The 72,089-nt window shown below is 35.2% G+C and overlaps 2 protein-coding genes across 3 annotated transcripts; both read left to right on the plus strand.

Moving 5' to 3' along the window:
- The first annotated feature begins 30,041 nt into the window (after positions 1-30,041).
- LOC139875116 (TMV resistance protein N-like) lies at positions 30,042-33,038 on the plus strand. Its single transcript, XM_071862479.1, has 3 exons — positions 30,042-30,588; positions 31,848-32,907; positions 33,012-33,038. The coding sequence occupies exons 1-3, from the start codon at positions 30,056-30,058 to the stop codon at positions 33,036-33,038; spliced, it is 1,620 nt and encodes a 539-aa protein (XP_071718580.1). The 5' UTR covers positions 30,042-30,055.
- On the plus strand, positions 33,013-39,231 carry LOC139876827 (disease resistance protein RPV1-like). 2 transcript variants are annotated; one of them, XM_071864201.1, is made up of 6 exons: positions 33,013-33,339; positions 33,436-34,298; positions 35,525-36,638; positions 36,860-37,189; positions 37,281-37,589; positions 38,921-39,231. In XM_071864201.1, exons 1-5 carry the CDS (start codon positions 33,046-33,048, stop codon positions 37,581-37,583), a joined length of 2,904 nt encoding a protein of 967 aa, XP_071720302.1. In that variant the 5' UTR covers positions 33,013-33,045; the 3' UTR covers positions 37,584-37,589; positions 38,921-39,231. The 2 variants fall into 2 exon arrangements, with proteins under 2 accessions (XP_071720302.1, XP_071720304.1); XM_071864203.1 differs by having other exon boundaries at positions 37,284-37,589.
- Positions 39,232-72,089: the final 32,858 nt, after the last annotated feature.

Consider the following 72,089-nt stretch of genomic DNA (forward strand, 5'->3'; position numbering starts at 1 on the left):
CAGAAAAAGAAGAATAAAAAAAAAAGTAGCAGCAGGTACTGAATACGCGTATGAACTCAAGGTTGGGTTTTGATTTTAAGGCTGTTGTAGATCTCGTTTTCTACATGAATTAGGTTGAAAATCCATCCTATAAACTTTCTACATGCTTAATTTAACTTGAAACATAACAAAAAATTCAAATTCGTCGATGAACAATGGTTTGACTTTTTAAAATCGAAACTTTGACCTCAAAATTAGAAATCGATAGGAAGAATTGGGATTTAAGATTTTGCAGATAGATTGAGTAAAGGATTCCTAACATAACTGCATTTATAGATTTTGAAAAATGTTTCAAAATCGAGTTTTGGGAAATATGACCAAGAACAGAAGTATCGACAAATTTTCTGTTTAAATTCATAATTTTTTTTTTGCTGTAATTGATAATTGATAATGTTGATGGAAAACTGGAATGATTAAAACACAAACATCTCGATTGTTATATAATGAATCCATATGGGTCGTTTAAGCACACACATGAAGAAAAATAAATAAAAATAATTAAAAATATATAATATCGATATGAAGAATCAATGAGGGCAAAAAAAATAAAAAGGAGATTTGATTAATAAATATATAACTGATTGTACATCGTTTTTGACTTTCTGATTTATTTTTATTTTTTAACTAATTATTAATAGATATATCAATAATAATAATAATAATAATAATACTATTAATAATAGAAATACTAATAATAATAATAATAATAATAGAATTAATAATAATATTAATAATAATATTATTATTAATAATAGTTATGTTACTAATAATATGTAACAGTAATAATAATGGTAACAATTATTAATAATAATGTTAATAATATTAATGATGATAATAATTATTAATAATACTATTAATAATATTGAGAGTAATAATACTTGTAATTGATGATAAATAATAATAATATTGATATAACAAATTAATATCAATATATAATTATTTACAAATAATGGTTCGTGAATCGTCGGAATCATATCGAAGTTAGGTTTAAATTTGATCGAAATTTTCCGGGTTCTTATAAACACAGCTACGGGTTTAACCCAAAATTCGCCATTTCTTGCTCTAGAGCTCTTTCTTACCTCAAAACTAACCAAATCGACTACAATAAACATCAATAAGCATAAACCCACAAGATTTTGACACAAACAACATGTGATGCCCCGTACAAAACCATCGTGTACGAATCATCAACAACAGGATCATTACAAGGTTAAGTACTATATGCGTTTTCAAAAAGAGTTTGCATTCAGTAATAAAGTGATGTCTAAACCAACATCGAAAGTTTTACAATCCAAAAGCATGCTTCACGAAGTAGAAGCAAATAATAAGAGTACGTGACCCAAAATGGTCGTTACAAATCATAGTTCAAAGTACTAAAGTTTGAATGCAAAATATAGTGTTTCATGCAGTTGACATCTCTAGAGCAGCGGGAGTCTACAGCAAGTCAAGTAATACAGCGGAAGCAAGCCTTAAGCACCTGAGAAAAACATGCTTAAAATGTCAACACAACGGTTGGTGAGCTATAGTTTAAGTATAACAGTAATGTAAGGTAGGCCACGAGATTTCAGTGCTACAAAGAGCGTTTCAAAATAGTATGATAAAGTATATGTTAACTGTGGGCACTTGGTAACTAACTTAACGTTTATACCCCCTGAAAGTACACTTGGCAAGTGCATATGTCTACGAAGTATTAATCACTCGTTAAATGCTAGCGCGACTAGCCTGAGTGGGGATGTCAAACCCTATGGATCCATATCTAAGATTCGCGTTCACGGTTCAAAAACCAATGATTAAACGTTGCCGAGCTAAAGGGAATGTTTGTGCCGTTATATAACCCACACATATATAAGTTTTTAAGTACTCGTGCCTAGTATGTAAAACATAAAACTTGCATGTATTCTCAGTCCCAAATAGTTAAAGTAAAAAGGGATGCTATAACTCACAATGATAATGTAGTCGTAAAGTCGGTTCGGAAAAGGTGTGCAAGTAATCGGTCCGAAGGTCCTCAACCTAAGTCAAATAGTACTAAGTCAGTAAATCGACTTAATAGGTTTAAAAGTATGTAAATAAGGTCTTATGGGTCATCATCATTCATCATCAACAAAAGGCGTAAAGTAAGTTTCGTTCATGAAAGTAGTTTACAACAAAGGCTGAGTTCGGTCAGTCACCACGGCCTCTACACCTACTTAAATAAGGGGATACCAGTGGCCATGGCTCCTTATACGAGTCTTTTAAGTGTGGTAAAATTTACAGAAGCAAACTCGTCTTCGTTTAACTGTGGTGACGGTTTAAGTGCGAGTAGGTCAGAAATTTCTGCGCAACGTTAAAAGGACTTAGTGACGATCGGGGGGCCATAAATCCTAAATCGTAACTCGGATGAAGATGAGTCTTAAATGAAAAGTTATCTACACGAACTGAGATAACTAAAAATCAAGGTTACAGTAGCCCAGGTGTACTGGTCTGTTACAGAAACAGCAAAACAGAAACTGTAAACAGAAAACAGAAAAATAAATGGACATAGTGACGTTCGGAGGGCCATAGACTCTAAACCGTAACTCGGATTAAGACGAGTCTTATATGAAAAGTTATCTACTCGAAAAGATCTATTTGAAAATCATAATTACAACAGCCCAGGTCTAATGGTCTGTTACAGAAACAGTAAAACAGTAAGCAGAGAACAGGAAAGCAGAAAATAATGGGTTCCGGTGAGTTTGGTGCTTGATGTTCATCATGGTTCTCATCCTTGATGCCTATAGCTTCAAGTGTACAACTCATTGATGTGTTTACATCATCTTTACCATGGTTTGACCATCATAACCCAAGTGCAAGTCTAATTAAAGTCATTAAGTTAAATATTAAGTACTAACACTTGAACCTTTACTTTAGTGAAACCATAAGTTACATAACTTTGATTATCAACTAGTAAAGTGTAATTAAGGTGCAAGAATGGAAGTGATAAACTAAATAAACAAGTAACAAGTTCATGAGTTTCATACTTTTAAAGATTCAAGCCTAAGTCTTGATCTTTAGAAAGTAAACTTTTAAGTTTACTAACATGCATTCAAATAACGATTTTTACAACCCATGAACTTCCAATCTTTTAAAACAATAGAGGTAGAACATAAACTAGAGAGTTTTGTTCTTGCATGTTCCTTATTAACACAAGATAAATGAAGAATCAAGCTAGAAAGTTTGCTTCTTAGTAATTTGTATGTAACAACAAGGAACTAGTAATCAAAACAACTACAAGTAAGTAATAATAACAAGAACAAGTTACAACAAGTAAATGATGATGATGAAAGGGGTGTTTTGGTTCGGTTTTTAGAGGAAAAGAGGAAGAGAAAAGAAGTCTTGTAACTTACAAAGTTTAGAGAGAAAGGAGAGAAAAATGAAATGCAAGATTGAAGTGTGAGTTTGAATGAGAGCATGCTAGTAATATGTAGTCAAAAAAAAAGTTGGAATCCTCCCCCCCCCCCCCCCCCCCCCCCACTCACCAAGGCCGACGGTTTTGGCCATCCAATGGGGTGGTCAACATGCTAGATTCTTGTCTTGGGTTGTGGTGTTGGTGTTGATTGGTAAAGGTTTAAGTGTATGGGGAAAGGTTAGCATGCTTGTATGTGTTGTTACTAATTTAAGCTAGTTATTCCAAGACTTATTTTAACAAGTTACTAGCATAATTAAAATGGGTTAGTAAGTCCATTAAGGTGAGGTAGGGTGGGCTCTTTAAGTCCATTAACACAACAAGGCCCAAGTTCAAGTAATTAACAAGTAAATCCAATCAAAGTCCAAGCAATTAACTAGTAACCTTAGTTAATTAAAATGATTAATAAAACTAATCATGAATGTAAATAATATGTGAAAATATTATTCGTGTAAATTTCGAGTGTCACAAAGGCGTTTCGGGCATCAAAAGTCATGTACGGTTAATCATGGCAATAAGTAAATGTAATAGCATACGTTCGTATAATCAAAAGTATTAATAATAATAATTATTAATAAATAAATGTTGGAAAATCCAGGGTCGTTACATCACCCACCTGTTAAAGAAAATTTCGTCCCGAAATTTAAACTGAGGTAGATGGAAGAGTCGGGAAAAGGTGAGGATACTTCCGCATCATTTGATCCTCTCGCTCCCAAGTAAACTCAGGTCCTCGTTTGGCATTCCATCGTACTTGGACGATCGGAATCTTGTTGCGTTTCAAAGTTTTGATCTCACGATCCATAATTTCAACAGGTTCTTCCACAAAGTGGAGTTTGTCATCAATTATAAGTTCTTCCAGTGGTATGATAAGTTCGGGTACAGCAAGACACTTCTTCAAGTTTGACACGTGGAAGGTAGGATGAACTGAGCTCAATTGTGCTGGTAGATCCAAACGGTAAGCAACGGGTCCAACACGTTCCAAGATTTCAAAAGGACCAATGTATCGTGGGTTCAACTTTTCACGTTTTCCAAAACGAATCACACCCTTCCAAGGTGCAACCTTCAACATTACACGATCACCAACGTTGAATTCAAAGTCTTTACGTTTAAGATCGGCATAACTCTTTTAACGATCGTAGGCAGTCTTAAGTCTAGCTTGGATCTGAGCAATCTTCTCCGTTGTTTCATGGACTACCTCGGGTCCAGTGATTTGCTTTTCGCCTACTTCGGCCCAACAAATAGGAGATCGGCACTTACGGCCATACAACGCTTCGAAAGGTGCGGCATTAATGCTCGAGTGATAACTGTTATTGTACGAGAATTCGGCTAACGGCAAATGCCTTTCCCAGGCCTTTCCGAAATCAATGACACATGCACGCAACATGTCTTCCAAAGTCTGAATCGTCCGTTCACTTTTCCCGTCTGTCTGTGGGTGATAAGCCGTGCTCATGTCGAGACGAGTTCCCATGGCTTCTTGTAAAGAACGCCAAAATCTAGAGGCAAATCGGGGATCGCGGTCTGAGATGATCGATAAAGGTACACCATGACGAGATACAACCTCTTTGATGTATAATTGAGCAAGTCTCTCCATCGTATCCGTTTCCTTCATGGCTAAGAAGTGTGCAGATTTGGTAAGGCGGTCAACAATAACCCAAATGGTATCGTATCCGCCCACCGTCTTTGGTAGCTTCGTAATGAAATCCATTGTTATCATTTCCCATTTCCATTGCGGGATTTCCGGTTGTTGAAGTAATCCATAAGGTCTCTGATGCTCGGCTTTAACCTTCGAGCAAGTCAAACACTTACCAACGTAAGTTGCAACGTCCTTCTTAAGATTCGGCCACCAATCCTGTTCTTTAAGGTCGTGGTACATTTTGCCCGCTCCAGGATGAATCGAATATCTCGATTTGTGTGCTTCATCAAGTATAAGGTTCCGTAGATCTCCATAACGAGGTACCCAAATTCTTTCGGCATAACATCGGAGTCCAGTATCTCTAACCTCGAATCGAGAGATAAGTATGTTCAAATGTTCATGAGATATATTCTCCTCCTTGAGAGCCTCATCCTGGGCTACTCGGATTTGATTGTTGAGGTTCGAATGGATGGTGATGTTCAGAGCCCGAACGCGAGGAGGTACCGTCCTCTCCTTTCGACTCAAAGCGTCAGCTACAACATTGGCCTTGCCAGGGTGATAACGGAGTTCACAATCGTAGTCGTTAAGCGTCTCGATCCATCGACGCTGTCTCATATTTAGTTGCTTCTGATCGAAGATGTGTTGAAGACTCTTGTGATCGGTGAAGATAGTACTTTTAGTTCCATACAAATAGTGTCTCCATAATTTGAGCGCAAAGACAACGGCTCCAAGTTCAAGATCGTGAGTTGTGTAGTTCTGCTCATGAATCTTCAATTGTCGGGATGCATAGGCAATAACCTTTGATCTTTGCATCAATACGCAACCAAATCCATTCTTTGATGCATCGTAATAAACCACAAAGTCGTCACTGCCTTCAGGGAGTGATAAAATAGGTGCGGAGGTTAACTTCTTCTTCAAGGTTTGAAATGCTGATTCGTGTGCGGGTTCCCAAATGAACTTCTTTCCCTTATGAGTCAGCGCGGTCAAAGGACGCGCAATTAGAGAGAATCCTTCTATAAACCTTCGGTAGTAACCGGCGAGACCTAGAAATTAGCGGATGTGAGTCGGGGTAGTGGGGGTTTCCCACTTGCTGATAGCTTCAATCTTGGCGGGATCAACTTTGATACCCTGGTCTCTCACAACATGACCCAGAAATTGTACTTCCTTCAACCAAAATTTGCACTTAGAGAATTTCGCATAGAGTTGCTCTTGTCTCAAGAGTTCAAGCATTAGTCGGAGGTGTTGCTCATGTTCTTCTTTGCTTTTGGAGTAGATGAGGATATCATCTATGAAGACGATAACAAACTTGTCCAAGTACGGCTTGCAGACACGATTCATTAGGTCCATAAATACGGCAGGTGCATTGGTCAATCCGAACGGCATTACGAGAAATTCATAATGACCATAGCGAGTCCTAAATGCAGTCTTCATCACGTCACTCTCTTTCACCCTCAACTGTTGATAACCGGATCGCAAATCGATCTTAGAGTAAACGCTCGATCCTTGTAGTTGATCAAAAAGATCGTCAATTCATGGTAGTGGATATCGATTCTTGATTGTCAATTTGTTGAGTTCACAGTAGTCGATACACATACGGAAGGATCCATCCTTCTTCTTCACAAACAAAACAGGTGCGCCCCACGGCAAAGAACTTGGTTGAATAAACCCTCGATCTAGGAGTTCCTGTAGTTGGCTTTGTAACTCCTGCATCTTGGAAGGTGCAAGCCGGTACGGTGCGCGAGCTACAGGTGCAGCTCCTGGCACTAAATCGATCTGAAATTCCACTGCCCTTGGTGGTGGTAATCCAGGTAACTCCTCTGGAAAGACATCAGGAAACTCGTTCACAATCCGTACGTCGTTCACACTCTTCACCTCGGTTTCTACCGTTTTCACATGTGCTAGGACAGCAAAACGTCCCTTCTTCATAATCTTGTGTGCTTTCACGCAACTAATGAGGTTCAGCTTCGACGTACATCTCTCCCCATAGATAACCAGCGGCTCGCCATCTCCTTGTGGTATACGAAGAGCTTTATCTCCACAAATAATATCGGCCCTTACTTTGGTCAACCAATCCATACCGACGATCACGTCAAAACTTCCCAGTTTGATAGGTATCAAGTCAATTTCGAAATTCGCACCAGCTATATTAATAATAGCCCCTCGGCCAATTTGGTCAACCTTTTCAAGTTTACCATTGGCTACCTCGACCAGCATACTTTCTTTTAAAGGGACTAACGACCAATTTATCTTATCACAAAAGTGTCTACATACATAACTTCTATCGGCACCAGTATCAAATAGGACAGAAGCTAAAAGATTGTTGATAGTGAATATACCTGTCACCAAGTCGGGGTTCTCGCGTGCATCCCTTGCATTAACATTAAAAGCTCTACCTCGCGGTAGTCCGCTATCTTTTCGCTTGTCGGGACACTCATTCCTGAAGTGACCCGTCTTTTCGCATCCGTAGCACTTCTTTGGCCTGGTGGGGTTCGCCCTTGCATTCAAAGTTGTGACCTTGCAATCCTTGCCTATATGTCCAGACCGTTGGCACTTCTCATAAACTACATTACAATACCCAGTGTGGTGTTTGTAACATCTCTTGCATTGCGGTAGGGTACCTTTGTAGTTCGGGTTGGAGCTTGTGCCGGGGTTGGGATTTCCATCGTTGTTGTGTCTCTTAGCGGGGGTCTGATCATAGGTTCTCCCCCTGTTGTTGTTGTTGTTGTTTTTGTTGTTGTTGTTGTTGTTGTTGTTGTTATTATTATTATCCCACTTTCGCTTTTCACTACTTCCAGCTTCAAACTTAGCCTTCTCCGGCTCATCAATGAGAATCTGATTCATGAGGGTATGCGCCATGCGCATTGCTTCGGGAACATTCGGTGGTTTGGACGAGGTGACGTTTCCTTTGATGGACTTAGGGAGTCCCCAAAAGTATCTCTCCATACGCTTGAATTCCGGGGTGACCATGGTCGGACACATCAGGGCTAGTTCCAAAAATCTCCTGTTGTAACTATCAAGGTCGTTCCCAACGGCCTTTAACTGCATGAATTCCATTTCCATCTTTTGTATTTCAGTCCTCGGACAATACTCATCAATCATAGCTGCTTTGAAATCCTCCCATGGCGTAGCATACGCCTCATCGATACCTTTCGCTTCAGCTAACGTGTTCCACCACGTTAGTGCGCCGTCAGATAGCGTGCAAGAAGCAAATTTGGTCTTGTTGTCCTCCGAACAGTTGCTAACTCGGAATACTGATTCAACTTTCTCGAACCATCTGGTGAGACCAACCGGTCCCTCGGTTCCACTGAAGTTATGCGGTTTGCAGCTCTGGAACTCTTTGTAAGTACACCCATTTCGAACGGGTGGGATAACCGGTGGTGGTGGCGGTGGGGCTTGGAGGTTTCTTTCTGCTAGGGCTGCGGCTACACGTTCTTGGATCATCTCTTCAATTTGAGCAGCAGTAGGTGTGGATCGACCGTTAGCCATGGTGTTCTATACAAACATTTTGACTCAAGTCAAAATCCAGCATTCAATATATAATAATATAGTATATAGTAACCAACATGGAATCAAAACATCACATGTTAATAATTAACGCATCTAGGTACAAATACCACAAAATCATCGTACAGTAATGTAAATAGAACGTCGTGCAAGAATTAAATAACGCAAAGTTCCATTCATTAATAATAATAAGTTTCATACATCTGAATAAGTCCGTACAATACATGAGTAATACAATAAACTACAACTAGGTTACATCATGAAATCTAATACAAAAGGTCCTACGGTGAAGGTGGGTGTAGGATGTCCAAAACCTGAGCCATCTGCTCCTCGAGCTTAGTAACCCGAGTTCGAAGAATCTCCACCTCCCTTGTCAATTCATCGACAGTAGGAGCTAGTGGGGCAGGCAGTGCTGGTGGTGCAGGTGGGGCCGGTGGAGCGGATGGTGCTGGTGCTGCCGATGGTGCGGGTGGAGCGGGTGATGCAGACCGCACGAAGCGGGGTGCAGATGTCCCGGCCCCAGAAATAGTCAGCACGTAACGAGGTGCCTTACATATGAGTGGGTTGGCAGGGTACGGTACAAGCCGTTTACGGGCAGTAATCCTCCGACGCCGACCAAAAGCGTCAGTGAAAGCACGACCCCCATTCACCCCTGGAATGACGGTGCCATCAGGACGGTACCGCTTCTTCGGCGGGGTGGAGGGTGCCTGTATAGGTATATCATCCAGGTTCTCTTCGTCGGAGTCACTGGAGTCATCTGTAGAGGAGTCATCGGATGAAGTATCATCAGAATCATGTGGTGGTGACACGGGTGGCTGAACTGGTAGTCTGAAGGCGGCCAAGATCTCTCTGTGTCTGCCTGGAGGAATCGGCACTAGACGTCCATCTGAAGTACGTCGGCACGGCATGTGCATATGGTTACGAAACGGCCCTTCCCCGAACTCCGCAGGAATCTCAATCCCACCGATGCGGGGCTGTGACCCCGAGGGTCCAGGAGCAGACGGAGCTGGAATCTCCGTAGGGTCAGAAGTAGTCACAGGTGCTGGTGCACTACTACTCGCTCCGGAAGACGAAGCGCCGGGATCACTAGTGGGTAACGGAACCGGTGTATCAGCAACAGTAGCAGGTGGTGTGGTGGAGTCTGAGTCAGAACTGCCCAAAATGCTAGCAGGTGGTACATCCGACATCTGATCAAGGAAAAATAAATTTTCCATGTCAGTAAGTCATAAAGCAAGCACGTATTAGGCCAACAGTTTAAATCATGTATAACAATAAGTAGCATCGCAAAAATAACGAATCGTACAGAAGTAGCATGCAATCGAAAGCAAGTAATATCATGCAGTAGTGAAATCGTGTAGTAACATGTGGCATATAGCAGTAAAAGTAAGCAGCAGTATGCAGTAAGTTCAGCAGAAACACGTAAACTAGCAAGTTGTAGATTAGTCCTATTAGTGAATCCTACTCGGGTCGGTCTTAGACTCACTAATGCAACCTAATTCCCTACAACCTGGCTCTGATACCAAATGTGATGCTCCGTACAAAACCATCGTGTACGAATCATCAACAACAGGATCATTACAAGGTTAAGTACTATATGAGTTTTCAAAAAGAGTTTGCATTCAGTAATAAAGTGATGTCTAAACCAACATCGAAAGTTTTACAATCCAAAAGCATGCTTCACGAAGTAGAAGCAAATAATAAGAGTACGTGACCCAAAATGGTCGTTACAAATCATAGTTCAAAGTACTAAAGTTTGAATACAAAATATAGTGTTTCATGCAGTTGACATCTCTAGAGCAGCGGGTGTCTACAGCAAGTCTAGTAACATAGCAGAAGCAAGCCTTAAGCACCTGAGAAAAACATGCTTAAAATGTCAACACAACGGTTGGTGAGCTATAGTTTAAGTATAACAGTAATGTAAGGTAGGCCACGAGATTTCAGTGCTACAAAGAACGTTTCAAAATAGTATGATAAAGTATATGTTAACCGTGGGCACTTGGTAACTAACTTAATGTTTATACCCCCTGAAAGTACACTTGGCAAGTGCGTATGTCTACGAAGTATTAATCACTCGTTAAATGCTAGCGCGACTAGCCCGAGTGGGGATGTCAAACCCTATGGATCCATATCTAAGATTCGCGTTCACGGTTCAAAAACCAATGATTAAACGTTACCGAGCTAAAGGGAATGTTTGTGCCGTTATATAACCCACACATATATAAGTTTTTAAGTACTCGTGCCTAGTATGTAAAACATAAAACGTGCATGTATTCTCAGTCCCAAATAGTTAAAGTAAAAAGGGATGCTATAACTCACAATGATAATGTAGTCGTAAAGTCGGTTCGGAAAAGGTGTGCAAGTAATCGGTCCGAAGGTCCTCAACCTAAGTCAAATAGTACTAAGTCAGTAAATCGTCTTAATAGGTTTAAAAGTATGTAAATAAGGTCTTATGGGTCATCATCATTCATCATCAACAAAAGGCGTAAAGTAAGTTTCGTTCATGAAAGTAGTTTACAACAAAGGCTGAGTTCGGTCAGTCACCACGGCCTCTACACCTACTGAAATAAGGTGAGACCAGTGGCCATGGCTCCTTATACGAGTCTTTTAAGTGTGGTAAAATTTACAGAAGCAAACTCGTCTTCGTTTAACCGTGGTGACGGTTTAAGTGCGAGTAGGTCAGAAATTTCTGCGCAACATTAAAAGGACTTAGTGACGATCGGGGGGCCATAAATCCTAAACCGTAACTCGGATGAAGATGAGTCTTAAATGAAAAGTTATCTACACGAACTGAGCTAACTGAAAATCAAGGTTACAGTAGCCCAGGTGTACTGGTCTGTTACAGAAACAGCAAAACAGAAACTGTAAACAGAAAACAGAAAAATAAATGGACATAGTGACGTTCGGAGGGCCATAGACTCTAAACCGTAACTCGGATTAAGACGAGTCTTATATGAAAAGTTATATACTCGAAAAGATCTATTTGAAAATCATAATTACAACAGAAACAGTAACAGAAACAGTAACAGTAAAACAGTATATGAAAAGTTATATACTCGAAAAGATCTACTCGAAAAGGTTTACTGGTCTGTTACAGAAACAGTAAAACAGTAAGCAGAGAACAGGAAAACAGAAAATAATGGGTTCCGGTGAGTTTGGTGCTTGATGTTCATCATGGTTCTCATCCTTGATGCCTATAGCTTCAAGTGTACAACTCATTGATGTGTTTACATCATATTTACCATAGTTTGACCATCATAACCCAAGTGCAAGTCTAATTAAAGTCATTAAGTTAAATCATAAGTACTAACACTTGAACCTTTACTTTAGTGAAACCATAAGTTACATAACTTTGATTATCAACTAGTAAAGTGTAATTAAGGTGCAAGAATGGAAATGATAAACTAAATAAACAAGTAACAAGTTCATGAGTTTCATACTTTTAAAGATTCAAGCCTAAGTCTTGATCTTTAGAAAGTAAACTTTTAAGTTTACTAACATGCATTCAAATAACGATTTTTACAACCCATGAACTTCCAATCTTTTAAAACAATAGAGGTAGAACATAAACTAGAGAGTTTTGTTCTTGCATGTTCCTTATTAACACAAGATAAATGAAGAATCAAGCTAGAAAGTTTGCTTCTTAGTAATTTGTATGTAACAACAAGGAACTAGTAATCAAAACAACTACAAGTAAGTAATAATAACAAGAACAAGTTACAACAAGTAAATGATGATGATGAAAGGGGTGTTTTGGTTCGGTTTTTAGAGGGAAAGAGGAAGAGAAAAGAAGTCTTGTAACTTATAAAGTTTAGAGAGAAAGGAGAGAAAAATGAAATGCAAGATTGAAGTGTGAGTTTGAATGAGAGCATGCTAGTAATATGTAGTCAAAAAAAAACTTGGAATCCTCCCCCCCACTCACCAAGGCCGACAGTTTTGGCCATCCAATGGGGTGGTCAACATGCTAGATTCTTGTCTTGGGTTGTGGTATTGGTGTTGATTGGTAAAGGTTTAAGTGTATGGGGAATGGTTAGCATGCTTGTATGTGTTGTTACTAATTTAAGCTAGTTATTCCAAGACTTATTTTAACAAGTTACTAGCATAATTAAAATGGGTTAGTAAGTCCATTAAGGTGAGGTAGGGTGGGCTCTTTAAGTCCATTAACACAACAAGGCCCAAGTTCAAGTAATTAACAAGTAAATCCAATCAAAGCCCAAGCAATTAACTAGTAACCTTAGTTAATTAAAATGATTAATAAAACTAATCATGAATGTAAATAATATGTGAAAATATTATTCGTGTAAGTTTCGAGTGTCACAAAGGCGTTTCGGGCATCAAAAGTCATGTACGGTTAATCATGGCAACAAGTAAATGTAATAGCATACGTTCGTATAATCACAAGTATTAATAATAATAATTATTAATAAATAAACGTTGGAAAATCCAGGGTCATTACACAACATCAAAATCAACCCATTTGACACTAAAACCCACTTTTCACAAACTTGACACAAAAACCTCAATTTCACAAAGATTAAAGCTTGATACACTAAGATTCTTACCTTAAAAGATTCATTAAACTGTAAAGAACAGGATTATATAAAAGATTTGAGCTCTAGAACACCAATTAGCAATCTAGGGTTTGAGATTGAAGAGAAAGTGAGTACGGGTTTGGTTTGGGAATTTTCCAGAAAATGGTAGAAATGAGCTAACTTCAGCTTTTATATGTGGGTTAAATATGTGACAACCCGGAAATTTCCAACCAAATTTAAACTTTAATCTTTATATGTTTCCGACACGATAAGCAATATTTGTTAAGTTAAATTGCAAGAATTTTAAACTATGTTCATACATTCATTCAACCTCGACCATGTTCCAACGATTCACGAACCATTAAACGAATATGATTATCTATGTATATGTGTATATATATTATAACTTGAAACGTAAACAAAATATTAGATTAAATACTTTATATGATTGTATCTGTTTCAAAATATTTATCAATGGAATTAGAAGATAAGATCAAATGATTGAATTATCAGATATATTGAATTATGATTACAAGTCTCTGTTGAAAGGCCCACGTTGATTTGAGAAATCTTTCCGTTTTAACAATATTCGGAAAATGGTAAAGTGATTTATAAATAAGAACAAATTGTCAATCATTAAGAACTAGACAAAGGATAGTGGAAGATTGAATCTCATAAAGACTCGATTGATCTATTTAGTTTCAAACGTACAAAAACGTTTTCAGTTTAAAAAGAACATTATTATTAAAACGTATATAACTTTTATAAATATCTAGAACCACTTTTGACAACTCATTACTTAACTAGTATGATAAAGATAACGATATTTATATTTTATTTTATTAAATATATATAACGATTTAAATTAATATTATATATATTTATACGCGTATTATACGTACATAGTTTTATACTTTTACTATACTTAAACTTTACCTTTACTTTATTTTTACTTTACTTTAACTTTAATAATTCATTTTAATAATTCATACTTTAATAATTCACTTTAATAATTCATACTTTAATAATTCACTTTAATAATTCATACTTTAATAATTCACTTTAATAATTCATACTTTAATAATTCACTTTAATAATTCAAAAATCTATTATAAATAGAATTCAATAGGTTTCATTATTTCATAGAAACTTGAAAATATTTTTCTCTAAACTCTCTCAATCGATTTACATATATATATTTACTCCGTATTATTTCAAGATATTATTAGTATACATAAAATATTACGACGGAGTGCTGTCCGAGTGATTTCGAAATTGTTTTTCGAGTAGGATAGGATTAAGGAAATTATGGGTTATAGCTATGGAGGTGATTGAGTATGGTTCATGGGTATGCTCGTGAGGTCAATATAGTGTTTATCATTTCCGTTGCGTCTACGTACCTTTCCTGCAATATTGAATCTCAATATTGATACGTGAGTACTCATAATTTAACTTTTACATACTAATAGTGTATCCCTGACTAGTGCTCGAGTATTTAGGATTATACATGCTTGTACTTTTGATATTTCCCTTAGACAGGTTAGGTTGAATATTGAATTAGTTACACTTGCGGTTGAGATAAGGTATAAGATATGCATGTCCTTGGAAAGCTAGCGAAAAATTAAGGACTTTTCCTTTAGATATCGAATGGTTTCGATGAACGGATTAGAAGTTATAATCAATTGAATTTTCTATATTTTTATTAAAAATGATTATTATTATCGTCGTTTTTATCGTCGTTCTAGTTTTATCTTATTATTATCATTATTATTATCTTTATCAATAAAATGGATTTATCATTAAAAATTGTTATTTTTTTATTACTATCGTTATTATTGTTAAAATTATAATTAGTATTATTATTATTATTATTATCCAATTATTATTATTATTATTATTATTATTATTAGTATTAGTATTATTATTATTATTATTATTATTATCATTATTAATATATATATCATTATTTAAAAATGGATATTGTCATTGTTATTATTATTATTACTATATTATCATTAAGATAATTATTAGTATTATCGTTAAAAATGTTATAGTAACTATCATTATTAATATTAGTGTAATTAAAACAAATATTTGTAACACCTAATTATTTTGATTACTATTATTATCATTATTATGAACACGATATAAAAGACGATTAAAAGCTATTAAACGAAACGATTAGGAAATAATGAGTAAGAGTATCATGATGAAATTAAAATATTATAAGATATTGATTTAGATAAAATTATCGTTCTTATTATTTTTATCATTACTATTATTATTAAAAATATCGTTAGTATTAAAACTATCATTTTAACAAAAATTATCATTTTAATAGAAATGTCATTGTTACTATAAAATATCATTATTATTATTATTTTAAATAGAATTATTATTTTAAAGATAATATTAAAAATTATCGTAAATATTAAAGTTATCATAATTAGAATTATCGTTTTATCATAATGTCATATTAGTAATTATAAATATTGATATTTTTATAATAATTATTATTATTACAAAATAATACAACTTTTACTTACTATCATTATAGATATTATTTTATCAAATAAATATGTGATACAAACATATTTTACTACGTGTAATAACTTACTTTAATAATACCTATCATTATGATATTAAATGAACCCTATAAATTTTATTACTTAATATATATAAAAGTATATTATATTATATAAATTTAATATAAAATTTTATTTATTAATAAATAAATTATATTATTTACTCTAATAAATCTTTTAAAAATATTTAAAAATATAAAACGACGATATTTAAACTATATATTAATCATGTATAGATTTTTGGAAATTATTTTGAGTCAAATTTACTTTTGTTGACTTTTGCATATTAGTCTCGAGCATTAGGATTGTGGTACACTATGACTTGGCCTAATTTGTTAGACAAATATTGACCAACACATAATTATATATAATTAATTTAGGTTTGTGAATCCGAGGCCAACCTTGCACTTGTTCAATGACGTTATATGTATTTTTACTACGAAATACAGTATGGTGAGTTTCATTTGCCTTTTTACCCTTTATATTTTTGGGACTGAGAATACATGCGCTTTTATAAATGTTTGACGAAATAGACACAAGTAATTGAAACTACATTCTATGGTTGAATTATCGAAATCGAATATGCCCCTTTTTATTAAAGTCTGGTAATCTAAGAATTAGGGAACAGACACCCTAATTGACGCGAATCCTAAAGATAGATCTATTGGGCCTAACAAACCCCATCCAAAGTACCGGATGCTTTAGTACTTCGAAATTTATATCATGTCCGAAGGAGGATCCCGGAATGATAGGGGATATTCTTATATGTATCTAGTTAATGTCGGTTACTAGGTGTTCACCATATGAATGATTATTTTTGTCTCTATGCATGGGACGTATATTTATGAGAACTGGAAATGAAATTCTTGTGGTATATTAAAATGATGGAAATAAATGATTATGATAAACTAATGAACTCACCAACCTTTTGGTTGACACTTTAAAGCATGTTTATTCTCAGGTGTTAAAGAAATCTTCCGCTGTGCATTTGCTCATTTTAAAGATATTACTTGGAGTCTTTCATAGCATATTTCGAAGAACGTTGCATTCGAGTCATTGAGTTCATCAAAGATTATTATTAAATCAATTTATAGTTGGATAGTGGATATTATGAAATGGTATGCATGCCTGTCAATTTTCGATGTAAAGAAATTTTGTCTTTTAAAAACGAATGCAATGTTTGTAAAATGTATCATATAGAGGTCAAATACCTCGCAATGTAATCAACTATTGTGAATCGTTTATAATGTATATGAACGGGTCCTTTCAGTTGGTATCAGAGCGGTGGTCTTAGCGAACCAGGTCTGCATTAGTGTGTCTAACTGATAAGTCGTTAGGATGCATTAGTGAGTCTGGACTTCGACCGTGTCTGCATGTCAAAAGTTTTGCTTATCATTTCTAGTCGGAAATCATCTGCTTATCATCCATAGGAAATTACCTGCTTATTATTATTAGTCTAGACACGTCTTGCTACATTAATTGCATGAGTAGTGCATAGACAAAATTCATATCTTAGCGTATCTGCTAAATCATATCTTATCGTATCTGTTACTTTAAACTTTGCCTGACATACCCCGCAAATTCCTCCGTAATCTATGAAATCTTTTGATCTCTATATATAGATATCCTATGTAAATTGAATACCACCCGATAGCCGAAAAATCATTTTATATCGAAAATCCTTTATCCAATCGTACGAAATGGAATTTGTCATCAGTTCAAGTCACTCGGATTCCGAAATGGAATCTCACTCAAGCTCCGAAAGCAGTGTGACCGGAATGGATCAACCAATCAGTCATCACCTATTCTGGATGAATTGGGGATGGGTTCGTAGCCTCCTCAATCATTGGAAACAAGAAGAAGGCGATCTTTTCCATCCACCACATTGCCCTCTTGGCGAAGAACCTGAAGCACTTACCGGCGAACCTGTTCGAGACACCATTTTCTCTCTCATTTCCAGGGTATCTCGTCACGATTATATACTACATCAAATTCTAGATTTTATTTATCCTCTCGTTCTGACCGACAATCATCCTGGAATAATAGAAGAAGTCAACGAACTTCGCGCTCGGGTAGTGGCTTTGGAGAATATGGTGCAGAGATTACAAACACCAGCAGCATAACCAGTACCACCATCATCAATGCCAACAGTACCATTACCACCTCCAACCACAACCGCGTTGTAAACCTCAACTTCACAATCTGTCCCACTAGCATCAACGTCATACGCACCATAGATACCAAGGAGTACCAACAACAATAACTGACGAAGCATTAATTCATAACTTCATTGGAGAAACATTCCGCGGCGATTATATAATCTCTAAAGTCTTAGAGATTATCTAATCTAGCACTAACCATAAATCAGTTAAGCGAACCAAAATGATAGAAGGAAGAGTAGAAACCCTGACAAAAATGGTGTGTGATTAACAAGTTAAACTTGTTTTACCAACAGCATCAACAGTACTGTCAACGTCACCAGCATCGTCAGTACAGTCAACATCAGAATCAACAACACCTATAATATCACAAACTCCGTCAGTTCAAGAATCACTGTGGACATCATTACGAATCAATAACGTGTATATTGTATCAACAAGTTATGAAGAATTAACTCATTCCCTCTGAAGAAATTATATATATATTTTATATATATATATTTTGAAATAAAAAATAAATCTTTCCGTGCTAAGCTATTGTGTGTGAATCTTAACTACTCGGTTAATTCATATTACAAATATGCAATAATGTACGTCCCTCGCCCGCGACTTAACCATCGTTAACTACAATCTCTGTCTCAATTCAACAAATTCCAATTCCTAATAAATCAAGTATATATTTGATTTTACACTTCATCATTGATGTAACCGAAACTTTTCAGATAACATCATTTGTACTTTGAGAAGTTCACAAGAATTTAACGAAAACCAACATCACATCTCAACAAATAACGAAGTATTGATTCATAATTTCAATATTATTGAAGAAATACTTATGTAACCTCTAAAGCCTTCAAGGAATTATTCAATTCTAGTTCCAACCGTAAATCGAATGAGTTTAATTTAGTATTAACTCATTAAAATCTATGTTACATCTGAGGAGAATATATACATATATATTTTCATAAAGACTGTAATAAAATTCTTATGTACAAAATATTAATTGTGAAAATTTTTTAACTGGTAGGTAATACCCGAGAGATATATATAAATTCACAATTAATATGTTACATTCTTCGAATCAGATCAAGCAAATTATCAATTATACTTCCTACTTTCACAATAATATACATTCTTTCATAGAAATCAAAACAACCATACTCATTCAAACCCAATTACATATTCTGATTTTAAAATCTCAGAATTCAATTCGAGATATAACCGGTACCATCACTTTTAGATTCCTACATCTTTCAAAGCTATACTTTGACTTCAAAAGTGTGTTAGAACATCAAACGTATACAAACAATTACAATCTGTGTTCAAACCCTTCGAAAATCTCTGAAGACACTTCAAATAATGAGCAATCGAGATGATGATCCAACCACATATTACCCACAGTTATGTACTTAAAAAGTTCTCGAAACCAAAGTCATAATTCAACACATATCTGTGTCAGATCTTTTGGCATTTATTAGCAAAAAATAACCTTGCAATTCCTTTGCAAAGTAGCAAATTATATCACAGCTCCAGCAAGACAACTTCGATTTTTTCATTCGGGGTAGCCTTATCATAATTTTGATATATGTGATTACCCTTTTGTTACCGGAGAACCTTTCATATTCCACCACATTAGCAATAAACTTACCAACAACTTCACTGATCTTGGGCATTTCGAAGAATCTTTATATTTATCGAAACCTCATCATTTACTCATCTGCCTCTTGTAACGAGAATTGTCATACGAATCATTGGAAATTAGCAATCAGTATTTTGAAATCTCACAGCATGTTGACGCCAACAGTTATACATAACGTCTATTTCCAAGGCTTACATACTTCGAATGTGAAGTTTCTGAAAAACACTCTGAACCGCGAACTAGTTCTCGAAATGCTGATAAAGAAACAAAAACTGTAAACGACCTTAGCAGTAAAAAGTTTGATGATAAAGATTAGTGTATTAACAAAGCTCAGAAATAGAGAAGTTTTGGAACTGGAAAACGGATTGAGCAAAGTATGAAGGAGGCTGTGGACAAATCACAAAGACTGAACCTGCCTTCAAAGAATCCAAATGATTCAGTGTCTGCTGAAGTCATTAACGAATACCTTGCTCCTGACACTAAACCCTTACAGACAATATTCTTCATCATCCTCTGATATTAGAAATTCTAAGATATCATCGTATCTTTCATTATAAATATCCTCCATATTTCTGAAGATATTTCCATAACTATTCTTATCTGGAATCATTTATCTCTTTGCGCTATCTGTATTACATCAAAAAGGAAACTGTTTAGTTTCTATACTCTGTAAACCTTTGAGTTTAAAATATGAATGTTTTTGAAGTAGTGTTGGAAACTGAAGCATGAGTTAGTATAATATAATGACACTTGATCAACGTGATTATATTACAGTAATTCATGCTGAGTTTCTAAATGAAACATGATAATTCACAGATCATAACGTCATCATGTGCTATGTTACACGACTCTTGTATTCTCTTTGATCTCCAAATATCAAGAAAATATTTCTTGATGATTCGGCCTTTTCCGAGGTATTCTGGTAATTTGACAAGTCAAGATCGTGTCATTACAATTTCCTTCCTAGAACATTAACAATGTTCATTCCGAAATTTATATCTACGAATTCTGGACCATTACAAGCGGTGCTTAATCGCAAGAAGAAGAAACGGAAGGACAAAGCTCCGAACTAGAAATGGGAGTATAAATCATAGCAAATAGAAGAGAGCATTAACTGTGGATGACAATGATTATAGAAGAAGCAAGGACTTTGAAATATAAGGGAAGATATAAAACCCAACAACAACCCAAAAATCACAAACCGTATATTATCAATGCATATAGCAACATAAAGACACGGGAGAACTAAAAACACTATAAAACCAAGAGTATAGTAGAAGTAAATAGATTCTTCCGGCGGTAGATGAAAAAGAAGAATGACCGATATGAAAGTTAGAAGTATATCGAGAATCAGAACTGGATGGAGCATATTGATGAATACTTTAAAATATGAGTTGAGGGGGAAAGAATAGAAGGTGATGAAACATGACTAGGAACTTAGAAATCAATAGATTTAACTCACACAATGGCGGAATAAGTGAATCAAACCCTCTAGTGAATAGGTTAAGTTTTTTTTGATTAATTTAGTCAAACCACAACTAAATCAAGTGTGATTAGATCAACACCTAGAGCTATTATTCACCAACTGGGTGATTTGGACAGAGAGAATCGGAGGAGCTCACTAGATCTGAGTGTGTGTAACAAATGAGAGGCTTAACCTAAAATGAAGAACATAAGACTTTATATACCCCTGCTGTTGACTCACCTATACGATTCATTCATCACACGTACGAGTTAGCTTCATCAGTCGTACGGGTGATCACTCACTCGTGTCTTCTCATTTAGGTTGTAATTGTGACTTAGCTCAGCATCAACCGTGCGTATGAGCCTGTCAGCTGTACTAGTGAGGCTTCACTCGTACGTCTGACTAAGTCTAACATAGTTAAATATCTAAATCTCGTTCCTGCAGTTCCTGTAACCACATACCAACACGGATAGGATAATAACGAGCAATCATGGTGGCCTGTAAACTGTTGTACCTGCAATGGACGCGAGTAGATGTCTAGGAACTTGCATAAAATGCATCAACAGAAGGTGTGAGTTGTAAGGAAACGAAGGAGGTGAATTTATAAGAAAATCTCCTACAGAACAATTAAAATGGACGATCGCATTTAAAGCGGATCCTAATTCCCTTGATTACCGGAGAGTCAAATCTTATTAAGAAGATTTTCTTCAAATCCCTTAAAATCTGGGAATCAATCATATCTACGTTAAATGATAAGATGAATCTACACTTACTCATTTCACTCTTCTATGTTAGCTTCATTCGTACTCTTCATATAAATGGATTGTTTATCCAAATTATTCGCTGATGATAAAACTCTAATTTTCAGCCCGTATGCATCATGAAAACATACTTATTATCATTCACGACCTTTCCACTCAAATTTCGGGACGAAATTTCTTTAACGGGTAGGTACTGTGACAACCCGGAAATTTCCAACCAAATTTAAACTTTAATCTTTATATGTTTCCGACACGATAAGCAATATTTGTTAAGTTAAATTGCAAGAATTTTAAACTATGTTCATACATTCATTCAACCTCGACCATGTTTCAACGATTCACGAACCATTAAACGAATATGATTATCTATGTATATGTGTATATATATTATAACTTGAAACGTAAACAAAATATTAGATTAAATACTTTATATGATTGTATCTGTTTCAAAATATTTATCAATGGAATTAGAAGATAAGATCAAATGATTGAATTATCAGATATATTGAATTATGATTACAAGTCTCTGTTGAAAGGCCCACGTTGATTTGAGAAATCTTTCCGTTTTAACAATATTCGGAAAATGGTAAAGTGATTTATAAATAAGAACAAATTGTCAATCATTAAGAACTAGACAAAGGATAGTGGAAGATTGAATCTCATAAAGACTCGATTGATCTATTTAGTTTCAAACGTACAAAAACGTTTTCAGTTTAAAAAGAACATTATTATTAAAACGTATATAACTTTTATAAATATCTAGAACCACTTTTGACAACTCATTACTTAACTAGTATGATAAAGATAACGATATTTATATTTTATTTTATTAAATATATATAACGATTTAAATTAATATTATATATATTTATACGCGTATTATACGTACATAGTTTTATACTTTTACTATACTTAAACTTTACCTTTACTTTATTTTTACTTTACTTTAACTTTAATAATTCATTTTAATAATTCATACTTTAATAATTCACTTTAATAATTCATACTTTAATAATTCACTTTAATAATTCATACTTTAATAATTCACTTTAATAATTCATACTTTAATAATTCACTTTAATAATTCAAAAATCTATTATAAATAGAATTCAATAGGTTTCATTATTTCATAGAAACTTGAAAATATTTTTCTCTAAACTCTCTCAATCGATTTACATATATATATTTACTCCGTATTATTTCAAGATATTATTAGTATACATAAAATATTACGACGGAGTGCTGTCCGAGTGATTTCGAAATTGTTTTTCGAGTAGGATAGGATTAAGGAAATTATGGGTTATAGCTATGGAGGTGATTGAGTATGGTTCATGGGTATGCTCGTGAGGTCAATATAGTGTTTATCATTTCCGTTGCGTCTACGTACCTTTCCTGCAATATTGAATCTCAATATTGATACGTGAGTACTCATAATTTAACTTTTACATACTAATAGTGTATCCCTGACTAGTGCTCGAGTATTTAGGATTATACATGCTTGTACTTTTGATATTTCCCTTAGACAGGTTAGGTTGAATATTGAATTAGTTACACTTGCGGTTGAGATAAGGTATAAGATATGCATGTCCTTGGAAAGCTAGCGAAAAATTAAGGACTTTTCCTTTAGATATCGAATGGTTTCGATGAACGGATTAGAAGTTATAATCAATTGAATTTTCTATATTTTTATTAAAAATGATTATTATTATCGTCGTTTTTATCGTCGTTCTAGTTTTATCTTATTATTATCATTATTATTATCTTTATCAATAAAATGGATTTATCATTAAAAATTGTTATTTTTTTATTACTATCGTTATTATTGTTAAAATTATAATTAGTATTATTATTATTATTATTATCCAATTATTATTATTATTATTATTATTATTATTATTATTATTATTATTATTATTATTAGTATTAGTATTATTATTATTATTATTATTATTATTATCATTATTAATATATATATCATTATTTAAAAATGGATATTGTCATTGTTATTATTATTATTACTATATTATCATTAAGATAATTATTAGTATTATCGTTAAAAATGTTATAGTAACTATCATTATTAATATTAGTGTAATTAAAACAAATATTTGTAACACCTAATTATTTTGATTACTATTATTATCATTATTATGAACACGATATAAAAGACGATTAAAAGCTATTAAACGAAACGATTAGGAAATAATGAGTAAGAGTATCATGATGAAATTAAAATATTATAAGATATTGATTTAGATAAAATTATCGTTCTTATTATTTTTATCATTACTATTATTATTAAAAATATCGTTAGTATTAAAACTATCATTTTAACAAAAATTATCATTTTAATAGAAATGTCATTGTTACTATAAAATATCATTATTATTATTATTTTAAATAGAATTATTATTTTAAAGATAATATTAAAAATTATCGTAAATATTAAAGTTATCATAATTAGAATTATCGTTTTATCATAATGTCATATTAGTAATTATAAATATTGATATTTTTATAATAATTATTATTATTACAAAATAATACAACTTTTACTTACTATCATTATAGATATTATTTTATCAAATAAATATGTGATACAAACATATTTTACTACGTGTAATAACTTACTTTAATAATACCTATCATATTATCTTTATGATATTAAATGAACCCTATAAATTTTATTACTTAATATATATAAAAGTATATTATATTATATAAATTTAATATAAAATTTTATTTATTAATAAATAAATTATATTATTTACTCTAATAAATCTTTTAAAAATATTTAAAAATATAAAACGACGATATTTAAACTATATATTAATCATGTATAGATTTTTGGAAATTATTTTGAGTCAAATTTACTTTTGTTGACTTTTGCATATTAGTCTCGAGCATTAGGATTGCGGTACACTATGACTTGGCCTAATTTGTTAGACAAATATTGACCAACACATAATTATATATAATTAATTTAGGTTCGTGAATCCGAGGCCAACCTTGCACTTGTTCAATGACGTTATATGTATTTTTACTACGAAATACAGTATGGTGAGTTTCATTTGCCTTTTTACCCTTTATATTTTTGGGACTGAGAATACATGCGCTTTTATAAATGTTTGACGAAATAGACACAAGTAATTGAAACTACATTCTATGGTTGAATTATCGAAATCGAATATGCCCCTTTTTATTAAAGTCTGGTAATCTAAGAATTAGGGAACAGACACCCTAATTGACGCGAATCCTAAAGATAGATCTATTGGGCCTAACAAACCCCATCCAAAGTACCGGATGCTTTAGTACTTCGAAATTTATATCATGTCCGAAGGAGGATCCCGGAATGATAGGGGATATTCTTATATGTATCTAGTTAATGTCGGTTACTAGGTGTTCACCATATGAATGATTATTTTTGTCTCTATGCATGGGACGTATATTTATGAGAACTGGAAATGAAATTCTTGTGGTCTATTAAAATGATGGAAATAAATGATTATGACAAACTAATGAACTCACCAACCTTTTGGTTGACACTTTAAAGCATGTTTATTCTCAGGTGTTAAAGAAATCTTCCGCTGTGCATTTGCTCATTTTAAAGATATTACTTGGAGTCTTTCATAGCATATTTCGAAGAACGTTGCATTCGAGTCATTGAGTTCATCAAAGATTATTATTAAATCAATTTATAGTTGGATAGTGGATATTATGAAATGGTATGCATGCCTGTCAATTTTCGATGTAAAGAAATTTTGTCTTTTAAAAACGAATGCAATGTTTGTAAAATGTATCATATAGAGGTCAAATACCTCGCAATGTAATCAACTATTGTGAATCGTTTATAATGTATATGAACGGGTCCTTTCAAAATACAATACCCCATCACACACGGGTATTTACCAATTATCTAATATCTTTCATACTTAATTTGACTGCCCTAACGGAGTCCAAATTAAATAAACGAATCTGTTCTGTGACCCTTGTCACAAACTGGTCTTAACCAAATAATAAAATAATATTACACATATAAATAAAATAAAGGCAAAAATAATCGCACAAATATGCCTAAGCGCACAATAGTCATCTTACTTCTAGGCCCGATCTGAGGATGTTACACGTAGTTATGTTTTCGATAAAAGTGTTGTTCGTAATAATGACAATGATAATAATGAAACCGACAATCAATAAAGAGAATGATAATAATAATAACTCAAACCTATTACAACTAAGTTTATGCATTATAGTATTCACCATAACTATCATAAATACCGAACTCAAGTGCGTCTTCAAAAATGCCAAATAAAACATACAACTCAATTTTTTCAGAAAGTATACATGTTTTCCCAACTAATGTATACCACTCTTCTTCAAAGCACATTGCTTTAGATTGAGCTATACCTTGTTTGTAATAATATATGTCCATTGAATCTGGATTTTCGGGTAAAATTTCCCGAAGAAATTCATTCAACTTGTGCATATTAAAGCCACGAACATTAACATTATCAAATGTAGTCTTCTTGCCTCCTGAGAATTTTGTCTCATCTTCAAAATCCCAGTCGTAGCATACGTCAATTGAAATGTACTTCGGTTCCATGTGTTAACATGTGTTTATGCAACTGTCATAATGCACTTTTATAACCATAACATAAATCGGCTATCATAATGCTGGTTTCAGTCTTACCATTCATTATTTTCAGCTTTTACTGTTCTTTGACAGTTTTTTCTGAAACCGGCTACCATAATGCTGGTTTCAGTCTTACCATTCATTGTTTCTCAGCTTTTACTGTTCTTTGACAGCTTTTTCTGAAACCGACTATCAGAATGCCGGTTTATCAATCCCTGCTAGTCTATATAAACACACATATACTTGGTATTTTTATTGTATCAGTCTTTTCATTCTCACATATCACTCTTTTTACTACACAACAATGGATCCTTGGATTGATGTTTAATACAAAGGTCGGTATGCTGCCGACATGTCGCGGTACACACTGGGGGGAAAAAATCGTTCCCACCCATGAATGTTAGAACTATGCCTCTTTCTAAGTTGTTTGAGTGGATCAAGGAAAAATGTCCCATCAAACACTCGGACATGATGTATTATCATGTTGGCCATGAATAATTTGTGTTGCTAAATGAGGAATGGGATGAAATACGAACACGAGCGTTTACCAGACGTGAACCTATTGGCTTGCATCTGAAACCTATAGGTTTGAACCTATAAGTAATGTTTTAATGATAATGTTGTGTGTTTCGTTATAATTTACTTATGTAATTTTCTTTCTTTCAAAAAAATGTAACCGTGTTTATGTTGATCAATAAAAGTGTTGTTCACAAATAGTTATATTATTAGGAATAATACTGATAATATTAATAAAGACGTACTGATACGATACAATGTTTATTATCAAACACAAATTAATACATAATTTGAAACTTAATATCATAGCCATAATTTAAAAAACAGATAACACACAACAAACTAGGCGACTAGATGATTTCTTTCAGGAATACAATATTCACCCGATGTTGATATGCCAAGATGTCAGAATATCTTGGTAATCATCATCCCAAATGGTAACGGTGCATTTAAGCCTTCCCTTGCTTCTTGCATTCGATTAACCATGATGTATCCGACATCGAAAGATATACCATTCGTGATCCAGTAAATCCTAAGTGCTTCAATTTAAAACACATTGTTAGAGTAATCGTCCACCGCACAAATGGGATGACCAGTTATGTTGCTACGGATGATAGTACAGATTTTCAGTTTATTGGCTCTAAGAAAACCAAAAAACATCTTTTTTTATTTCTACACAAATGTTAAAACGGTTATCGTCAACACATGTGTTGACCACATCAAGTATATAAGTGTCAGCAACAACATGTGTGTCAAGAAGATCGCCATTAATTTGACTGGTAGGATGGTAAAATTGCAATCCTCCAGTTGGGAGTCCCAAAGCATTGTTGAAGGTATCCATATCCCATCAATATGGTATACCTTTCAACATAAACCTAACATTCTTGTCTTCTTCAGAAAAGGAAAAATGATGATAGAACTCACGTACACAATCAGTGTATACAGGGAAAATGTCAGTTATAATAGTTATAATACACAACACTGACAATTCTTCAAACTGTTCGTATGTGAGTTCATGATCTTCTATTGTTCTGTGGGATATTGGAATTTGATGACGACGATTCATAGTCTGAAAAAATGTGAAAACTTATAGTTTGAGATGCAATTTTACAATTTGACAACAACACTCAATACTACTGCCCGTTTAAATACAACTAAAAAAAATTAAAGTAGCATGCAAACCGGATTTTGAAAAATCGGTTTGTCAGTACAATGAGCCAAACCGGCATTTCAAATGCCGGTTTAGGTGTTTCTACGGGTCCACAGCAAAATCCTAATATCCGTGTACCAGTTTCGTATAAAAATATTCAAACCGGCATTTGAAATGCCGGTTAGGATTTTTCTAAGGGTCCACATCAAAAACCTAAATACCGTATACCAGTTTCGTATGAAAACACCCAAACCAGTAATTGAAAAGCCGATTTGGTGTCCAAACTGACAAAGCGGCAAATCAAAGCTCGGTTTTCCTATTTTTATATATATAAAAAAAATTTAAAAACTATTTCTGTAAAACCTATAAATATATTACTATTTTGAAAAAAATTCGCCGGTGAGGTGCTCTTGCATTGGTTGATAGTGCTGGTCGCGGGTTCTGTTTAGTGGTTGCATCTCAGTCGGGTTAAATCTATGGGTTTTGGTCTTCACTTGTGACTTGTGATAGTTTGGTTTGTGGCCTTATGATGTGGTGTTTTTGTTCTTCACACATTTCCTTAAGTCATCATGTTCATCCGGTGGCCTTACCCATTGTACTGCTACCTTTTCGATCTCATGCTACTTACTTATTGGTTTTCGTCTTGCGGTTTTCAGGTATCTAGTTAGTGTTGAGTTAAGGTTTTTCAAGCGTGTTAGGCATCAACTTAATTTATATCATGTTCCGACAGTGGCAAATGTTTTTCGATCGGGTTCCCTCAGATATTGTTTAGCTGGTGTTATTTTGGACTGTGGTTGTGTTCCATATGTAATTGTTGTATAGTTTGGGAGACTCCCTGTCCGTGTTTTCATAAGAGGTTTGGGGTGGATTAGTCGTGTTCTCGGATCTTCTATGTTTATGGACAATGATTTGGGGAAGACATGAAATGGAGGTTTCGTTTGGAGTGCTTCATGTGGGTGTATGCTCAATTGTGTGATGTTGTTGTGGTTCTTATTGGTTTGTTGAATGTTGTATTGGTTCACACAGGTTTGTTCAATGATGTTTTGGTTCATTTGGTAATTGTAATAGGGTTGTTGATTGTAGTCACATAGATCGTTGGATCTGTTCTAATCAGATGCATATGGTTGCAACACATTTACATCTTCCTAACATATTTTAATTTAGTTTTTTTTTTTTTTTTTTTTTTTTTTTTTGGCAAAAATCAAGCTCCTAAAAAGAGTAGGCAAAATTTCTAAAATAGTCCTTTTGGTTTGTTCAAAATTGCTAGTTTCGCCCCTATGATTTTTTTTACTAAATTAGTCTCTCTGGTATGCAAATTTTGCTTAATATAGTCCTTTGCATTGTTACTCATTAAAAAATTCCGTTAAACTTATCTACAAGTGCCACACACATGAGGGTATTTTAGTCAGTTACATTTCATCTTCTTCTTTAGCACATCTGTTCCACCTAGTTATTATGTACCTTCATGTTTAAGTTTTAATTCCCCACTTTATTTTGGATCTCGCGTGACAAAATCATGAATTGTTAACTGGGTTTTTGATAAATAGATTGGATAATGGTTTTATTTTATACGAGTATATTTTATTAGAAAATTACATTACGTTCTTTTTATTAATGAAAATGGTGAGGATGGTTTTATTTTAATTTAAGTTGAAGGTAAATGAAAATATTGGGAGAGAAGATGGAAAGAAAAGAGAAGTGAGTAAAATGTCTAAAATACTCTCACGTGCTTAGGATGATTCAACTGACTCAATGGGAGTTTTTAATAGTAGTCAGTTTAAGGGACTATATAAGCAAGATCTGCATAACACTTGGACCTTGTTAATAAAAAAAAAACACATGGACTAAACAAACATTTTGAACAGATTACAGGAACTATTTTTGTAATTGTTCGTAGTTATTAGTTGACTTGGGTCGTTGATATATGGAAAGTAAATATAGATCTGGATCTGATACAAAACATATGGTTTTTGCAGCTCATTTCACAAATCACTCATAACATATTAATTAATTTCACTAAAATGGTTATTCTTACAGATGATTTAGAACAATCTTCTTCATCAAGTAATAATCATGATAAGAAGTATGATATTTTTTTGAGCTTTCGAGATTCTGATACTCGTCTTAGCTTCACCAATCACCTCCACCAAGCCCTTGAGGGTGCTAATCTCAAAACCTTTGTGGACAAAGATGTGATTCCAACCGGGCGTTACTTGAAACCGGAATTGGAGAATGCAATCAAATCATCCACGGCTTCTGTTATCGTGTTGTCTAAGAATTATGCCTCTTCGACACGGTGTCTTGATGAACTTGTATTGATTCTTGACAGAAATAAGAATTTCAAACAAATTGTTATCCCCATTTTCTATTATGTCGAGCCCACCGATGTCAGGAAGCAAATTAATAGCTTTGGAGATGCGATGGCTGCACATAGACAGGAGATGGAAACAGAGACAGATGGGGATAAAAAAAGAGTATTAGCAGAGAAGATAGAAATATGGAAGAAAGCACTTACACAAGTTTCTAATTTAGCTGGCTTCCATGTAAAGGGCAGGTAAACTACTTTCTATCCTTACAAAATAAATATAAATACTGGTATTATTTAGTGTTACGGCAGAAGTTAGAGATTTACATATCTTTGATATACAATCCAAGTTTAAAATACTATTGATGGTGATGACTCTTCGGATCATCTTTGTGTGCTGGAATATCAGGATTTTTGGTTTTAGCTGTCTCTATATAGTTAATCATTACAATTACAATATTCTTTATAGGGGTAAATATGAGTACAAATTATTTGATATTCAATCCAAGTTTGTATGATCTGATTTTAATTATTTAAATATTCAAATAGATGGATGTTGGATGCTGGGTGTTCATTAATTGGTTTCAGCCACAAAACCAACTAATGATTTCGGTGAAATGGGTTTGGCTACTTTGATTTTGGTTTCACCCAAAAATGTTAACGGTTTTCGGTTTGGAGTTGGGTTAACATTTGGTTTAACGTGAAAAAACTGAAAACTGTGATTTAATTATATTATATGTATTATATTTTTGTTTGATGTGTTCTTGTTTGAACCCGATGTATTTGTGATTGATTTCATTTTAACAATTGACTTTGGTTATCAGTTATGAACTTTATTAGAATTCATAGTAAAGATGTATGTCAATTTAACGAGCTCATTAGAAACCTTTTAATCTGTGAGTTTTAATTTGGTTTAACCAAAATTTGGTCCAAGTAAACGGATTTCCTATTTGGTTGGATCGGTTTGGTTTTGTCAAAGTTAGTTCAGTTTTTGGTTATTAAAAAAATACGGAGTACTAGTGAAAACTAAATTAATCAAACCAAATAAACTACTTAAACCGTAAATTTATCGAACGAACACCCCTATCTCGATGCTCGATGTGTAATAATGAACTTACCACCCAAAATTAATATATTAATATAATACACTATATGAAAATCTTCGTATATTTTTTTCTTTTATATATAAAAGGAAAGTAATAGTTATGTTATCAATTGTTAATAGATTAAATCTTCACCATTCAAATAGCTCATAGCTATAGATTTCAACCATTAATAATAATAATAATTTGTTTAAATACAAACCCATAATTCTGAACCACCACCGCCACCCACCACCGCCGTTAGAATAATTACTAATTATAATTATTAATTCCGCGAAATTGCAAATGTACACTAGTTATATATTAAAAGATTATAAATAACCACTGATTCATTACTACCATTTAATACTCTGCTAAATGTATGACTATCTAATTAAAGGTTCTCTATGGAAATTTAATTTTCAGGCCGGAGATTGAGTTCATCAAAGAAATTGTTGAGGACCTTTCCAAAAGAATACGTGTACCCGTAAGGACTACTTTACCGCTACTTATCGGGAAGAAGGATGATATTAAATTCATCACTACATGGTTGAAAGACGGATCCTCAAATACCGTCGACATACTTAGTATTTATGGTATGGGTGGGATTGGGAAGACAACCTTAGCCAAATATGTTTATGACTTATATTGTCGCGAGTTCGACAGTAGCTGCTTTATTGAAGATATTAGTAGGAAGTGGGATGGAAAAAATAAGGGATCGCTTGATTTACAAAAACAAGTCCATGAGGTGTCAATAGCTTCTTATAAAGTGTTAATAGTTATTGATGATATTGATAGTGTAGATCAGTTGGATGCTTTACTGGGAAACAAAGGTTTTCATCAAGGAAGCAAAATCATTATAACGACTAAGGACATGTCATTGACAGAGAGGTGTGAACTATTGAAAAAGAAAGTTGAAAAAAGACATGCAAAATACCCACTTGAAGGCTTACCCGAAAACGCATCAGTAAAGCTTTTATGCCATCATACTTTCGGCCGCGAAGAATTTAAAGATGGTTATGAAGAGGTTGCAATGGATATTTTGAAGTATTGTGATGGACATCCACTGGCTCTTCAAGTTTTGGGCAGGAATCTATATAATCGAGATCTTTTTTATTGGAAAGACTGCATAAAAGAACTAAAAAGGGCACCTGAGGGACCCATTCCCCGTGTAAATCGTATCTTGAAAATGAGCTTTTACTCTCTGCCATCCGAGAATGATAAGGAACTGTTTAAGCATGTTGCTTGTTTTTTCGTTGGAATAGATAGAGACTTTACTGAAACAGTATTAGAAGCATGTGATATAGAAACTGAATCTGGGATAAAAAATCTCATTGACCGATGTCTTCTTAGTGTCGACGAGAATAACACCTTAATAATGCATTCACTGCTTCAAGAGATGGGAAGATATTTAGACGAAGAACCTGGGAAGCGTAGTCGATTATGGTGTCATGAGGAGTCATTTGAAGTGCTAAAAAAAAGAATGGTAAGACCGTGCACACTTGCTAGTAATTATGCATATTTAAAGTACTTTTTGTATCTAATTTATGCATATAATGTGATTTTTGTATTTCTTTCTTATTAGGGTAGTGGGAATCTTCTAGGTCTCATCCTTGACACTAGAATGCTAGAGAAAAGGAAGTTAGGTAAATCACATGGATCACTTGAGCTGGAAACAGATGGTTTAAGTAAGATGGATAATTTAATGCTACTACAACTCAACTTTGTTCATCTCAGAGGGTCTTATAAGGATTTTCCAGACAAATTAAGATGGTTGTGCTTGCATGGCTTCCCTTTAAAGTCTATACCGTCAGACTTACCTATGAAGAATCTGGTTGCTCTCGACATGTCATATAGCAAAATTGAATCATTTGGCATGTTTTATAGTGACCTACAACAACTTGGTAGTAGACAAAATGTAAGATACCAGAAGCATCTACTTCAGTTTTTGTTATTCTTTCATTTTGGGTTATTGCAATATACTAACTAGTTTAACTCATCTTCGTTTCCACAGATGATCACATCATCCTCAAAGAATGATAAGCTGCTCGGATCTTTGAAAATTCTTGATTTGAGTTACTGCTATCAGCTTTGTACTCTCGGTGGCTTCTATGAACTCCCTTCACTTGAAAGGTTAATAGTTATACAATGCATAAGTTTGCAGGAGATATCTGATTCAATTGAATGGTGTGATGAACTTGTTTTTATTGACATGAGTTATTGCCAAAATGTTGAAAAGCTCTTAAGACCCTTAAGAAAGTTACATAACGTCAAAAGACTATTGCTAGATGGTTGTATTTCTGGGGAATCTCAAATCAAGGAGATGGATATTGACTCGTTGGGTAGGTTTAATGTTAAAAACATGGACATTAATTCACAAACCTCTTCCATAGGATCATCTTCTTTGTCAACTCATGATTACAGATATGATGTATATCTGTGTAGTGGTTCTGATACTCGTTTTAGTTTCACGGATCAGCTCCATAAAGCCCTTATTAATGAAAATTTAGACACATTTTTGGGTAATTCAGAGATTCATACAGGAGAAGCAGAGAGTGCAATAAAAGCATCTAGGATATCGGTTATTGTGTTATCCAGGGATTATCCGTCACAGACATGGCAACTTGAGGAATTGGTATTAATCCTTGAGCAGCATCGAAGGTTCGGCCAATTTGTTATCCCCATCTTCTATCATGTCGAGCGAAATGATGTCAGCAAACAACTAAATAGCTTTGGAGATGCAATGGCAAACCATGAACAAATGATGGAGGCAGAAACAGATGAGGATGAAAGAAGGATATGGGCTCAAAGAATCGAGTTATGGAAGAAAGAACTTGCAATAGTTGCTGGATTAAAAGGGAAGGAAGCAAATGACAGGTGATAAAACACTCATTCCTAGTTCTAAAACTTATGCTCATTTATATGTTATTGAAATTATAGTGATCAAGCGTAATCGGATGAATAGATAGTCTGAGTTCAAATTTGAGCTTACAGCCTTACTGGTCAGTTGGATTGATCAAATGATTATGTGAACCAAGGTTTGACTAACTTAATCAAATACGGATTAATATTATTTAAACTGTTGCATTGTCAAATAGAAATGTTCTAATATTAACATTGAATTGGGTCACTCTCGAGTTATAATTACGTTTGACTCACTCCCATGTATGTGGACTTGGTTCTTTTAGTTCTTGGGGAGAGTAGGGATGGGAATAGATTTTAATATATTCAATACCAATGCCTTGTACATGTATTTTTATATTTTGACCTTAGTTATCGAAAATATATAATTAGTGTCATTATTTTGATTGATTTCTAGTATTGTTAAGTGTTAACTCCGTTAATTATTTGGTGTTAGTTGTAAGACAAAGCAAGTCCTAGATCATTACGCTCCTTGTCCTAAACGTAACGAAGACTAACGAAACTCTAACAAGAAAGATCCTCTTGGTCTCCTCCTTTGTGACAAACAATATGGAAAGGCCATTACTACATTAGCCAATCAGATTGCTTCATTGGGATTCCATGGAACCGATAGAATCACACAATTCCAATACATACACGCACACACACATTATGTATTGTTTTGATATTACACTCTAAGCCGAATTAATACAGATCTCGAACACACACCACACACAAAAAATTACAACAATCCTCAAACCCTAAGAATTCTCTCAACCCTAGCAACAATCCCTTCACCCTCATCACAACTTTTGAGCCGCCTCCAACACCACCACATTGCCGTCACAAACCACCACCGTACAGCTTCACGGTTTTTATTTCTTGTTTTAGATTAGTTAAAAAAGTTCAAGATAGCTCTGTGAATGATTTGGATTGGCAATCATTTATATAAAAGAACTTATGCAACAACTCTTGTTCTTCATTATCATTTTTCATCCCTTGTTTACACATTGTCATTTGTTTTAGTAGTTCAAACGATCTAGTACGAGTATTAAGTTAGTTCAATAAGCATGACTATTTGACAATAACAACAGAATATGATGTAAATGTTTTGGATCTCTCGATCACTTAGGTTTTAGATTTGGGTTTGTTTAGATTTCATGTTGGTGATTTGTTTAACTCATTAAAGCCAGTTGTGTCAGGTTAGAGACAGTCATAGTTCACGAAGTTATTTCGGACATCAAACGTCAATTAGGTGTAGACTCAAGGATACCTTCACCAGACTTTATTGGGCAGGGCTATAACGTTCGCTTCATCAGTTCATGGTTGATAGACAAATCTACTCATACCACTGAGATTCTTACGATTGAAGGTATGGACGGGATCGGGAAGACATCATTGGCCAGACATATCTATGACATGCATTCTCGTTTATTCCAGAGAAGTATCTTTATTGAGGACATAAACAGGAAATGGCAAGAACTACAGAAAAAATTTTGTTCTGACATTTCAAAAATAACTTCAATTCAAGAGGATGATATTTCTTTATACTCGTCTACCATTGAGAAAGCATTCGCCTCCAAAAAGTTTTTTCTAGTCCTTGATGATGTACATAGCCCGGATCAGTTGGATGCATTACTTGGACACGAAGGTTTTCACCCAGGAAGCAAAATAATCATAACAACCACGAATTTATCATTAACAGAGAGATGTGCACTGTTCAAGCAAAATCATACAAAGTGGTTACTAAATGGCTTGAACGAGACCTCATCACTACAGCTTTTAAGGTTTCATGCATTCAATATTTTGCCCGAGGAAGGTTATAAACTAATAAAACCGGGTCATAAATTGGTCTCTGAAAAGCTTGCAAAGCTTTGTAAAGGACATCCGTTGGCTCTTAAAGTTGTAGGCAGGTGTCTACGAGACCGAGATGTAACTAAATGGGAGGAATACATAGAAAAGCTAGAAGAAGAAGAAACCGATTTCGTTATACAAAAGGCCTTGCGAATCAGCTTTGACTCTTTGCCATCACAAAACGATAAGGAATTGTTTAAGCATATTGCTTGTTTTTTCGTTGGTATGGATAAAGATTATACTGAAACAATAATGAAGGCTTGTGGGATCCGCATAGTACTTGGGATCAAGAATCTTATTGATAGGCACCTTCTCACATCTGGACAAAATCAGTTTATGATGCATCAATTGGTTCAAGAGATGGGGAGAGATGTAGTACGTCAAGAATCACCTAACAAGCCATGGGAGCGTAGTCGGTTATGGTCCGATGAAGAGTCATTCATGGTATTGAAACAGGAAAAAGTAAGAGAACATTTATACTGTACATATGCATTTTCTAGATATATTCAGTTTCTTATATACATATTTAAAGTTATGAGGTTTTCTTGTTTGGGTTATTGGGAGGGCGAGTATTTTTATCCGTGACCGTTTCTGAACCTATGACTTCTTGCAAAGATCTCAACCCCACCTCCAGCTTTTAGTGATGATTGTATACATTTTTAACTGTTTTGGTATTTTTTTAGGGCAAGGAAAATACTTTAGGCCTCAACCTTGACATAAGAAAGCTTGAGAAAAAGAAGTTAAATTATGGATCACTTGAGCTGGAAACAGATGAATTTAGTAAGATGGAAAATTTAATGCTGCTACAACTAAATTATGTGCGTCCTCTTAATGGGTCTTATGAGAATTTTACAGAAGAATTAAGATGGTTGTGTATGCACGGATTCCCTTTAGAGTCTATACCTTTAGACCTACCGATGAAGAATCTGGTTGCTCTTGACATGTCATATAGCAATATCACATCTTTTGACATGCATTACAGTAATTTGCAACGACCAACCAATAGAAAAAGAGTAAGAAGTTTTAAGCATCCACTTGAACCGTCTTATTTTTTTCATATTGTGTTGATTCAGTTCACTAAAATTGAGTTTATTTCCATTGCAGCAGTCTTTTGTGTCATTCTCAAAGGAAAAAACTTTACTTGGATCACTAAAGATCCTTAATTTAAGTTTCAGTTATCGGCTTTGTAGTCTCGGCGACTTTTCTCGAATCCCTAAACTTGAGAGGTTAATACTCACAAGTTGCACAAGCTTGGTTGAGATTTCTGACACAATTGATAAGTGTAATGAACTTGTCCTTGTTGATCTGACTTACTGTTACAAGCTTAAGAAGCTTCCAGGATCCATAGGAATGTCAAAGAAGATTGAGACATTATTGCTAGATGGCTGCAATTTTGATGAATCTTGAATCCGGGTAAGGATTATGGTTTCACTGAAATAGTCATGTTTTTTTTTTTTTTTTGGCTAAAATAACGATAATATATAACCAAGTCTTATCATCAATTGATGAAAAAGACAAACAAAAGTACAATCGATCCAAATGCAAACCTAGGCTAGGAAGCAGAAAACGTTCGCTAAAACTAAATAAAGAGCCTAAACTAACTAAACCCGAGCCTTGAGTAACCGTAACATTAAAACGCACACGTGCACAATCAAACAACCACAACGCATACAATATCCAAATCTGACAAAAAACTACTAACATAGAACAAACCAAAAACCGCTCAAAAAACTGCCCGTCAACTGTTTTACCTTTACTTTTACCTTTCCGAGTCTTTATAATCGGCTTAACAACCACATCATCCACCTTCAAACAATTAAATAGTCAATACTAACAACATCAACACAAACTTTATACATGCAAAATCATGGTCCCACACCTAAGGCCATACACACCCAAAATCAGCCCTTATATCCTTACCTGAATATAAAACCGCACACATATGCACAACGAAATGTTTTTCATCAACAACAACAACAATAAAACTCAATCCCACAAAAGTGGGGTATGAGGGAGGTAAGATGTAGACAATCATTCCCCTATCCTAGAATAAAGAAAAGTCATTTCTCTACCCAGAGTGAAAACACCCTAAGATTAGACAAAGTCCTCTCTCTCGATGTTCTATGGATACAGAGATTGCTTCCGAATGGACCTCCGGCCAATAAGTAGGTTTAAAAAAACATAAAAAAATGTGAGACGCCTGAAGTTCAATTTAGGCTCTAAGCGACAGTCAGGTCGCCAATAAATTGACACTTGTTGACTCGATTAATAGAGCCATAAATATGAATTTAGCCTTGCATCAGATGCATGAAAATGACAACATCAAAGCGTACATCTTAAAACTTTTACAAATCTAATGTCGTGTTTGGTTCCTGAATTGTTTTTTAATATGTCTGAATATCAAGGAGTTTCTATAACACTTGTAGTTGGGAATCTTACAGAAATGGAAAGATTTTGACGTTTCAAATGTAGTGAATTAATCAAAAGATTTTCTTGTTTCAATTGTAGTGGATTAATCAAAAGATTGTCACGTTTGAATTATAATGAGCTTCCATAATTTCTCATAACCATAATGGGTCATGATTTTTGAACTCTTGTCAGGAAGTGGGCCGAATTGTAGTCGAAATTAAGATATCTCATTCCCAATATCGCACTTTGGATTTGTTGAAAAACAAATAAAAAATACAATATATGCTCTATCAGGTAGTTACTTCTTTTGACTTGAAACGTTTCTAATATTGTAGATAAAGGTTGTGGACTGCTATTTACGACATGGATGAAGTTGGTGAATAGATGGATATTGTAAATATGTGGTTAGGAGTTGGCTGAATTAAGTTTTTTGTGTTCTCAGATGTTTCAGAGTTCATTATCATGTTGTTATCAGCAATTGTAAAGGTTTACATGATTCATTGATCCAATAATTTGTTCCGGAAAACTGAATATACTGGGCTACAGGGTTGATTAATGTTTGAGCTTTGTACCGGTGGAGGTTGGGCTTGTGAATATTCTATAAAATTTGTGATGGAATTTGCTTATATTCATTAGAGTATGACATACGAAGTAATAACTTTCTAAGTGAGTGAGATTGGTGAACCAGTTATATGATCAACTGATTTAATAATTAAAAAAAATCTTTTGCTTTAAAATCAAAAATTTTAATATTGTTATTATTATGTCAAGGATTTCTGACTTACCGGTGTCAATGAGTTTGGCTTACGGGTGTCAAAAGAACTCGTCAACCTTTGTAACTAATTAGTTGTGGAGCCCTCGTTTCGCGTCGGGGGCTCCGTTTTGAATGCGAGTTTAAAAAAAAGTCTTAAATCTATTTTGTAAAAAAGAATTTTTTTCGACATCTAATATCGAAGGGTTGTTACTTTTGTGAAAGTTGCTTCTTTTATCGTTCATTTTTTTTTAAAGTTAGTTGATCTATTTTGTTAAAAAAAATATTTTTCGACATCTTTTGGTAGCATTGAAGGGTTGTTCCTTTTATGAAAGTTGCATCTTTTATCGTTGAGGAAGTAAAGAAGGGAAAAAAAAAGAAAAAAAAAGTTAGTTGATTTTTTTGTAAAAAACAATTTTTTGACATCTTTTGGTAACATTGAAGGTTTTGTTCTTTTACGAAGGTTGCTTCTTTTATCGTTTGAGAAAAAAAAAAAGAAGAAGGTGAAATTACGAAAATACCCCTGGTTACTATTGGTGAATAGTGCTACCGTGTTTTGTCTATTAGATATATAGATAATAAGTGAACAAAAGGGTGTGTGTTTACTCTTTCAAAAAAAATAATATTATTAATAGTATGTTACTAGCAATTATAAATAATTTTTTAGTAGATTTCGCTTTTTATTCAAGGTCAAATGTACCGAAAGCTTAATGTAAGTTGCTAAAAGTACCGGTAAACGTAATCTTACTTTTCTCAGATGCCAAAAAAAGTAATGAGTTTTTTTCCACTTTTACCCCATAAAGATTAGGGAGATGATTCTCACACACTGTTTTTTGATCCTCACACACCCTTTTACCCTATTATTAGGGAGGAGTTCAAGTAAATTGGTGTGTAAGGATCAAAAAACAGTGTGTGAGAATCATCCCCCGAAAGATTACAATGTGAAAAAACAATAAACTTATATGCAACTCTAAAGATTATATTCTATCCGTCTCATATTAAGTGTCCATTATTGACTTTTAAAGTCTTTTTTTGTCAACTTTGACAATAAATATTTTTATTTGTGTTATATAATATTTGATAAAAATTATATGGAATGAAAACACATTTAAAACTCAATTCATTCATATAATTTTCATCAAATATTATATAGCACAAATAAAATACGGTCAAATTTGACAAATAAAGACTTTGAAAAGTCAACAGTGGGCACTTAAGATGAGACGGGAGGAGTATTTAAGATTTTTTGAATACACATTATAACCTCACCCAACTATGTGGAAAATAATTTCTTGATAAACATATATATCTGTAGCATCTAATTAATCTCTATAATGATGATGTCATAAATAAGGATTATTTAAGTTAAAAAAAAATCAAAAATAAAGAAAAAATTCTAAACCCCAACGATGATGTCATTAAAACAATTAATTGTATTTAACAAAAATATTAACATGTTAATTGCATAAAATATGAATCATTATGTACAACCTTATAATAAAATATCTCATGACCATATGTATAATATTTGAAGCATCATGTACAATCTTATGATAAAACACCCCATGATCATATGTACCAACTTGAAAACAAATTGTACAATGTTTTACAAAACAACTCATTAACACATGTACAAACTTTAAAGCATATTGTACAACCCTCATATGATAATTATAATATATAAAAAATTCAAGAGACATTTGTTATTATTAATAATTATTATTAAAAATATTAATACTCAATTTTTTGTAACATCCCAAAACTTTTGTCCCAGACACGAAGTTATCTTGGGCGTACGATGGACTTAATAGGATATTATTCGTGTTGTGACGTGAAGTCACGAAGGTGTGTATGCATGTCGAGTTTATGGAAACATTCAAGAATATATATACGTATACATATATAGGTGTATCGTGTATGTACGACTAATGTATGAAGGGTTTGAGACGTGTTCGCGTGTTGGAGTTCAAGTACGCGAAAAATGGAAGAAAATACACCCAGGGTCGCGGCGCGACAGTGGGAGCCGCGACGCGGCATTTAACCAGTTTCAAGATCAGAAGGCACGCAAGACAACCCCCAGACCATGTAGATTGTCGCGGCGCGAGGAAGGAGGGTCGCGGCGCGACAGTGCTGTGTAACTGATTCCGAATTTTGTAATTTTAAGAGGTATCGAGGGCATTTTGGTCATTTTGCGTGTGTGCCAGGTTTGGGATCTTAAATCCCATCCACTCATCTCATTTTTTTTATTTCTTTTTCCTTTTCTTCTCCATTTTTCTCTCAAAACTTCAAAATCCCATTTGATTCAAAGTGAGATTTGGAAAGGAAGAAGCGGGATTCGATCGAAAGCGTAAGAGGCAACTTTGTTCTCCTCGTTCTTAGCTACAAGGTGATACTAGCAGTAAGCTCTAACTCCGAAATTCATTTTTGTGTTCATTATTCAAATTTAGGGCTTTTGATTGTATGTTCATAAATGGAACCCCACTAGTTGTTAATGGAAGATAATAACTAGGATTCGGGTTTAAAAGTGTTGAAGGCGGGTTTTGGTTTGATAAACTAATTAACCGAGTTTAATGCTTACAAATGAGTGTAATCACTAGTGTTTAGTGATTATTGAAGCAATGGAAGCCATTTGTGTACATTTGGTTGACTAATCTTGAATAGAGTCAAAATTAGGGTTTGTTGGTGATTTCGGTTCGATTGTTGATTGAGTAAGTTTATAAACTTAAAATGAGTTAAGTTAAAGTATAAACTTGAGTTAATGGCGTTTTAAAGTCAAAACTAGCAAATGGTGAGATGTTGACTTTTTAAGGGTCAAATGGGTTTTGGGCGAATATGTGAGCTAGGTTGTGTTTTATGGCTAAATATGGTGCCTTTGGGTATCCCGGGGACGCGGGAACTAGTCTCGTTAGTTTCGGACCTTCGTGTAGCGTTAAAGTGCAAAAGGGTGTGATTTTCACTTGTTGTTCATTTGGGCGGGTCGAGAGTCCAAATGAGTTTGTATTGATGTTTATGTGATAAATGGAATAGGTACGTTCCATTGGCGAGTTGTGGGATTGGATTGCACTTCATCGAGGCGTTTAAGGTGAGTGTAAATTTACTATGCACATGTGTATGTGTAAAATGGGTGCGTGTGTGTAGACTGACCCTTGCTTGGGTTTACTCTATGTTGGTGTGGGTGAATAGACTCCTCTTGTGCTTCGGGTCCATGTGATACGCTTATGCGTTTTGGGTTTACCCTTGGTGTGGTGAGTTGGCTAGCGTTTTGGATAACCCTTTTTGGCGATGGATTGCTAGCATTTGTTGTTGAGGAAATGAATCTCGATTAGTGCGGATTCATGATGACTCGGGTAGTTCGGTCATCTTGGTGATGAGGTGGTGAATTTCGGGTTGTGTGAATTCACTAAGGCTCGGGTAGTTCGGCCAACCTCGGTTGTTGAAGTGGTGAAGGAAGTGAATCTCGGGTAGTGCGAATTCACTAAGGTCCGGGTAGTTCGGCCAACCTTCATGTGGTTTGGGTTAAGGGGTTAACCTTACTGTTGTTGTTGATTATATTTATTGTATATGCGTATATACTTATTGTTGTGTTGTAGCTAATCTTGTGGCGTTAGCTTGGTGATTACGTAGCGTGTAGCTACTTTGTGTATGTGCTCTTTTGTAGTTTGTTTACCATGCGGAGATGGTATGTGGTTATTTTGTTGCTTGGTGATGCGTAGCCATTCTATGCATATGTATGTGTAACAACCCGACTTTTCCGTTAAATTATTTTAACGCCCGTCTTTTTTTTAGGATAATATCTTTCGTTAACTAGATTCGTACCTTCCGTTAACTAACATTGTTAATATTTTCGTTATTGGATTTATAACATCTCCCGTTTACTCTCGCGTATTTAAAATAATCCGTTCGGTTAATTCCCGCACCCGCTTTAAACTTGAGGGACTAAAGTTGCCAAGGGGTCAAACTAGTGACTAGGTCAACTAGTCAAACCCCATCCTCTTCCATTCATTCATCCTCCACCTCCCAACTCTTTTTCTCTCTAGTTACCAAAACCCCATTTTCACCCAACTCATTAAATCATCATCTAATTCGGATATAGGGAGCTAGCATCAAATCTAATTGTACTTTTGGAATCCTCTCTTCATCCTCTACGTTTTGATACTAACTTCATCTCTTTTGGGTAACTTTCTAAAAACTCTAGATTCCATGTTCTTGATGTTTTTGACTTATAAAAGTGTTAGTTAGTGTCTATGGCTCGAGTCTAACATGAATATGTGATTTATTCGCTCGATTCTGTTTATTTTGCATAAACTAGCATGAACTTGAAATGGGTTCGTTTAATCCTTGATTTTGGTTGATTAAATGTTAGAGTTCATGTATTAAATGTGTTACTAGCATCATTAGCTTCGTTTTGGTATGTAGGTTGATTTAGAAAGACCTCACTAACATGATTATTGATTTCGTGATTTTTGGTTAGGGTTTGATAGACTTAAAAATGAACTTTTGGTGCATTGAATGCTACGAGACATCATTTGTAAGTATTTAGTTGTATTGTATGTTTAATTACCTTCGTAACGGCGTATCGTATGTATAAATTGGATGCCCGAATCATCAATTGCATTTTTGAACTTGAAACCTTGAATGATGAACATTCAATGATCTTTCGACGAGGATTTAATTGTCGTAAATGTTAGATTTGATTGATGATATGTGCTTAGTTGTATTCCTCGTTAAAATACCTTTCCAACGATGTATGGTATGCGTTTTGAGTGTTTGCGGTTCATTAGTTGCGTTTAAATGAAGTTTGGTTCGAGACTTGAACACTTGAAACAGCTCAGGGATCAGGTCACATGCATTGCCGCGGGGCGGCTAATCCCTGGCGCGGCGCGACAATTGCCTGGTTTGGGGGCTGTTCAACTTTGCATTTCCACGTTAAATTTTAACTAAGCTACGCACCTCCGATTAACATGTAACTTGTTCTAACATGCTCATATATGATTAATTAGCTCAGAAAAATTGTCTGAGACCCGACCCGAACGTGTTGATTTTTTCGTTGACTTTGACTTTGACCAAAGTTGACTTTTATTCAAACTTAATCGATACTTTGTTTAATCGTTATAACCTCTCTCTTGTGCTTGTATCTTGCATGAAACTTGACAATGTGATTCACATGCTATGTAATCGAGTCGTAACGAGCCATAGGAGTAATTGAACAACTTTGACCGACCTTGTGTCGTAACCGGTGATTGATACAACTTATTTGTTTAGGTCAAGGCTAAGCAACTTTCATTTGCACGACGTTTAATTTCAAACACTTTTACGTGCAACTACGGTGAGATCATAGTCCCACTTTTACTCTTTTATACTTATATTTGGGATGAGAAAACATAAACGTTTCGTTTTACAACGTGAAAACAAGTACGAAAACAACCATTCTACGTACGAGTTAGAACAAAAATGCCTCAATTCAATTATCACTAGTTACACTTGTAGGGTGTAAGCGAGAACTTATGTTGTGTGGCAATACGGGTTTGACAAACCCTCATTCGGACGGTTCGCTACCGTTAATCGGATGAAATGTATTTTCGGGGATAAGTGTAGGTTCTAACACTATATTAATGGGGTTCGTGACAGTTAAGCCTTGATAATTGGGTGCTTGTGATAACAACAACTTTTAGAATGGTTTACTATTATTTCAACATTACAAATCTCGTGATTCAACTTACTTACTTACTTACTTATTAAACCTATGATTTCACCAACGTTTTCGTTGACAGATTTTCTATGTTTTTCTCAGGTCTTTGAATGCTAAGTGATACATGCTTCCGCACTCTATTTTGGTACTTGCTTGGATGTCGAGTATACATGCATATATGGAGCGTCTTTTGACTTTACTTTAAATTGTGTCGCATAGTTTTCATTTGTACCTTAAAACATTGTGACTTAATTAGTCGTTGAAATACTTTGTAAACTTTGAAACATCTTTACTTTTGAAATGAATGCGACATATTTTGGTCAAACTTTATTTTAAGGACTTATGACCACGTAACGAGACCTAAGTAGTCGGCGACGTCAATGACTATTTTCCCAGGTCACTACAGATGGTATCAGAGCGTTGGTTGTAGGGATTTAGAGTTCATTGGTGTCAACCCCGAATCATAGGGTTCATTAGTGAGTCTAGACTACAACCGGCATGTAGACTCGAAGTAGGACTTACTTGACTACTTGTGCATCTATACTCGAACTCTTCTATTCATATCTAACTCTTATTCCATCTTAATCTCACATTGTTGATTTGATTGACCCGCCATCTTGACTTTATGAGGTAACGTTAAATGCACATGTGAATTTGGATAATATAATTGCCGGGATTATATTATGGTGATTCATGTGGACATTCCGACATTACGATATAGAGAATCGAGGGCGGGTCAAGGAAAATTATCTCTCTATCTTTATTCCATATCACGATTAGTATTATTGAGAATACTAATCAACGATATTCTTGCGTTTTCAAGGAACAATGGCTCACCGAGGTCAACACAATACTCCTCCCGAAACTCTCGAACAAGCTCTTCAACGAATGATAGCCACCACCATGGATGTGGCCATGACCGGTCACTCCTCCAACAACAATAACAACAACAACAACAACCATGGAGCCAATAATTCAAACGAGGGGTGCTCCTACAAGAACTTCATGGGGTGCAAACCTCCCACTTTTGATGGAACCGGGGGACCGGTTGCTCTCACCTGATGGTTTGAGCAAACGAAAGCCGTTTTTAGCATAAGCGGTTGCCGGGACCAAGACAAGGTCAAGTATTCCACCCACACTTTCGCCGGTATTGCTCTCTCATGGTGAAACACGTATGTGCCATCGGTGGGTACCGATGAAGCCCACGCACTCTCTTGGACCGAATTAAGAGAAAAGATGATCACCGAATACTTCTCGCGCGAAGAGACTTGAAGGCTCGAACAGGGGATAAGGAATTTAAAGGCGGCCCAGAATGACCTCGAAGCTTATAATCAACGGTTTGCCGAACTAGCCTTAATGTGTCCAAACCTCATGACTCCCGAGTTCCTAAGAGTTGAACTTTACATGGATGGCCTCCTTAAGAGCATTCAACACGAGGTAATGTCGTCAAAACCCGCCAACCTATAAGAGGCTTTAATGATGGCCCGCCAATTGATAGAAACGGTGGATGAAATTGAAGCGCCGGCACCAATGGCCGAGGATAAATCGGGTAGCAACAAAAGAAAATGGGAAGCCTCTCAATCAAGCAACTACAACCACAATAACTCCACCAAGAAGCCTTTCACCTCTGACGGCAAGAAAGATTATGCCGGAAATCTACCTTTTTGTGACAAGTGCCACAAGTATCACTTTGGTGAGTGTGGCAAACCATTTTGCAACAAGTGTCAAAGAAGTGGCCATTTGGCCAAGGATTGTAAAAGTACCGCCCCCGTCGCTCAAAAGGGGCCCAATGCGCCAAAAAAGGGTGTTTGTTATGAATGTGGCCAACCGGGTCATTTTAGGAATGCATGCCCAAAGAATAAAGCTAACACCAACGTACGCGGTTGAGCTTTCAACATTAACGCCAAGGATGCCCGAGATGACAACGAACTAGTCACGGGTACGTTTCTTCTCAGCAACTCTTATGTTTCTGTTTATTCGATTTGGGTGTCGATAAGGGTTTGTATCCAAGACTTTGACTCATGCTTTTGCACTCCACCACTCCCCCTAGATACTACTTATGCCATTCAAGTGGCCAAAGGAAAACTATTGCGTGCCGACATAATTTTATCGGGGGGTGAAATTGACTTGATACCTATAGAACTAGGGAGCTCAAAACCTATTCGTTAAGAAGAAAATGTTTCCCTACAAATGTGTATCGATTATCATGAACTAAATAAATTTCCGGTTAAGAACCGTTATCCTCTTCCCCGTATCGATGACCTCTTGATCAATTACAAGGATCTCGTGTGTATTCCAAATCGAACTCCATTCCGGTTATCATCAATTGAGGGTTAAGGTAGAAGATGTCTCCAAAAACGCTTTCCGAACTCGCTACGATAGTTATGAATTTCTTTTAGTTTCATTTAGTTTAACTAAGGCTCCGTCCGTATTCATGGATCTTATGAATCGCGTATGCAAGCCTTATCTAGATAAATCCGTTATCGTATTCATAGATGATGTCTTAATCTATTCAAAGCAAAGAAGAAAATGAACAACATCTCCGTCTTACACTCGAACTCTTGAGAAAAGAGCAACTCTATGCCAAATTCTCCAAGTGTGAATTTTGGTTAAACAAAGTCTAATTTCTAGACCATGTTGTTAGTGGTCAAGGTGTTAAAGTCGATCTCGCAAAAATCGAAGCCACACGTAATCGGAAAACCCTCACGACTTCGACTTGTATTTGTAAAATTTTAGACCTCGCCGGTTATTACCGAAGATTCGTTCCCAACTGTTCCCATATTACTCGTCCTTTATCCTCGTTAACTCACGAAGGTAAGAATTAAACCTCTCTGTGTCCGAACCTTGAACGTGATTATCCACACCAACCTTACTAGCCAAATTTGTGTAGCACCAAATGGAACTCAAATATCAAAACATTTCTGAGCGAACGCCTGAAAGGCATCCTCTCTCGACTTGAAGTCAAGGAAACTGAAATTCGTTAATTTGCATGAAGAATTGGAATACTTAATTATGGGCCCGATCAACCTTCTCATCACCACGTACCACGTTACATAACCCTGTTATTAAACTGTTGCCGTCTGATATTACTGGAACCCAAGATAACACACAATCCAAGGATACCTCTTTTCTTCTTTGACTTATCGTCCTTATGCTTCTGATATATGGCCAGCTACTACTCAACTCCAAAACAAATATGACTACGTGTACTATCTCGTTTCCACCAAGTCTCAACATTTGACCACAAGACGCGCGATGTGACTACATCTAAAATGAAAACTCCTCCTATCATTACACTCATACTTCCGTATAAGGAAATCTTATCATCTGATCTCTCAATGGAGAGGGACCCCACACACTATACCATCTTTCACCACGAAGGGGAATAATCTTATTAAACGTATTCAGAAACCGACGAGATGGGAAAAACTTGCACAACTATTCATTGAAGAGATTCTATTCCAACACAGTGTGCCATTGTCTTTTATTTCGGATCGAGATGCTCGTTTCACTTCTAGTTTTACAAGAAGCCTTGGGAACACGTTTAAACACGAGTACCGCGTATCATCCACAAACTGACGGACCAAGCAAACGTACGGTTCAAATCTTGGAAAGACATGTTACAAGCTTGTATTGTTGCCTTTAGTTGTTTCCTTTCACAACGATAGCTATCATTCAAGTATTAACGCCGCACCTTTTCGAAACTTTATATGGCCGCAAATGTCGTTCTCCTATTCGTTGGGCCAAAGTAGGTGAAAAACAAATCACCGGATCCGAACTCATTCAAGAAATAACTGTTGAGATCGTTCAAATCCGAGAAAGGCTCAAGACGGCCCGTAGTCGCCAAAAGAGCTATGCCAATGTTAGACGTAGACCCCTCGAGTTCCAAGTGAGTGACCGTGTAATATTAAAAAGTCGCACCTTGGAAAGGTTTACTCCGTTTCGAAAACTTAGAAAGCTAAATATGCGATATATTAATTTTTTGAAGTCTTAGGGGCGTATTGGACCCGTTGCATATTGTTTAGATCTTCCAACTCAATTAAGTTCCCGTTTATCCTACATTCCAGGTATCAAACTTAGAGAAGTGTCCTGCGAAACAGGAGCTTGTTATTCTTTTCGACGAGCTTACTATTGATGACAAGCTCCACTTCATAGGAGAACCGGTTGAAATTATAAATCGTGAAACTAAACCTTAAGACAACGTAAAATCCCGACTGCCAAAGTTCGTCGGAATGCCCAAGGAAGTACCTTCACTTATTCGTAGAATTGACAACGCAAGGTCTCGAGGAAGAGACATCGACTACTACTTCCAACTAAATTTCGGGACGAAATTTCTTTTAAGGTGTGGGTAATGTAACAACCCGACTTTTTCCGTTAAATTATTTTAACGCCCGTCTTTTTTTTAAGATAATATCTTTCGTTAACTAGATTCGTACCTTCCTTTAACTAACATTCTTAATATTTCCGTTATTAGATTTATAACATCTCCCGTTTACTCTCGCGTATTTAAAATATTCTGTTCGGTTAATTCCCGCACCCGCTTTAAACTTGAGGGACTAAAGTTGCCAAGGGGTCAAACTAGTGACTAAGTCAACTAGTCAAACCCCATCCTCTTCCACTCATTCATCCTCCACCTCCCAACTCTTTTTCTCTCTAGTTACCAAAACCCCATTTTCACACAACTCATTAAATCATCATATAATTCGGATCTAGGGAGCTAGCATCAAATCTAATTGTACTTTTGGATCCTCTCTTCATCCTCTACGTTTTGATACTAACTTCATCTCTTTTGGGTAACTTTCTAAAAACTCTAGATTCCTTGTTCTTGATGTTTTTGACTTATAAAAGTGTTAGTTAGTGTCTATGGCTCGAGTCTAACATGAATATGTGATTTATTTGCCCGATCTTATTATTTTGCATAAACTAGCATGAACTTGAAATGGGTTAGTTTAATCCTTGATTTTGGTTGATTAAATGTTGTTTAAATGTTAAAGTTCATGTATTAAATGTGTTACTAGCATCATTAGCTTCGTTTTGGTATGTAGGTTGATTTAGAAAGACCTCACTAACATGATTATTGATTTCGTGATTTTTGGTTAGGGTTTGATAGACTTAAAAATGAACTTTTGGTGCATTGAATCCTATGAGGCGTCATTTGTAAGTGTTTAGTTGTATTGTATCTTTAATTACCTTCGAAACGGCATATCGTATGTGTAAATTGGATGCCCGAATCATCAATTGCATTTTGAACTTGAAACCTTGAATGATGAACATTCAATGATCTTTCGACGAGGATTTAATTGTCGTAAATGTTAGATTGGATTGATGATATGTGTTTAGTTGTATTCTTCGTTAAAATACCTTTCCAACGATGTATGGTATGCGTTTTGAGTGTTTACGGTTCATTAGTTGCGTTTAAATGAAGTTTGGTTCGAGACTTGAACACTTGAAACAGCCCAGGGATCAGGTCACATGCATTGCCGCGGGGCGGCTAACCCCTGGCGCGGCGCGACAATTGCCTGGTTTGGGGGCTGTTCAACTTTGCATTTTCACGTTAAATTCTAACTAAGCTATGCACCTCCGATTAACATGTAACTTGTTCTAACATGCTCATATATGATTAATTAGCTCAGAAAAATTGTCCGAGACCCGACCCGAACGTGTTGACTTTTTTGTTGACTTTGACTTTGACCAAAGTTGACTGTTATTCAAACTTAACCGATACTTTGTTTAATCGTTATAACCTCTCTCTTGTGCTTGTATCTTGCATGAAACTTGACAATGTGATTCACATGCTATGTAATCGAGTCGTAACGAGCCATATGACTAATTGAACAACTTTGACCGACCTTGTGTCGTAACCGTTGATTGATACACCTTATTTGTTTAGGTCAAGGCTAAGCAACTTTCATTTGCACAACGTTTAATTTCAAACACTTTTACGTTCAACTACGGTGAGATCATAGTCCCACTTTTACTCTTTTATACTTATATTTGGGATGAGAAAACATAAACGTTTCGTTTTACAACGTGAGAACAAGTACGAAAACAACCATTCTACGTACGAGTTAGAACAAAAATGCCTCAATTCAATTATCACTAGTTACACTTGCAGGGTGTAAGCGAGAACTTATGTTGTGTGGCCATACGGGTTTGACAAACCCTCATTCGGATGGTTCGCTACCGTTAATCGGATGAAATGTATTTTTGGGGATAAATGTAGGTTCTAACACTATATTAACGGGGTTCATGACAGTTAAGCCTTGATAATTGGGTGCTCATGATAACAATAATTTTTAGAATGGTTTACTATTATTTCAACGTTAAAAATATCGTGATTCAAGTTACTTACTTACCTACTTATTAAACCTATGATTTCACCAACATTTTCGTTGACAGATTTTCTATGTTTTTCTCAGGTCTTTGAATGCTAAGTGATACATGTTTCCGCAGTCTATTTTTATACTTGCTTGGATGTCGAGTATACATGCATATATGGAGCGTCTTTTGACTTTACTTTAAATTGTGTTGCATAGTTTTCATTTGTACCTTAAAATGTTGTGACTTAATTAGTCGTTGAACTACTTTGTAAAATTTGAAACATCTTTACTTTTGAAATGAATGCGACATATTTTGGTCAAACTTTATTTTAAGGACTTATGACCACGTAACGGGACCTAAGTAGTCGGCGCCGTCAATGACAATTTTGCCGGGTCGCTACAGTATGTGTATAGTATCTTCACATTCACTAAGCATTAGCTTACCCTCTCGTTGTTGCTATTTTTATAGGTTCGCATGATTGGCGGCTCGGGTAAGTGTGGGGATTTGAGATCTTGGCTAGGTCGCTTTAGAGGACGTGCTTTTGGATTGATTAGGATTGGGTAGCGTATCCCCAATCACCATGCTCGGTTTTGTTGGAAAATTAAAATAGTCGGGTCGTGTTTGCCCGTTCGGATATTTAAACTATGTATTAAATGATTTAAAAGTTTATTGAACTTATTATTTGTGTTAAAGATGTTTTTGGAAACATAATTGGGACCTAAATATTAATGTATTGACGGAAAAAAAATTACGGGCCGGTTTAAATACAGGTTGGGTTGTTTCAAGTGGTATCAGAGCATGGTCTAAGGTATTTAGGCGACTTGAGATAGGTGCCTAGACTTAGACTTTTGTGCGTGCTTATTTGTTGCGGGACTTGTAGGTGAACGGGTCGCACGGGGATTTGGTTAATACCTTAGCGTGTAGGTGAACTAACTAGGATTGTGGCTTGTGTTGTGATGTAATTCTTGCGTGTGTTTATATCGCGTATAATTTTCGTTGTGTTGGTTTAAATCATCGAGCGAGGCGGTCGTTGTACGAACGAGTCGATACGGCGTGTGTGCGTAATAGGACTTTCAAACCTTATTACGGGTGCAAATCGTGTCTAACAAGTGATGTACGACGAGTGTTTAGCAAGATGGGGCGGTATTGTGCGTGTGGTTTTATACGTTCGTGGACTAATCGTTTTGAATTCTTTAGAATGACGACGCGAAACGAGATCGAGACGAATGACGATGAGTTTAACGCTAGAGTTGCGGTCGCCATTGCGGAGCAAATGGGTGCGTATCGAGAAGAAATGGATAGGAAGTATTCCAAATTTCAAAGTAGGGGTGAAATGGAGCGTTGTCATAAGAGCTTCATGAGGACTAAACCCCCGATGTTTGACGGGAAACCGGATCCTTTGGTAAGCACAACATGGATCTCAGATGTCGAAGGGTGTTTTCGTACTATTGATTGCCCTCCCGAGAAGATGACAAGACTCGCTACTAGCTTGTTGCGGGGTAGGGCGAAGGATTGGTTGGATGGTAAGATTGATCTTGTCGGTGGTGAACCATTTATGGCGTTATCGTGGGACGAGTTTAAGGAGGAATTCTTCGAGGAGTTCCGGACGCAAGCCGATTTGATGGAATTGCGAGATGAGTTGCGAAATTTGCGACAAGGATCTATGGACTTGAATTCTCTCATGACAACCTTTATGGCGAAGGCTCGTTTTTGCCCGTAGTATATGGGGAATGATCGTATGTTGATGGTTTCTATCGAACCCTGAATGATGATTTGAAGAATAAAATTAGCAGGGGTCAAGCGAAGTCGTTTGCGGAGTTATTTGCAGTGGCTAGGGGTTTCGAATGGTATTCACTATCAAATATGTGTGAGCCTTCAAGTAAGAGAAGGTTTGAATCGTACGGCGCCCCAAGTAAGAAAACTAAAGGTGCAAGTGCGAGTACGGGTAATGTGGGGAAAGGAACGATAGATTCTCGTGCACCTAGATGTTTCAATTGTGGTGTTAGGGGCCACAAGTTATGGGAATGCACAATGCCGAAAAGTGATGACGGAATGTGCTACTATTGTCATAAGGAGGGACATCGCAAGCTGGATTGTCCCGAGTTGGCGGCGGCGAATGCCGCAAGGAGACGTTAAGGTAAGTTTCCTTTTAATAAATATGTCCTTTGAATATTTATTTATGTGCCGATGCGTTCGGGTTTGTTGGATGCATTGTGTTGTGCATGTTATTGGTATGGGTGATGTTTCTAATGGAATTACCCTACGGTGGCGTTTAGATTGACGGGTGAAGGGCGTAAGACTTGGTGCAACCAAGCATTCCTTAGTGTTGGGAAATGTTTATACCAAGCCATAAGTGTGGGTTTTGGTGTTTGGAATGTTAGAGTGTGTTCGCTCTCGTGTTGAAGTTGATAAACCGCGAGGTTCGTCGGGTGGATCGAACCCTTGAGATTGAGTGTTTTGGATCTCGATGAATGTTGGTAATGGAGTCTACGAAACGCAAAGATAGGTGCCTCTTTCATACCTACTAGCGTGGTGTTCGACTCCGATGGTGTTGCGGTTACATTTTACTTAGGGTACCGGAGAGAAACCCATAGGTACATGAGTGACTGGGTGGGAAATTTGACAAACTATAGCAATTGGATGATTGCGAGAGTAGAGTTTGCGTAATTTGTGGTACACTCTTCGTTCAAAGTGTTTAAGGATTTGGTTAAAATACTTCAGGTGCTCAATAGTGGAGCAAGATGTGGTGATGGGTCGTGTGAACCCAATTGTAGAAAAGTCTACCTTTCGGTAGCATTGTACGGTTGTATAAGGTGTGTGTTGTGTTGGTTTTGTGTCATTGTTTAAATAAAGCCAACGGGTGACGGTGTGCGTCAATTTTTAATGTACGAAATGAATTCGTGAGAATTCGAGTATTACGACCGATGGAGAAATTGGTCACGTATGTCAGAGAGTGGTAATTATCGCGGATGATGTTACCACGGCGATGTGGTTATGGAATGTAGTTCCAAGTGGGGAAGTTACACTACCACACGAGGAGGTTTTAGTGTGAGATTTCAGATAATGCTCTTAGTAGACCCGGAATTTGTGACGGGACCTAGATTTGGTTGATATGTGGTAGAGTACAATTTCGGTTAAATTGTACTAATGATTTTGGATTTAAATTATCACCGAGGTGGTAATGTGATAAATCTCGTTGAGAGATAATGGATGTGTTGACGAGCAAGGTGAGATCCCTCGGTTAATGGATGTGCGTGTCAGATTCTCTTTTAGAGAATTGTTGTTTTGTGCCTATGTGCGATATAGGTGGTTCTTGTTCGATGGTGTTGGCGTTGTGTACGCGTACGTATGGTGATGGTTAGTGGTATCCGTTAGGTACACTATAGTGTAGCAGTGCGCGATGGTACACTACTCGTCGATTGAGCCAAAAGAGCGTGAGTGAAATAAGTATACATGTATGTATATATTGTATTTATTTGTAGGAACGGATATGTGTTGTCCGAGTTAGTGATATATGTCGTTGTACACTAACGGTTTTTATGAACGGATATGCGTTGTCCAAGTTAGTGATATATGTTGTTGTACACTAACGGTTGTTATGAACACCGATGGGAAACTCGAGTACCATTCCTTGCGTTGTGATTTGGGACGTGAATATCGGGTTGTTCGTATTCACAATATTTCGGGTAGTACAATTGTCCCTGTTGGTTGGACTCATAGTTTGAGGTAGTAAATGTCGGGTAGTACGGATTCACTAAGGCTCGGGTTGTACGACCATCCTCGGTTATACTATGTGGTGTAGGTAGTGAATATCCATTTGCGCGTATTCACAATGACTCGGGTTGTGCGGTCATTTCGTTGTGAGAAATATGGATTGGGTTGGTGAACTTCGGGTTGTTGCGAATTCACTAAGGTTCGGGTTGTTTCGACCATCCTCCATATGTGTTTAGGCTCAGGTTGTTTCGGCCATGTTGGTGTGAATAGTAATGCAATAGTCGTGTCTTGCTTACGCGTTTGCGGGTTGTTGCGTATTATTCGTGTTGCGCACTACAAGGGGTGTTAAGTGGTAAGTGTTATCCGTTAGGATTCGCTTTCATTTCGGTATTCATCGGTTTGGGTGTTGACTTTATTGTGGTATATGGTTGTTACTAGCAATGTATTTGGTATGGTACGCTAGGAGTTGATATCTCGGTACGAGATTGGTTGAAGTTTTCCCGATGTGAGGGATTGAGCAAGTTTTAGTGCTTGGATTGTGGATTTTCAAAAATTGCGGGTGACGATTTAGTTGTTAAGGGTGACTCTTTGAGAAGAATTGCCTATTGGAGTCGGAAGAATACGTGGCGGTTTCGCGTATTCTAAGTTATCGTTATAGATTTCGAATGTTGCGTGTATTGCACAGCTCGGGATGCGTGCAAGTGTGGATTTAGTTAGTGGATTAACATTCGGGTTAATGAGTAAGTGGGCGAAGTCGGAATGAGACGATTGTTCGAGAACCATAGCGTGTAGGTTCGAATTGGTCAATTGATTTGGATCACGAGGACGTGATCGAATTTAAGTGGGGGAGATTTGTAACATCCCAAAACTTTTGTCTCGGACACGAAGTTATCTTGGGCATACGATGGACTTAATAGGATATTATTTGTTTTGATACGTGAAGTCACGAAGGGGTGTATGCATGGCGAGTTTATGGAAACATTCAAGAATATCCATATGTATACATATATAGGTGTATCGTATATGTACGACTAGTGTATGAAGGGTTTGAGACGTGTTCGCATGTTGGAGTTCAAGTACGCGAAAAATGGAAGAAAATACACCCAGGGTCGCGGCGCGACAGTGGGAGCCGCGGCACGACATTTAACCAGTTTCAAGATTAGAAGGCACGCAAGACAAGCCCCAGACCATGTAGATTGTCGCGGCGGGAGGAAGGAGGGCCGCGACACGGCAGTGTTATGTAACTGATTCTGAATTTTGTAATTTTAAGAGGTATCGAGGGCATTTTGGTCATTTCACGTGTGTGCCAGATTTGGGATCTTAAATCCCATCCACTCATCTCATTTTCTTTATTTCTTTTTCCTTTTCTTCTCCATTTTTCTCTCAAAACTTCAAAACCCCATTTGATTCAAAGTGAGATTTGAAAAGGAAGAAGCAGGATTCGATTGAAAGCGTAATAGGAAACTTCGTTCTCCTCGTTCTTAGCTACAAGGTGATACTAGCAGTAAGCTCTAACTCCGAAATTCGTTTTTGTGTCCATCATTCAAATTTAGGGCTTTTGATTGTATGTTCATAAATGGAACCCCACTAGTTGTTAATGGAAGATAATAACTAGGATTCGGGTTTAAAAGTGTTGAAGGTGGGTTTTGGTTTGGTAAACTAATTAATCGAGTTTAATGCTTACAAATGAGTGTAATCACTAGTGTTTAGTGATTATTGAAGCAATGGAAGCCATTTGTGTACATTTGGTTGACTAATCTTGAATAGAGTCAAAATTAGGGTTTGTTGGTGATTTCGGTTCGATTGTTGATTGAGTAAGTTTATCAACTTAAAATGAGTTAAGTTAAAGTATAAACTTGAGTTAATGGCGTTTTAAAGTCAAAACTAGCAAATGGTGAGATGTTGACTTTTTAAGGGTCAAATGGGTTTTGGGCGATTATGTGAGCTAGGTTGTGTTTTATGGCTAAATATGGTGCCTTTGGGTATCCCGGGAACGCGGGAACTAGTCTCGTTAGTTTCGGACCTTCGTGTAGCGTTAAAGTGCAAAAGGGTGTGATTTGCACTTGTTGTTCATTTGGGCGGGTCGAGAGTCCAAATGAGTTTGTATTGATGTTTATGTGATAAATGGAATAGGTACGTTCTATTGGCGAGTTGCGGGATTGGATTGCACTTCATCGAGGCGTTTAAGGTGAGTGTAAATTTACTATGCACATGTGTATGTGTGTGTAGAGTGACCCTTGCTTGGGTTTACTCATTGTTGGTGTGGGTGAATGGACTCCTCTTATGCTTCGGCTCCTGATGTCGTAGTGTGGGGGTACGAAATAGTTTATATTTTACTAGGAAAAACTATTAAATACGATACATTTTTACACAAGTTTTAATTATTTATTTACAAAATGGATATACCTAAACCTTGCTACAACACTATAGGCAGTGTACCTAATCGTAGAGTAGTATAGTTTTTAGTAAGTCCGGTTCGTTCCACAGGAAACGGGCTTATTGCACACTATATTTTAAACAATTATATTCGTACAAAATATATTATATTAATAATATATAAAAGGGGGTTTTACCGTTTAATGACCGGTTTGTCGATTTTATATTTTAAACGAAGCGTAAATTAAATGACGATATTTAACTAACAATATAAAATAAATAACAATAATTAAAATGACAATAAATAAAAGTACGAGGAAAAATGAAATAAAATATATTATGCTTATTTAAGCTTCCGTAACCATGATGTTTGACGTTTTGATTATTTATTACCCTGGGGTAATCGTCCTTTGTCCTGGATTATTTTATAAGTCCATCTGGTTTTTGTCCATAACAGTCCATCAGTCATAAATATAAAGTGCGAGTATCCTCGTCAAATTATCCTTATACCCGAAGTCAAATATTCCAACTAATTGGGGACTTAAACTGTAACAAGGTTTTAATACTTTGTTTAATAATTACATCAGGATATCAACTGCGTGTAATCCAAGGTTTTAATACTTTGTTATCAATTATGCCAAGTGTCCTTGTACATAATTTCACCCCTGTTTTAATAATTCTAGTGACTATTAATCCATTCCCGTGTCCGGTTAAATGAACGATTATTCGTACATATAAATACCCCGCCCATCGTGTCCGATCGAGTGTATATGGTTATTTATAGGTACGTCCAATTGTAAATCTTTATATTAAAATTAACAAACTATCATTTAGCTAAACAAATATAAAGCCCATTAATAGCCCATAGTCTAATTTCCACAAGTGTCGTTCTTTTGTCCAAACCCCAATTATGGTACAAAGCCCAATTACCCAATTTTAGATATTTTTAGCCCAACATCATGATTACTTTGGATTAAATAAGCATAATAGTAAGTTAGCTATGAGACATTAATGTAAAAAGGAGAACATAACTTATATTGAGTATTTATCGCGTAGTGTTACACGGTCAGAATTTCGACTTCAAAACCCGTAAAATAACTTTTACATAACCCAAACTAATCTAATATAACACTAATCTATACTATATATATATATATATATATATATATATATATATATATATATTATATATATATATATATATATATATATATATATTTTTATTTATATTATACTACAGAGTATTATTATTATTTATTATTCTTACTCGCAGAATTCGTGACCTTTTATAGGCATTTTGGAATTTGGCAGCTCCGCGAGTCGTGGAGTTTTTGGCCTTCAAACTCCGCTAGTCGTGGAGTTTGAAAATCCAGCTCACAAACTTTAGGCTCCTAGCTTGTCGACATAATAAATATATAAATATAAAATATAAATAATTAATATAATTATTTATATATTATATTATATTCTTGTGCATAGTAGACTTGTAATTTTTAGTCCGTTGCGTCGGGCGTTGATAGTTGACTCATGTCCCGGTTCCGGATTTTCGAACGTCCTTGCGTACAATTTAATATCATGTACTTTGCATTTTGTAACTTGTACTCTTGTCATTTTGAGACGTTTCTCATCAATAAATTGAACCACTTGGATTGTATCTTGTACATTTGAGCTTTTTGGACGTTTTTGTCTTCAAATCTTCGTTTTCACCTTTTGTCTTCGCACTTATTTATTTAAACAATTACAATGAAAATATAATACAATTACATATGAAAACCTATTATTTAGGAGGGATATTGCTATGAAATATATGTTCCTTTTTAGTCTTATCAGCTCCATGTGATATGCTTATGCGTTTTGGGTTTTACCCTTGGTGTGGTGAGTTGGCTAGTGTTTTGGATAACCCTTTTTGGCGATGGGTTGCTAGCATTTGTTGTTGAGGAAATGAATCTCGGTTAGTGCAGATTCATGATGACTCGGTTAGTTCGGTCATCTTGGTGATGAGGTGGTGAATTTCGGGTTGTGCGAATTCACTAAGGCTTGGGTAGTTCGGCCAATCTCGGTTGTTGAAGTGGTGAAGGAAGTGAATCTCGAGTAGTGCGAATTCACTAAGGTCCGGGTAGTTCATGTAACATCCCGCCTTTTTCTGTTTACTTTTCCGTTTACTTATTTAAAAGTCCGTTATATGATTATAACATCTCCCATTGATACGCGTTTTAAATTATCTCGTTTAGGTAATTCACGCACCCGAATGAAACTTGAAGGACCAAACTTGCCAAATGACCAAACCTTTGAATAGGTCAAAGTGGTCAAACCATCCTCATCCATTCATCACTCCTCTTTCATCTTTACTACTTCCTCCATTTTCTCTCAACACCCAATTTCAAAGAATCATCATCCAAATCCGAGCTAGCGGGTGTTTTGCAAAACAAATTACGTTTTTGGAATCCTTGCAACTTCCTCTTCGATTCTATACCGATTTCATTACATTTGGGTAACTTTCTAAAATCACTAGATTTTGTGTTCTTGATGTTTTTAACTTATAAAGTTGTTAATTAGTGCCTATGGCTCAAGTCTAACATGAATATATGATTTATATGCTCGATCTCGTTGTTTTAGTGTAACTAGCTTGAACATGAAAAGTGTGTGTTTGATTTCGAGTTTTGGATGATTTAAATGTTGTTGTTATGATAAAGTGCAAGTATTAAATGTGTTCCTAGTATCACTAGCTTCAATTTGATGTGTAGGTTGCTTTAGAAAACTTCATGAACTTGATTATGGATTTTGGTGAATTTGGGCTAGGGTTTGATGAACTTGAAATGGACTTTTGATGCTTTGAATGACATGAGATGCTATTAGTAAGTGTTAGGTTGTATTGTATGTTTGATTACCTACGAAATGGCGTATTGTATGTAGGTAGTAAGTTTTCGAATCAATGATTTGCTTTTATGAGCTTGAATGTCATTAATGTTGAGCATTCAATGTGATTTTGGTTGTTGTAAGTGGTAGATTGATTGATGAAATGTGCTTGGTTGTTTTCATTGTCAAAATATGAAAGGACCCGTTCATATACATTATAAAGGATTCACAATAGTTGATTACATCGCGAGGTATTTGACCTCTATATGATACATTTTACAAACATTGCATTCGTTTTTAAAAGACAAACTTTCTTTACAACGAAAATTGACGGTATGCACACCATTTCATAATACATCCAACTATAATTGACTTAATAATAATCTTGATGAACTCAATGAACTATAATTGACTTAATAATAATCTTGATGAACTCAATGACTTGAATGCAACGTCTTTCAAAATATGCCATGAATGACTCCAAGTAATATCCTTAAAATGAGCTAATGCACAGCGGAAGATTTCTTTAATACCTGAGAATAAACATGCTTTAAAGTGTCAACCAAAAGGTTGGTGAGTTCATAGGTTTATCATAACAATCATTTCAATATATTAATAGACCACAAGATTTCCGTTTATAAATATATGTACACTCGCAAGTGTATAAAATTATTCTATAAGTTGTAGGCACCCGGTAACAAGCCTTAACGTTCATGTTTTACCCTCTGAAAGTACACCGAATCAGGTGTGTTATATAAACCTCGAAGTACTAAAGCATCCCATAGTCAGGATGGGATTTGTCAGGCCCAATAGATCTATCTTTAGGATTCGCGCCTACCGTACATAGACAAGTAGTTTAATGTTACCAAGCTAAGGGTATATTTCTGGTTTAAACCCACGTAGAATTAGTTTTAGTACTTGTGCCTATTTCGTAAAACATTTATAAAAACAGCGCATGTATTCTTAGTCCCAAAAATATATATAAAAGGGAGCAAATGAAACTCACAATACTGTATTTTGTAGTAAAAATACATATGACGTCATTGAACAAGTGCAATGTTGGCCTTGGATTCACGAACGTATCAATATTGAGATTCAATATTGCAGGAAAAGTACGTAGACGCAACGGAGATGATAAACACTAGTTTGACTCACGAGCAATACTCTCGAACCATACCCATAACCTCCATAGCTTTAACCCATAATTTCCTTAGCTCTATCCCGCTCGAAAAACAATTTCGAAATCACTCGGACAGCACTCCGTCGTAATATTTTATGTATACTGATAATATCTTGAAATAATACGGAGTAAATATATATATGTAAATCGATTGAGAGAGTTTAGAGAAAATGTTTTCAAGTTTCTATCAAATAATGAAACCTATTGAATTCTATTTATAATAGATATTTGAATTATTAAAGTGAATTATTAAAGTATGAATTATTAAAGTGAATTATTAAAGTATGAATTATTAAAGTGAATTATTAAAGTATGAATTATTAAAGTGAATTATTAAAGTATGAATTATTAAAGTGAATTATTAAAGTATGAATTATTAAAGTGAATTATTAAAGTATGAATTATTAAAGTTAAGGTAAAGTAAAAATAAAGTAAAGGTAAAGTTTAAGTATAGTAAAAGTATAAAACTATGTACGTATAATACGCGTATAAATATATATAATATTAATTTAAATCGTTATATATATTTAATAAAATAAAATATAAATATCGTTATCTTTATCATACTGGTTAAGTAATGAGTTGTTAAAAGTGGTTCTAGATATTTATAAAAGTTATATACATTTTAATAATAAAGTTCTTTTTAAACTGAAAACGTTTTTGTACATTTGAAACTAAATCAAATAAATATGATAATTTTGTTTTCCAAAACTAAATATATTTAAGAAGCATTTTGTTTAAAGGTTAAAATAATGGAAATCGTTATATCATAAAACGTTTTAGAAAAGTAAAATCATATATTTTCATAATAGGTTTCAAGTTTTTAAATTACAGTCTGTTGGTGAAGCATGCGATAAAGTTCAAAGGTTAAATAAACGTATGAAATAATCTTAATGAAAAATGTCGAGTTACTTAACTTGTCGATATCCAACATTTAAGTTATTTACACTCCACGTTCTTACTTATAAATCACTTTACCATTTTTCGAATGTCGTCAAAAAGAATAGATTTCTTAAATCACAGTGGACCTTATAACATAGACCCGTAATCATATCACAATGTATCTGATTAATCAATCATTTAATATTATCTTCTAATTCCATCGATAAACATATTGAAACAAATACGTTCATGTAAAGTATCATATATCTAATACTTTGTTAATGTTTTCAGTTAATATTATATATTATATATACATATCTATATACACATAATTGTTCGTGAATCATCGAACACGGTCAAAGGGTAATTGATTATATGAATGTAGTTCCAAACTTTTTGAGATTCAACATTACAAATTCTGCTTATCGTGTCGGAAACATATAAAGGTTAAGTTTAAATTTGGTCGAAAATTTTCGAGTCGTCACAGTACCTACCCGTTAAAGAAATTTTGTCCCGAAATTTGATCGAGGTCGTCATGGCTAACTATAAAAATGTTTTCATGACGAATATGAGTTGATAAATAGAGTTTTATCATCAATGAGTAATATAGATAAAACAATTTGATTACGCGAAGAGTATAAGTGAAGCTATCGCAAGAGAGTGAAATGAGTAAACGTATATTCGTTTTAACCGATGACGTAGTTATGATTGATTTTCGGAATTCATGGGATTTAAAGAAAATCTTTGCAATAAGATTTGGTTCTTCGACGATTAAGGAAATCAGGATCTTCTTTGATTAAATGCGATAATCTGTCTCGATTTCTCTGTCTGATATTTTACTATAATTCCACCCCCTTCGTTTCTTTATTTCCACAGCTCACACCTTCTAGTCTTTCTCCCCAATTCATACTTTAAAGCATTCGTTAATATGCTTCATCCAGTATTGATTCTTGATATACTCTTAACTTTCATATCTGTCATTCTTCTTTTTCATCTACCACCGGAGGAAGTTATTTTCTTCTACCATTACCTTAGGGTTATTGTGTTTTTTATTCTCCCGTGTCTTTATATTGCTATACGCATTGATATACACGGTTTGTAATTTCGGTGTTGTTATCGGGCTTTATATTCTCCATTATATTTCGGAGCTTCATGCTTCCGTTTTCTCTTCCCGACCTTAAGTCACGCGGATAATGGTCCAGAATTCGTAGATATGAATTTTTGGATGAACATAGTTAATGTTCCAAGAAGAAAATCGTAATGGCACGATCTTGATTTGGCAAATTACCAGAATATCCGAAAATATAGAGCTATCAAGATGATATGTTCTTAATATGTTTGGAAATTGGGTAGAATGTAAGAGTCGTGTAAAAAGTACATGATGACGGTATGTTCTGTGAATCATCACATTTCATTAGAAACTCAGCATGACTTACTGTAATATAATCACGTTGATCAAGTGTCATTATATTATACTAACTCATGCTTCAATTCCCAACACTACTTCAAAAACATTCCTATTTTAAATTCAAATTTTTTTTTTTTTTAGAATTTAGAAACTAACACAGTTTCTTTTTATGTTGTAACGCAGATATTGCGAAGAGATAAAAGATTTTGGATAAGAATAGTTGTGAAAATATCTTCAGGAATATCGAAGATATTATAATAAAAGATACGATAATATGGATGATGAAGAAGATTTGTCTGTGAAGGTTTAGAATAAGAAGTAAGTTGTTTGCTAACGATTTCAGTAGACACTGAATCATTTGGATCCTTTGAAGGCAGGTTTAGTCTTTGTGATTTGTCCACAGCCTCCTTCATGGTCTGCTCAATCCGTTTTCTAGTTTCAAACCTTCTATTTTTCTCAGCTTTACCATCATACTATTCTTTATCATCAAACTTTTGACTGTTAAAGTCGTTTACAGTTTTTGCTGCTTCATCAGCATTTTTCCAATTTCGGAGAACTAGTTCATAGTTTGGGATGTTTTTCAGAAAATTCACATTCGAAGTATGTAAGTCTAGGAGATAGACGTTATATATATATATATAACTTTTGACGTAAAATTGTCGCGAAATTCAAAATACTGATTGCTAATTCCCAGTAGTTGGTGTGACAATTATTGTTACAGGATGTAGGTGAGTACATGATGGGGTTTTAATGAATATGTATAGTGGCTTTTCAGAGAGGCTTAAGTCGAAGGTTAATGAAGTTGTTGATAAGTTTACTGCTAATGTAGCGAGATATGAAAGGTTTCCCGGTAACAATGATGAAGGGGTAATTGTTATAATAAGGTTTATTCGTATAAACAAATGAAGGTGATTTGCTAGAGCTGTGACAAAACTGTCTATTTTGGAAAGAGATTGAAAAATTATATTTGGTAATAAATATCAAAGGATCTGACACGGATACGTGTTAAACTATAACTTTGGTTTCGAGAGCTTTTCAGATGCATGACAGTGGGTAATATGTGGTTGGATCATCATCTCGCATGTCTTTAGGAATTTTGAAGTGTTTGAACACATATTGTAATTGTTAATATACATATGATGTTCTAAGATTTTGAATGATACAAATATTTTTTGTGAGTTCCATGAATAGAAATGAGGTTCTAGGATAGTTTTGAAGTCAAAGTATAGTTTTGAAAGATGTAGGAATCTAAGAGTGATGATTTCGGTTATATCTTGAATCGAATTCTGAGATTTCAAAATCAAAATATGTAATTAGATTTTGAATGAGTATGGTTGTTTTGATTTCTATAAAAGAATGTATATTGTTGTGAAAGTAGGGAATATAATGGATGATTTGCTGAATCAAATTCGAAGAATGTAACATATTAATTGTGAATTTATATATCTCTCGGGTATTACCTACCCGTTAAAAAAATTTCACAATTAATATTTTGTACAAAAGAATTTTATTACAGTCTTTATGGAAATATATATGTGTATATTTCTTCAGATGTAATATTGATTTAATGAGTTAATATTAAATTAAACTCATTTGATTTATGGTTAAGGCTAGGATAGATAATTTCTAAATTTTAGAAATTACATAATCGACGTAGAATGTTTCCCCAATGAAGTTATGAATCAATACTTCATCGTTGTGGTATTCCTTGTTATCTACATGGCGTATGACGTCGATGCTCGTGGGACAGATTGTGAAGTTGAGGTTTGCGATGCGGTTGTTGTTGGTGGTGGTAATGGTACTGTTGATGTTGTTGATGGTGGTACTGGTTATGCTGCTGGTGCTGCTGCTGGTGTTTGTAACCTTTGCACCATATTCTCCAAAGCCACTACCCGAGCGCGAAGCTCGTTGACTTCTTCTATTACACCGGGGTGATTTTCGGTTCGGACGAGCGGATAAATAAGATCTAGAATTTGGTGTAGTATACAATTATAACGAGATACTCTGGAAATGAGAGAGAAAATGGTGTTTCGGACATGTTCGCCGGTAAGTACTTCAGGTTCATTGCCAAGAGGGCAATGTTAAGTAGATTACGAACCCATCCCCAATTCATCCAGAATAGATGATGGCTAATTGGTTGATCCATTCCGGTCACACTGCTTTCGGAACTCATGTGGAAATCCATATCGGCATAGCTGTCGGAATCCGAGGAACTCGAACTGGTTGAGGGATCCATCTTGTATGATCAGGGAAAGAAATTTTTGGTATGAAATAGATTGTAGAATTTAGATTTGGTATTCTTCAATACATAATTTACATATGTATATATAATACCAAAATCCCATAAATTACGGAGGAATCTATGAAAGATGTCAGTCAAAGTTCACAGTAATGGATATGCTAAGATAAGAATTCGTCTATACACTATTATGCAATAAATGTAGGAAAACGCGTCTAGACTTAAGAATGATAAGCAAGTAATTTCCTAAGGATGGTAAGTAGATGATTTCCGACTAAAAATGATAAGCAAAACTTTTGACATGCAGACACGGTCGAAGTCCAGACTCACTAATGCATCTTAACAACTATCAGTTAGACACACTAATGCAAGACCTGGTTCGCTAAGACCACCGCTCTGATACCAACTGAAAGGACCCGTTCATATACATTATAAACGATTCACAATAGTTGATTACATCGCGAGGTATTTGACCTCTATATGATACATTTTACAAACATTGCATTCGTTTTTAAAAGACAAACTTTCTTTACAATGAAAATTGACGGTATGCACACCATTTCATAATACATCCAACTATAATTGACTTAATAATAATCTTGATGAACTCAATGACTTGAATGCAACGTCTTTCAAAATATGCCATGAATGACTCCAAGTAATATCCTTAAAATGAGCTAATGCATAGCGGAAGATTTCTTTAATACCTGAGAATAAACATGCTTTAAAGTGTCAACCAAAAGGTTGGTGAGTTCATAGGTTTATCATAACAATCATTTCAATATATTAATAGACCACAAGATTTCCGTTTATAAATATATGTACACTCGCAAGTGTATAAAATTATTCTATAAGTTGTAGGCACCCGGTAACAAGCCTTAACGTTCATGTTTTGCCCTCTGAAAGTACACCGAATCAGGTGTGTTATATAAACCTCGAAGTACTAAAGCATCCCATAGTCAGGATGGGGTTTGTCAGGCCCAATAGATCTATCTTTAGGATTCGCGCCTACCGTACATAGACAAGTAGTTTAATGTTACCAAGCTAAGGGTATATTTCTGGTTTAAACCCACGTAGAATTAGTTTTAGTACTTGTGCCTATTTCGTAAAACATTTATAAAAACAGCGCATGTATTCTTAGTCCCAAAAATATATATAAAAGGGAGCAAATGAAACTCACAATACTGCATTTTGTAGTAAAAATACATATGACGTCATTGAACAAGTGCAATGTTGGCCTTGGATTCACGAACGTATCAATATTGAGATTCAATATTACAGAAAAAGTACGTAGACGCAACGGAGATGATAAACACTAGTTTGACTCACGAGCAATACTCTCGAACCATACCCATAACCTCCATAGCTTTAACCCATAATTTCCTTAGCTCTATCCCGCTCGAAAAACAATTTCGAAATCACTCGGACAGCACTCCGTCGTAATATTTTATGTATACTGATAATATCTTGAAATAATACGGAGTAAATATATATATGTAAATCGATTGAGAGAGTTTAGAGAAAATATTTTCAAGTTTCTATCAAATAATGAAACCTATTGAATTCTATTTATAATAGATTTTTGAATTATTAAAGTGATTTATTAAAGTATGAATTATTAAAGTGAATTATTAAAGTATGAATTATTAAAGTGAATTATTAAAGTATGAATTATTAAAGTGAATTATTAAAGTATGAATTATTAAAGTGAATTATTAAAGTATGAATTATTAAAGTTAAGGTAAAGTAAAAATAAAGTAAAGGTAAAGTTTAAGTATAGTAAAAGTATAAAACTATGTACGTATAATACGCGTATAAATATATATAATATTAATTTAAATCATTATATATATTTAATAAAATAAAATATAAATATCGTTATCTTTATCATACTGGTTAAGTAATGAGTTGTTAAAAGTGGTTCTAGATATTTATAAAAGTTATATACGTTTTAATAATAAAGTTCTTTTTAAACTGAAAACGTTTTTGTACATTTGAAACTAAATCAAATAAATATGATAATTTTGTTTTCCAAAACTAAATATATTTAAGAAGCATTTTGTTTAAAGGTTAAAATAATAGAAATTGTTATATCATAAAACGTTTTAGAAAAGTAAAATCATATATTTTCATAATAGGTTTCAAGTTTTTAAATTACAGTCTGTTGGTGAAGCATGCGATAAAGTTCAAAGGTTAAATAAACGTATGAAATAATCTTAATGAAAAATGTCGAGTTACTTAACTTGTCGATATCCAACATTTAAGTTATTTACACTCCACGTTCTTACTTATAAATCACTTTACCATTTTCCGAATGTCATCAAAAAGAATAGATTTCTTAAATCACAGTGGACCTTATAACATAGACCCGTAATCATATCACAATGTATCTGATAAATCAATCATTTGATATTATCTTCTAATTCCATCGATAAACATATTGAAACAAATACGTTCATGTAAAGTATCATATATCTAATACTTTGTTAATGTTTTCAGTTAATATTATATATTATATATACATATCTATATACACATAATTGTTCGTGAATCGTCGAACACGGTCAAAGGGTAATTAATTATATGAATGTAGTTCCAAACTTTTTGAGATTCAACATTACAAATTCTGCTTATCGTGTCGGAAACATATAAAGGTTAAGTTTAAATTTGGTCAAAAATTTCCGGGTTGTCACAAAATACCTTTTCGATGATATAAAATACATGTTATAAGTGTTTGCGGATCATAAATTGTGTTTGGTTGCGTTTTGGTTCGTGCACTTGTGTGTTTTCAGCATAGCAGACCTGTATACCAATCTGGACGCCGTCCAGGCCTTCAATACTGGACGCCGTCTAGCCATTTTGGACGCCGTCCAGTTTGCCTATCAGGGGACTGTCCAGCTTGGTCATTTTATGAAAAATGTTTGCCATGCTATGGACCTCCGATTCACATGTAACTTATTCTAACATGCTCATATATGTTTAAAAACCTCAGAAAAATAGTTCGGGACCCGACCCGAACGTGTTGACTTTTTCATTGACTTTGACCCGACCAAAGTTGACTTTTAATCAAACTTAACCAAATGTTTGTGCAATCGTTCTAACATGATTTTATACTTGTACCTTGCATGAAACATGACAATTTGATTCACGTGCTATTATAATCGAGTCTTAACGAGCCATAGGACTAATTGGACACTTTGACCGACCGTGTTTACCGATATTGATACAAACCTATTTGTTTAGGTCAAGACTAGCATTCGTTCTTGCACACGTTTACTTGTTGAAGTACCTTTACATACGTGCACTCAAGGTGAGATCATAGTCCCACTTTTACTCTTTTGAACTTACATTTGGGATGAGAAAACATAAATGTTTCTTTTTACTAAGTGAACACAAGTACAGGAAAACAAACATTCTACATACGAGTTTGAATAAAAATTCTCAATTCGATTATCATTAGTTACACTTGCCGGGTGTAAGCGAGAACTTATGTTATATGGCCATATGGGTTTGACAAACCCTCATTCAAACGGTTCGCTACCGTTTACGAATGAAATATATTTTCGAGAAACAGTGTATGTTCTAACACTATTGTGATGGGGTTCTATGGAAGGAATGTTAAGCATTTATAATTGGGTGCTCGTGAATATTAACTTTTGGAATGTATTACTATTATATCAATGTTACAAATCTTGTGGTTCACTTGTACTTACTTACTTAAACCTATGATTTCACCAACGTTTTCGTTGACAGATTTCTATGTTTTTCTCAAGTCCTTGAACGTTTTGTGATACATGCTTCTGCTCATTACTTTTGATACTTGCTTGGATGTCGAGTATACATGCATACGTGGAGCGTCTTTTGGCTACTTTCAAGTTGTGTCGCATATGTTTCATTTGTACTTTAAACTTTGTAACGTAACTAGTTGTCGAATTACTTTGTAAACCTTGAAACATCTTTACTTTTGAAATGAAAGCGACATACTTTTGGTCAAATGTTGTTTTAAAGACTTATGACCACGTAACGGGACCTAAGTAGACGGCGCCGTCAATGACGATTTTGTCGGGTCGCTACAGATGGTATCAGAGCGTTGGTTGTAGGGATTTAGAGTTCATTGGTGTCAACCCCGAGTCATAGGGTACATTAGTGAGTCTAGACTACAACCGGCATATAGACTTGAAGTAGGAATTACTTGACTACTTGTGCATTTATACTCGAACGTTTCTACTCATATCTACTCTTATTTCATCTTAATCTCACAACGTTTAATTTGATTGGCACGCCACCTTGACTTAGTGAAATAATGTCGAATGCACATATGAATTAGGATAATATAATTTCCGGGATTATATTACGGTGACTCATATGAACATTACGACATTATAGCATAAAGAATTTAAGGCGAGTCAAGGAAAATTTTTCTCTATCCTTATTCCATATCATGATTAGTATTATTAAAAATACTTATCAACGGTATTCTTGTGTTTTGAAGGAACAATGCCTCCTCGTCGTGTGCCAGGCCATGAGACTCCAGAACAAGCTCTACAACGAATGATAGCCACCGCCGTGGATGCGGCCATGGCCGGTCACTCCTCCAACAACAACAATAACAACAACCACAACAACAACAATCAAGGGGCCGGTAACTCAAGTGAAGGGTGCTCCTACAAAGCCTTCATGGGGTGCAAGCCTCATACTTTTGATGGGACCGGGGGACCGGTTACTCTCACTCGATGGTTCGAACAAACGAAGGCCGTCTTTAGCATAAGCGGTTATCGGGACCAAGATAAGGTCAAATACTTCACTCACACTTTCGCCGGTGTCACCCTCACGTGGTGGAACACCTATGTACAATCGGTGGGTACCGATGAAGCTCATGCCCTCTCTCGGGCCGACTTAACGGAAAAGATGATCGTCAAATATTTCCCTCGTGAAGAAACCCGAAGGCTCGAACAAGAGCTAAGAACTTTGAAAACGGTCAGAAACGATCTCAAGGCTTATAATCAACAATTTTCCGAACTAGCCTTGATGTGCCCAAACCTTGTGAACCCCGAAGCTTTAAGGGTTGAACTTTACATGGATGGTCTTCCAATGAGTATCAAACACGGGGTAATGTCATCCAAACCCACTAATCATCAAGAAGCTTTGAACATGGCCCGCAAGTTGATAGAAACGGTGGACGAAATCGTAGTGCCGGCACCTAAAGCCGAGGATAAGTCGAGTAACAATAAAAGAAAATGGGAATCCCCTCAATCAAGCAACTACAACAACAACACTTCCACCAAAAAGCCTTACACCTCCGACGGCAAGAAGGGTTATGCCGGGAACCTACCTCTTTGCAACAAATGCAACAAGCATCACTTTGGTGAATGTGGCAAGCTAATTTGCCATCGGTGCTAAGGAGTTGGTCATAAGGCCAACGAATGTAAAAGTGTCGCCCCCATCGCTCGAAAAGGGCCCAATGCACCAAAGAAGGGCACTTGTTACGAATGTGGCTAAATGGGCCATTATAGAAATGCATGCCCGAAGAAGAAAGATAACCCCAATACGTGCGGGCGAGCTTTCAACATCAACACTGAGGAAGCTCGAGATGACAATGAATTAGTCACGGGTACGTTTCTTCTCAAAAACTCTTATGTTACTTGTTTATTCGATTCGGTTGCCGATAAGAGTTTTGTATCCAAGACTTTGATTCATTCTTTTAACACTCCACCACTTCCATTAGATACCACTTATACCATTGAAGTGGCCAACGAGAAACTATTGAGTGCCGACACATATTACTGGGGGTGTACGTTAAACATTTTGGGTAATGAGTTTGAAATTGACTTGATACCCATGGAACTAGGAAGCTTCGATGAGATAATCGGTATGAATTGGTTAGCCAAAATGAAATCTCACATCCTTTGTGATCTTAACGCAATCCGAATTCCTATCGAGAATGGTGAACCTTTGATTGTTTATGGCGATAAGAGTTGCACCGGACTCAACCTCGTTTCGTGCCTTAAAGTCAGAAAACTACTCCGTAAGGGTTGTTTTGCGATCCTTGCCCACGTTAAGAAAGTCGAGTCCGATGAGAAACATATCG

This window comes from Rutidosis leptorrhynchoides, chromosome 11 (assembly GCF_046630445.1).
Source record: "Rutidosis leptorrhynchoides isolate AG116_Rl617_1_P2 chromosome 11, CSIRO_AGI_Rlap_v1, whole genome shotgun sequence".
Classification (NCBI taxonomy): Eukaryota; Viridiplantae; Streptophyta; class Magnoliopsida; order Asterales; family Asteraceae; genus Rutidosis; species Rutidosis leptorrhynchoides.

Coding starts and splice junctions, on each gene's coding strand:
- LOC139875116 (XM_071862479.1), top strand. CDS start 30,056: ATGGTTATTCTTACAGATGATTTAGAACAATCTTCTTCATCAAGTAAT. Junction 30,589..31,847: donor GGCTTCCATGTAAAGGGCAG/GTAAACTACTTT, acceptor TTTAATTTTCAG/GCCGGAGATTGAGTTCATCA. Junction 32,908..33,011: donor AAGTGCTAAAAAAAAGAATG/GTAAGACCGTGC, acceptor TTATTAGGGTAG/TGGGAATCTTCTAGGTCTCA.
- LOC139876827 (XM_071864201.1), top strand. CDS start 33,046: ATGCTAGAGAAAAGGAAGTTAGGTAAATCACATGGATCACTTGAGCTG. Junction 34,299..35,524: donor GGGAAGGAAGCAAATGACAG/GTGATAAAACAC, acceptor CAGTTGTGTCAG/GTTAGAGACAGTCATAGTTC. Junction 36,639..36,859: donor TGGTATTGAAACAGGAAAAA/GTAAGAGAACAT, acceptor GTATTTTTTTAG/GGCAAGGAAAATACTTTAGG.